Raw genomic sequence first — 70,987 nt, forward strand, 5'->3', positions numbered from 1 at the left:
TTAACACTCGAAGCTTCGGAGAAGCTGAGCGAAGAATCGAAATCGGAGATTGAGGTTTCGATTTAATTTTCGGCTCAAATTCCTAGCATAACAAGTTTTTACAGAGAATAGGTTTTTTTTTTTTTTTGTAAAAGTTAGTCACTAGAAATCTAGAATTTTTACAAAAAAAAAAATGCAGCAAGTTTATTGCTGGAAGCCTGGAAGGTTTGTGCTGTAGTGTTGTGTAATTTGTTTAATTACCTCTTATTTTCTACTTTGAACTCTAGTATTTGGCTCTCTGCTTGTGGTGATGAGATTACCTTCATCAATTTTCATTGTAATACTTTCGATCTAAGGATAATCTTTTTTTTTTTTTGAAGCAATAATCTTTTAATATATCTATCTTCCTATTTTGTGTTAGGAAAAAAATTAAAAAGTTATTGGAAAAAAAAAGAGATTCGGGTACCCTATGTCCCGACCCGAATAATTCGGGTACCCGGAACCCGGGTACCCGAGATATTCGGGTCGGGACATGGGACAGATTTTTAAGTACCCGAAACTCCGGGTACCCGGGTATTCGGGTACCCGAAAACCCGGGTACCCGGATTTGAACACCCCTAAATGTGATTATGTAAATGTGGTCAAGCAGGTGAATTCGGATATTGGAGGCCTCTCTCCAATCTTTGTTATTTATGATGAAATTAGAATCGATAGAGCTTGGTTTGATAGTTGTACTGTTACTCATGTTAAACGATCTTGTAACACGGTAGCTCATCTTGTAGGAAGGTGGGATACGGGTGATTCTTTGGAGTATGTACGACTTAACTCTTTTCCCCAAAGCGCTTTGACTTTGGCGGAACTCGATTGTTCTTAATAATATGACTCTACCAATTCCTTAAAAAAAATATTTTTACTGATTTTCTTTAATATTTCTTCTCTAAGTTTGCTGATTTTTACTGAATTGAAATTATTTTTTTACTGAACTTAAATTATTTTTACTGAACTGAATTTATTTTTATTGAAGCGTTAACTATAATAAAAAATATAATTAAAATTCATTATTAATGTTATGATTGACCATCCAAAAAAAAAAAAAAAAAAATCATAGCATGTTAATATGAAAAAATTCATTAGCTAATTAGGAAAGTTGTCCCTAACAATTTCTCTTTCTCAGTCTCTAACGTCCAACCCCTTGTTCTCCCGCTCGACCCCCATTAACTATCCCCAAAACATACAGCAAGATCTTGCTATGAAGCAATTGCAAAATTCACAAAATTAATCAACCAAGAAGAAGAAAGAATAATGGTGGGATTAATGGTGGCTGGTTCTGAAGAAAGAATTCAGAGTCTCATTGATTCAATTACCTTTGCTGCTGATACCCCTTCAAAGCTCGAAAACTTGCATCAACTTAAGCAGGAATTGTTGGGCTTAGAAGATGATACTACTGTTTCTTTCTCTGATTTCCTCCCTTCTTTGTTGAGGCTTCTTTCGGATTGTTTTAGCCCTGTTCGTAAATGCGTTACTGAGTAAGTTTCTCCTCTCGGGTTTCATTTTTACTGATTAAAACTTATTTTTATGGATTCGCTTTTGAATTTTATCGTTGTGGGTTATCAATTTGATTGTGTTTTTACTGATTAAAGTTAATTTTTACGGAATTTGATATTTTTAGTTTGTGGGGTTTTGATTTTTTGTGTAGGATGATTGATGATTGTAAAGTTTAGTACTTGTACTAGCCATTTTTACATTGTTTGTTGTTTGGTTTAGGAGTTTGTTGGAACATTGATATAACAAGAATTATTGGTAACATTCTGTAGTTCTTAAGAAGAATGTTTGTGGAAGGACAATTCAGTATTGAGAATTCAATGATTGATTTCAAAGCTACTAGGGTCTAGGGATAGTCTCAAGAGGAGGTGTTTGCGATTTTTCATTTTGGACAATCAAGAGGATAGTTTGATGATAAAACCTTAGGGATTACCTAAAATGGGTTTAAGATTGGTACATCGATTTATGGTAGAAGATTGAAGTATCATTTTTTCCCCCCTAATGATACAGTTGTAATAGTAGAATATCAATCTTTTTGTTCTTTTTTTCAAATAATACGAAGTAGTTACATATATTGTTTTAGAATGTCCAGAAAAAGTTTAAATCCAATGTTTTGCTGACAAGGTGTCACAAGAACACTGAATATTATTGGGAATTTATGTAACAATAGAAGTGATAATGATTATAATGAAAGGAGGCTAAAATTTCTACTCTATCAATCAATCTTCTTTTATTCTAAGGTTTATTGTGAGAATTGTTTGCCTCGAGATCAACTTGTTTGTTTAAAAGAATTAAACTGGAGTTTGGTAAGGTTGACTGATTCACTTGTCAAGCTACTTGTGCCCTGTGAATTTAATTTCCAGGATGCAGGTTGTCCTTCTCCACATAGGAATCTCTTTCTTAATTAATGCTGTATTTCCTAAGAGGTTACTGCCAAATTGGAGCAATGGAGACAAAGGTTGGAATCTAGAAGATTTAAGCTAAATCAGAGTAAGACCGAATATTTGGTATGCCGCTTTGGTACTCAGAGGGGGACAAGCGATGATGTGGTGAGTTTGGATGGAAAGTTTTTGACCATGAGTGTTTTAAATATCTTGGGTAGATCATTCAAAAAAATGGTGACATTGATTAAGACGTGACTTATAGGATTAAGTTGGGGTGGCTTAAATGGAGAGCAGCCACGGGAGTGTTATGTGACCAAAGCATTCCCTTAAAGCTGAAGGGAAATTCTACGGGATTGCCATAAGACCAGTGTTGCTCTATGTTACCGAATGTTGCGCTCCTAAGATATAAGATGGAGGTTACAAAAATGCGCATTTTAGTGGATGTGCAGGAATACTCTAAAAGATAGAATTAGAAATGAGGTTGTTTGGAAGAAAGTAGGTGTGGCAGGCATTGCACACAAATTAAGGGAAATTCGTCTACGTTATGTAAGACGGAGGCAGAGGGTGCGCCGATACAAAGAGTTGGACCATAGAGGGATTAAACGAGGGAGAGGGAGACCGAAAATGATTTGTTTGAAGGAGTTAGGAAGGATATGATGTATTTGGATTTGCATGAGGATGAGGCATTGGGTCGTAAGGGATGGAGGAAGATTTTTGTCGATGACTACATGGAATAATCACTTTTGGTTCATTTTAGTTGACCCCACTTATGGGATTAAGGCTTTGATTGTTTGATTGATTTCTAAGGAGGGTTCTTATACTGGTGGATGAGGTGTAGAGGCATGATTCTCTTTATTGTAAGAAAGGTCTTCATAATTCTTGCTTATGATTTGTGTAGGATTGCTTGTAATTTTAAAGAAGACTAGGAGCTTCCTTGTGGCAGATTGTTTAATTTTATTCCTAAGGGATAAGGTGAATTGGATTTTATTGCAGTGTTTAGAAACATCTCCTGATTGTGTAAGGTAGCTTTAGCAGTTTCTGTTAAATGGAATTTTCTTTGCACAAGGTGATTAAAGTCTATGTGGTCTCCAAGGGGGTGAGATGCTTTTTTTGATGGGCTGAAGCCAAACTAGGAAGAGTTATGGAGAACTATTTAAAAATGCAATGTTCTCATTATTAAGACTTTGACTGATTCCTGCTGATACAAAATCCCTCGATTTCCTTGTCTCCTTAAACTAATTTCTAGAATGACCTTAGATGACAGGCCCACGTCTGTTCTTCACTAGTGGACTTGTAAACTGCTGCTTCCAATTTCACACACCCCCCTTACCATTTGTATTCAGGCCCACGTCTGTTCTTCACTAGTGGACTTGTAAACTGCTGCTTCCAATTTCACACACCCCCCTTACCATTTGTATTCGTCTTCTCTTTGCATATTCCTGATTTTTTGAGGGGGTCATTCATGCATCTGTCGTTAAACTCTTTTGCGTTTGCTAAGGTTAGTGAGCTTGAAGCAGATTCTGATTTTGTTGCTTTTTTGGAAAAAAGAAAGGCTTTAAGTCCTTTTTATTTTCTTAGATTGGGCATTAAAGGTCTTAGCACTTTCCTTTTTCTAAGATTGTATTTTCTTTTACCTTCCATTTTGTCTAGATTTTCACTCTCTTCTTTCTAGAAATATCAATCTATCTGATGTTTTCATCTGGATTCTAGGGTAATTGGTGAAATTGGGTTGAGGCATTTGGAGGTTTTACCTGAAATTACAACTGCACTGTTGACTGTTGTTGATGATGATACTCCAGCAGTGGCCCGGCAAGCTATTACATCTGGCACTAATATATTTTGCTGTACCATGGAGAAAATAGCATTACAGGTAATCTCGTGTGACATATGATCCATTAAATTTGTTTGCTGAAAAGTTGAATCTGTAATTGTGTAGGATTTTAACATCATGTTGGTGGGAATATAGTGACCCGCACAGGAGAGAGGGGGGGGGGGGGGTTGTTAGTTTGACCCAGTTATGGCTGATTCTGCTAACCGTGTAGAGGTGATGCCTTGAGGTTTCCCATGTCACTGCTGAGAATGTGAGTGAGCTTGAGACTTTTTATAGCTTAATATGCTGCATTTAGGTATGTGAGCCAAAATGCGCTTGAGGCTTTGAGCACGCTGAATTGGCTTGGCTCATAGATTTGTAAGAGTTCAAGCCTGGGATTGTCTTTCAGATGATGCATTTAGGTATGTGAGCCAAAATGCGCTTGAGGCTTTGAGCACGCTGAACTGGCCTGGCTCATAGATTTGTAAGAGTTCAAGCCTGGGGTTGTCTTTCAGATGACTACTTAGAAATTTGTGTTTGTAAAATCTTCCTAGTATAGGTTTTCCGATTGTCCTGCACTTTATTCACCCCCCCCCCCCCCTTTTAATGATTGTTATTTCATCAAATTCTATTTTTTTTGCTCCTTTCATTAAAGGGAACAAATATGCTATTGCAAAGCTTTCTTAGGAGAGTGATGATATAGCATTCCAAATTTTAGGTTAGTTTTTAGTACTCCCTTTGTTCTTCTTTCTTTCTTTTTAAAAAAAAATCTTCCCACTTTCTATTTTTGATATGTTCTTTTTTTTTTTTCATCTTCCTACTTTTGCTTTATTTTTTTTTTTTTTATATTAAAGATAATTTCCACTTCTATCACTCCTTTCCCCATCACTTGGTCCATATTAAATTATATAACAATACCTAAACAACTTTTTATCTCCTACCTAAAAAGTAAAAAAAAAGGGACTCACCTTCCACTTACTACATTTTATATGAACATTAAGTAGGAAGATTTAAAAAAAAAAAAAAAAACAGAGGGACTATGAATTATCAATGCCTGTGTAGGAGGGCATGAATTTAATGTGATTCCAATTTAATATGATGTCAATTAGCTTAAACTTATCCCTGGATGGTTCGTACCATTTTCCTTACAAATGTTTTTCGTCTTCTAATCAATTTGCTTCAAGAATGTTCTCATCTCATCTTATTCTGGCAAGTGTAGGGGCTAAATGCAAGCAAGTTGGATGATTCGCTTGAGTCAGCGTGGGAGTGGATGCTGAAGTTGAAGGAAAAGATATGTTCAATAGCTTTTGAGGCATGTTACCTTGCATAAAGTTCTTCAGTGTTTTTTCCAATTGTATATAATTTTTTAAAAATAAGTTCTCAGTGCTCTTATTAGAAATAAAAAAAATCATTCATTTTTTATGTATCTGATGAATGCCTGTATTTCAGTCTGGAAGTGATGGAAAACGATTGTTGGCTCTGAAATTTGTTGCAGCCATCATTCTTATTTATACTCCAGACCCCAATGGTGGTACTGAGCTTCCATCTCATCTTATTAGTGATGGTAATGGTATGGATCATAAATCAATCTAGCAATTAGTATGTACTTAATGTTTCTTGTTGATATTGTTATTAAGGGTCTAATTTTAGCTTTAGGTAAGGAAGCAGGGTTCAGTATCTCATGTGTTCGTAGAGGGCATCCTCTTCTGAAGCTTGGGGATCTGTCAATTGAAGCCAGTCAAAGTTTGAGATTATTGCTTGATCAGCTTCGCCTCCCCATCGTGAAATCGCTCAGCACCTCCATGGTGGTTGTGCTCATTAATTGGTAAGCTATACCTCTCTAATGAGTTCCTTTTTTGCTTGGAAAATGATGTAAGGTTGCTAGTCTAGAAGTTTAGTAGCTCCCTAGCTAATACCCAAGTAATGCTTGGTGTTTTCTATTTTGGTCTTGAAGTTTAGTAATTCAAGTTTTATACCCGAGCCGTGCTTTTATTTGAATACATATATGAAAAAGAAATGGCATTATTGACTAAATCGATGTACAAGAAAGCTCTAGGTGCGATAAGGCCATATAAGTCTTGCTGCACCTAGTCGCGCCTTAGGTCTCCATCGATCTGCCTCAGTAGAGTGATTTGCACTAAATTTAAAAATTAAATATATTTCGAGTTGCAAGGGGGGGGGGGGGGGGGGGGCTTACCTTGCTTTCAAAACTAGCTGCTTCAGCTTCGACTGATGTGCGCCTTTGGTAGTTGGTTGCATCTGAATGGTGCGCTTTCTGGTGCACCTCATGCACTTCTTTGAATTCATCTCATCTAGATCACAAAGCGCTCTACCCCAATCATCTAGCAACTAGGCGCTCTTGAGGTGTGCTTTTTCATACACTCCCCCTAAACTCTGATTTCCAATATCCTTATTTTATCAGTTTTTACTTAAATGACAATAGTAACTAATTTATTTGATTTCTAATGCTGTCATTTACTAAGTGTGGACTCAATTACCCTGATACACCTATTAAATACTTTGTTAAACGGCCTTCTGTTTTTGAATAAAACCTGGGTATTACTAGATGAGATTTTTTAACATTCACAAATCTTTGGATTTTTAGTCCAACAGGAACAGCTGTCAATGCAATGACTTTTTAATTGTTTGTTTAAGTATAGCTGTATCTAAGCACAAGAAGAAGGCATTATTTTGGTGTTGTATTTTGCTTTAAGCCTTTTACAACTCCTATTAGCAAATGTTCCTGCCCTGAACTTGCTTTACTCTTCAAAGTAATAGTGATGCCTTTTTCTCCCCAGAGTCAACTGCAGGAAATACTTCAATTTTGTGAATGATAATGGGGTGACTTTAATTTTTCTGGAGAAACGCTGTGGTGATTGACGACTGCAGTAACACGGCTGTGGAACATTTTACCATCATCTTTAGATGTTAGATCCTTTGTCAATTGCCTTGGGTCAGTAGTCTTTTATTCTATTTTAAGTTTACTTGCAGGAAGCACAACAATGATGGGAACTTCCCATTCATGTAGTATTGAATTATATCTGTAAACTGTAATGCAAGGCTTTACATTTATTGTTGTGGGGGAGATTGTGGCAAATGTTCAAGTGCCGTGTTAGTGTTACACACATCTTTTGTTGTTGTTGTTGTTGGTGGTGGTGGTGGGGGTGGTGGTGTGTTTGTGTGTGTAATCACAAGTGTTTCAGCCTATCAAATGATATCACTGTCTTTGAATTGTTAGAAAGATAAGTGATGTCATAGTCACCAGAAAATAGATCCTCTTAGGACAAAATGGAAAACATACTATCAGTTCCTATTGCAAAAGCCTTTTTTAAGACCATGAGACCATGACCTTCTGATTGATGTCATAGTCCAAATATTTAGATCTGTGTCCCAAGTTTTCTTCCTTTCATTATCTTGGGATCCTCATGATTTTTTTTCTGACTGTTTGGTCTTACTTATTATATATTCTTTACCAGTTTGTCAGCCATTGCTGTGAAGAGGCCATCCTTCTATGGACGAATTCTTCCAGTCCTTCTGGGTCTGGATCCTTCAAATTCTGTTATCAAGGGGTTGCATGCTTATGGAGTACAAAATGCTTTAAAGAATGCATATCTCTCTTGCTTGAAGTGTGCACACCCTAGTGCTACACCGGTATGATCTTTCATCTTCCTTTTTTGCGCTGTTTCTTATGTAAATAAAGTTCTGATTACCTTGGTTGTTAGGATAGTTGTATGAAGACTGTCTACTTAATTTGATGATAGGGTTGATAGATTTACCTTGGTTGTTTAAGTAACTGTAAGATGACTGTCTACTTAATTTGAACAATACACATTAGATAATTAAGAGTCATAATTTTGACCCTTTGTATATTTACTCATTTTTTTCTTTCATAAATCAACTTTCTTTGGTCATCTGCTATCTTTATCTTTAGGTATGTGACACTTTCTAGTCGTACTTGACCTGTTATTAATTTTCTTATTGAAAGTGGCCTCACTGGATTGGGATTAGATATTCTATTTTGTGTCAGGTATAGATGCTTGAAGCTGGCATAGCAGTGAATGACTTGCATGTGTATAAGAGAAAGTTTGTTTTTTTGGTATGAGTTTGGAATTGCAAATGAAGCTGAGGTGGTATGGGTTTAATACCATGTGTTTGGTTATGTTTGGGAGTGAATATTGTTACTTTATTTGATATCTGATAATTTGGTGCATTTGGTATGAGCCATACCCACCTTCCCTGTAGGTTGAGCCTTTGAGGTATGGGTTTAAAAATTAAAACTTTGTTAAACAAACCCTAGGTATGGATTTTAGCCATTCCCTTTTTGTGATGTTAATACCTCCGAAGTCCTAACTTCTTGACAGCGATGACATTATAAAGGAATTACCAGTTATTGGATGCCATTATCTCCTTAAAGCACCTGCACTCTTATTTTATCTTGAGAAGGAAAAGAGTCAACTTTGTACAAAACCAATATTGCAGGTTTTCTCTAAAAAAAAAAAAAAAAGATTATAGCAAGTGAAGAAAAAAAAGCCTACAAAAATTACAAAGAGTAGAAGAATGTAAAAAATTTTGAAGATTGAATAAAACGCTAACTATTCTATTCATAAAGGCTATAGCATCTCTTTGCCTGAATTTTGCACCTAATTTGCGCCATAATTAGAAAAGAAAAAAAAAACTAATAGCGTTAGACGAAGAAGAAACGTTTGGTGATGCCTTTCTAGTGATGGCAAAGTGTGGTGATTGTTTTTCATTATTTTTCTCGTTTCCCTTTCTATTATAGCTAGGGTTTGTATCCAGAGTGGAATAGAGTCATAATCTTAGGGGGATGGTGGGTATGTGATTCTTGGTAGTTGGGGTGGAGTTAGAAATTTCATGGTATGAGATTCTAAGGCAAGAAAGTTCAACCAAACAATGGAACGTATTCTAGCTCAATTTGAATCCATTCCAAAAACTCTGACCGAGCTCTCTGTTAATTTAAAGGTCCCTCAACTAAGTTAATAACATCATTTGGTCATTTTGCAACCACCACTATAATGAGAATTGAGATGATGATGTTTCAATTGGGCAAATTGTTAGTCACCTTTCCACAATTTCTTATATGAGATGAGCTACACCATTAGTTGACGGTGTGAAAAATTTAAAATGAGGTTGTCAATAATCCCATACATGGACTTACTAACCATTATGAGATTACTGACAACGTATGTAATTATGTATGGGGTTACTGATGGAGGGATAGAGCTACCTACATGCTTAATGAAGCTACTTGTAAAACTTTAGAGTAGTTGCTGGAATTAATTTAAAGGGGTTACTAATTATGTCACACGGCTCACACCACCAATTGGGTGAAAACCAGCTGGTCACTTTATGACCTTTTGTCTTAACATGTTTCCCTGGACCTAGATCTTTGTTACTTTATGACAAATGTCTTGGTTAAATTTTTTTACCTCTTCCGGTTCCTCTCCCTTTTTGAGCTTTTGCTCCAATTTACTTTCAATTTACCAAGATGTATAATCTAAATGCTATCTTGTTTTCTCAAATTATCTTGCCACTACATTTCCCACAAAGCTGCATAATACAGCTGGATCACGTTTTCCTCATGGTCTTGAATGATGAAGCGCCAGACCGATTCATAATCACTCAATAACGCATCATCAATATTTTCTTATACCGTATGCCACATGGAGGCACCAACTGTTGTCAGCGCTGTTGGTCTGGTCCCTCTTCTCCCATGTTTCTTAATGTTAAGTAAATTAAAGACTGTAAGGTAGGTCTGCAGTTTTTCTCTTCCTTGCTCCAAAACTAGACAATCCTTCTGTTGCATGTCTTCTGAGCATTAAGACTTGGGGGGATTTTATTTTATTTTATTTTATTTATTTTTTTTTTTTTTTTTGCCCTTGTTTGCACATTGTTGATATCTTGGTACATACTCCCTCTGTCCCTTTATTTTTGCCCCATAGCCATTTTTTGGGTCAAACTTTAAAACTTTTGATCATATATTACCGTTAATCTATGCAAGATTGCATAATCCTGAGTTGTCTTGTTAGATTCGTCGCATTGTACATTTTATTAATATCACATTTGTATAATTTTTACGTTTATGGAAATGAAGATATAGACGTTTTAAGATGCGTCTTGAAGACGGTGTTTGGTCAAATGGGGCAAAAAAATAGGGATAGAGGGAGTAGCTATTAAGAGAGCTGAATGAAAGAACATCATAGAAATTAAGTGTGAAAAAGTTTCTAATGCATTCACTGGCTCACAGCAGATTCCTTTCTTTGCAAATTGCGCCACATTACTTTGTTTCTGTAAATCAAGCTCTCATCCGATGTCTGTTCCCACTAGAGTAATCTCAGAATTGTGATACAAAGATACACGTTTCATGGATTCATTCCGTGGGATTCTGGCTTTGCATTGCAATCATTTGGCCCCATGTTGAGTCAGTAATTTCAGTCTGGTCTTAATTTGCAGTGCTTAACATATCACTATAAGTTGCAGGCTAAACTGACCCTTTTTGTGCATTTAATATTCATTAAAGCTGATTGGGATCGTGGGCCTTGCCTTTATGTTAACTATCACTTTCATTGATCTAGTCACTGCAATCATTCTTGCACCATCCATTGTCATACGCTTCAGAAAATCAACCTGACGCTTCCTGACCATGGATTTGATCCCTTTTTTCTAGAGCTGCAATATTTCACACGACACGACCGAAACCAGCTCGACACGAACACAAAGTTACTGAGAGAAAACACGAAGTCGACACGAAACAAAATTAACCCGAACATGACCCTTTTAGATGAAGTGGTCAAATTATGCATTTATTTTACATTTTACATAGTTTTTGATAGGTTTTATGAACAACACGAAATTGACATGAGACTAAACACGAACACGCACGACACGACTTTTTTCAAGCTCTACTTTTTTTCCCATGTGTATTTCCTTTAGCAGATGAGCTTGAATCATGATGTCAATTTAATTGATGTGACTACCAGAATTCTCTCTCTCTCTCTCTCTCTCAAACACACACACATGCACGCACCCCCCCCCCCCCCCCAACACACATAAACTCTGCTATTTTTTTCACGGAGCCTAAATTTATAATTATTACCTTGCCATGCTCCACCCTAGGTCTGAATATACTTGGATAGAGTGTGTCTCCTTTGATTTGGTAGACTTGAGGATGCTGATGGATTAGAATCTTTGAGCTTTAGGAGAGTCAGTTTGTAGCTGCATATTTATTTTGACTCTTATGAGGAGGCATCCACTAGTTCCATTAGGCTTTCAAAGTTTGCTGCATCATTTAATCATTCTGCCTACATTTTGTGATGTGATAAATGAGTATACCTTCATAGGACATCGGAGATTGTTTGCTATAACTTGCCGAGTTGTTGACTTATTTAATGTTGTAATTGTTACCAATTGGACATTCAAGTTGCAGCGGGACAAATAATGAGAGTTATTCTATTAAAACATTATGCTCTTTTAGCTCATGATATCATTGATTTCATCAGTGGCGGGATCGATTAGTTGGTGCTTTGAAGGAAATGAATGCTGGGCATATGGCAGAAAAAGCCCTTGAAAGCATGTGCAGTAACAATGGAAATGTGAAGGAGGAAAAGGCTGAGCTAGTTGCTGTTAAGGTATTCACTCTTGGATTATTTGAACTGAATAAGATTTTTCTTTTTTAGATGAGTAACTTTTTATGTAGCATTTGCTTGAATGTACCAGTTTTACATATAAGAAAACTTAGATAATTTGTTCAAATTTGCACCAACTTATCCTGAGGTATCTGACAGGAGGAGCAGTCACTTGAAGTCCATGATCCAGTGCATAATAAGGTGGGTAGAAAAAGATCCAGTGACCTGGAAGTTGGTGACAGGAATGAAGATGATGATACACCTGGAAAACGTGCCCGATCTATGCACAGTGTATCAGAGGAGCTGAGTGATAAGTCAGGTGATCTTCGTTCTTCTGTCGAAATTAAGTCTGATTCACCTGGGGTGGCAAGTGCATCGAAAGATGATGATTTGGGGCCTGTACAGCAACTTGTTGGGCTTTTTGGTGCCCTGGTTGCTCAAGGTGAAAAGGCTGCTGCATCTTTGGAGATACTTATATCAGGTATCTCTGCTGACTTACTTGCAGAGGTGGTTATATGGAACTTGAGAAACCTTCCTTCTACTTGCCCAAAGGCTGAGGGAGATGAAGAACTGCAAGCAAATTTGGGTTTGCGTTACAATAAAGTTGATACTGATACCCCCTTTGACCAACTTTCATCATTTTTGACAAATGCTGTTCACTGTAGCAGTTCCGAGCTCATATCTGCAGCAGCTGATGTCAAACCACCAGTGTCACTTGACATTGAGGCAAGCATCTATATTTTTCATGTTGCATCTTTTTAGTCTCAAAGATGTGATGTTGCAGGCCCCTTTCCCCAAATATATATATATATATATATATATATATATATATATATATATATATATATATATATATATATATAAAGTTTGATCAGTGTACAAGTAATGCTTTGTCACATTTATTGGAAATTTAGCTTCCTGATCATACTTTAAACTAGGAGATAACTCCAGCAGAACCACTATGAAAAAGTACCAAAGGGAAATTTAGCTTCCTGATCATACTTTAAACTAGGAGATAACTCCAGCAGAACCACTAAGAAAAAGCACCAAAGGAAAATTTAGCTTCCTGATCATACTTTAAACTAGGAGATAACTCCAGCAGAACCACTATGAAAAAGTACCAAAGGGTAAAAATGGCTGGAGCAATGACAGGCTAAGTGATGGGGTTCATGAAGGTAATGCTTTGCTTTGAGGGCAATACCGTGTTTGTTGCTATATGACTAGTGGAATTGGGGTGTTCTGGGATTGTGCTGTGTTTGTAGCCTGTTTGTGGTTGGTTGCACCTGGGTTATTTTCCCACTTAATCAAAATTCCTCTGTATCTTGTATGCAGTCTTATAACTTTTATCGTGATGTAGTTTTGTTCTATGAAATTATCTTTTATCGAAAGTAGTCCAAAGGGAAAGTAGTCTGGGACTCTGTTCCACAAGGACTCAAGACAGCCATTCCTAAAACCTGCATTTTTGTTACAGATTGTATATATGCTCTTTTCCTTTCTTTTGTTTACACAAGTATATGCTCTTTGTTCACTAATGTTATAAAGAACTATTTTTCCTGTGTACTTTTTTTTTTGGTACAAGTTTGTTTGTTTTTTTTTTTTTGTAGGAAATATATATTATTTGTTCTCTAGTTTATTTGAGTTTCGTGTCTTCCCTGAATTGACAGCATCCACTTCTACAAGAAACTCATGCTATGGATGTTGCTGATAACATTGTGGCATGTGCTACGTCAAAAAGTTCAACTGAGCTTGTTGATTCAGATATGCCATGTGCTTTTGCTTCTGGTAATCTTTTTGAAGTACCCAAAGGGTCAGCTGTTGCCTGTGAGTTTCAAGATATGGGACCTTCAGATAATGCCATTCCGGGCTTGGATAATGCTCATAGCGATGGATTCCTGGACACTGTTGCTTCTTCATCGTTTGCCTCCACAGATCGGGATGATGGCAGCCAAGATCAAGTTACAAGTGTTGGGAAAAGTTTAAAAATAGAATCACTTCCATCAGTGTCAACTGAGAAGTCTGAGGAACTTAGCTCTAAAGCTGCTGCAGCAGATGCAAACATAGGGATGGCCTCTACAGCTAGTTCCCTTGGGCCAGTTCACCAGTTTGTCTTGCCTAAGCTCTCAGCACCTGTGATAGACCTTTCTAGCGAGGACAAGGATAAGCTTCAAAAACTGGTATTTTTGCGCATTGTGGAAGCATACAAGCAGGTTGCTGTCTCTGGAGGTTCACAGCTTCGATTCTCTTTACTTTCTTATTTGGGAGTTGAGGTAATTATTATGTTTTATAATTTTAATGCTTATCCTTCAATTAAGGTGCTTTTGTATTTCTTATTTTTAGTGATGGGTTTGTTCCTCAGCAAACATTATTATAAAACATTTCATTTGCGGATTTGAATTAGTCAGTTAGTAGAAAGTGTGCAAACACGTTTTTTTTTTTTATTATTTTTTTTTATTTTATTTTAAATAATTTATCAACATGAAAGACAGCAAAGAACTATCAAACTGTAAGGTTTCAAAATTTTCCTCTTGGGTGAATCATATTTTCCCCTTTACGCTGATTGAACTGGGAAATTTGATATCCAAAGGATCTTTCAAATGATTGCGTTATCAAGAGCCTTCATTCAAGTCCTTGCATGATAAATTATCCTTTTTCTTGTAAAAGTTAAATCACTTCATTTACTAGTGCATGATCTGGTATGATTTCAGATAAAGAAGTGATGTTTTATAAAGAGAGAACTTCTGTCCAGGAAAAGAGGAATTTTTGGTGTCATTCTAAAGGATTTTGGGGTGTAAATTTGTATAATGGCTTTCTAAAATACCTGGTTTTTAAAGTTTCTTATTCTTCACAAAGAATCCCAAAGCCGTAGTTTAAAGTAAACTTTTTTTTTAAAAAATCTATCAAGTTTTCTTATCCAGACAAAGCATTTAGTTTTGAAGATGAAAACTAATATTTAGGGCCTTTTTCTATACGAGAAATTTTTATTACAATAAAATGGGAGTTTTGGGACCAAAGTGTACTAGATATCGAGGGAAAAGAATAGAAGGATTCCTGCTTCACAATACATCAGAATGATTAGGGAACTCCTCATGAGGCCATGATTCTGAGACCAAAGTCCAAAGAGAAGTTAACATCAGCATTACAGCCCATTAAGATGTCAGATTATTCCCTAGTATGGAATTTAGGTCATTCATTTCTAACTTAAACTTTGATATAGTAAAGAAGCAAAGTAAACTATTTTATTCCTCTTGTTTTGCCTTCCAAACTGCATACTTATACTGTATGATAGCGGAGTAAACCAATAGAATTCTACCAAACCAAAAAAATCCTATCACCTTTGAAGATGTGTGATTGACTTTCCTTTTTTCTATGTCAGAACTCATAAGCGTTTTTCACTACGGTGCAGCATCACTATTTTCTAGTGGACTTAGGCTTTTGATAATTTCTACCTCTGTGAATATGGCTGGATTAATTAACTTGTTAAAGCTCAAATTTTATGTATATTTACTCATTAACGTTTGGTGAGAACATTATCTTTTTTTATTTGCTTAATAGACCTGGATGCTAAAATTAATATTGTACTGCCTTTTGAAATGAACTCTTTAAAACTTGGTGTATCCTTCTGGCTACCTTGAGGATGGTTATTTTTTTTTTTGGGTGATGTGTTAATATTAGAAAAGCAGCTCCATATCGAATATTAGAAAATCTGAGAGAAGAATAGTGATGCTGGAATGAAGCAGATAAAGATGCTGTGTTTTGAATTTTTACGGCTTTTAGTCAGGTGTCCCTTTGGGATTCACTACTATATGTGACATTTTCTGTGCTTTGACCTAGTTTCCCTTTCTTCCTTCTGCAGCTCTCATTGGACCTTGACCTTTGGACATGTCTACAGACACACATATTGTCAGATTACATAAACCATGAGGTGATGTATATTATTTAATTTGCTGCTATTGACGTCATGTTGTGTTTGTTTCTATGATATTTGTTTGAGTTTCTTATGATTGTTTTGAAATATGATTGTCCAAAAATATGCACTACATTAACTGAATCATGCAATGTTTTAGGGACACGAGTTGACATTACGTGTCCTCTATCGATTGTATGGGGAGGCAGAAGAAGAGCGTGACTTTTTTTCTTCCACAACTGCTTCTTCTGTATATGAAACTTTTCTTCTAAAAGTGGTGGGTATACAATCCTCTACTTTGTCAATTTCGTTCCATTGGACATATATTCTTTGTGGTAAGTTGTTGAATATCTATGCAGGCAGAAACACTGAGAGATTCTTTCCCACCATCTGACAAATCTTTGAGTCGTTTGTTCAGTGAAATTCCATATTTGCCCAAATCGAGCCTTAAATTATTGGAATGCTTGTGTTCACCTGAGATTGGAGATAAAGATGAAAAAGAATTGCACAATGGAGATCGGGTTACTCAAGGTCTCAGTGCTGTGTGGAGTTTGATAATGCTGAGGCCAACTCTCCGTGATGTGCTGTTGAAAATTGCTTTGCAGGTCTGTGTTTTTATCATATTTAATGATTTTATGTAGATGTCATTCTCTAATTGAACCATGATCTAAATGTAAATGTTGATTGGAAAAATTTGTGTTCATTGAGAAATTAGCTGTGGTCGGGGATGCTGTATGAGAAATCATCTCTATTTTCCCAATGTCTACATAGATGTGTTATCATTCTGATAGATCATCCTTTTCTTTTAAGATATTAACCCTTGAATCCCTAGAGGCATGAAATAAAGTAATACGCTAAAATATAACCTCATATGCCAGAGATTCAAAGATGACCCTATGGTCTTGTTTGCACATTTTTTTTGGATGGAAATTGACAACGTTATTAAAAATAAAAAATAAAAAATAAAACCTATGGCTATGAACCTTCCTCCTCTTCCTCAGTCTTCACTTATGGTCAAAAGCATGTGAGCATGTGGCAGCCATAATAGCTTGCATGGACAAATTTAGAGGGGATGCAATGGGTACAACTGCAACACAAGAAAATCTCAATATACAAGGGTCATTATTGGAGGGGGGGGGGGAATATCCAAGAAAATCTCAAAATTTAAACTTTATTAAAAAAAAAAAAAAAAGGAAATTTTGTCTAAAACCACCCGCCAAATTCTTGTTTTTGTCAAAAACCACCCCAAAAAAATATGTTGCCTAAAACCACCCAAATTCAAATTTACACCAACAGGATCAACTTTCCGGCATTGACTTTGAATTCCGGCGTTGACCAGGGGCACGTGACAACCACGTGACCCCCCTCCCTTTTTCTTTTTTTTTTCCCTTGAATTTTCTGTCTATTATTGACCACCACCACCACCACCACCAGCCCCACCTCAGAACCACCGGCTCACCCAACCAACACAAAGACCCCAACCACCAACCTACCCACCACCACTCCCACCAGCACACATAACTGCACACCACCACCGACACCACACACCACCACCGATACCACACACCACCACCATTCCACCAGCCCCCACCCCACACTACCAGCTCCACTTCAAACCACCACCTCACCCAACCAACACAACGACCCCAACCATCAACCTACCCACCACCATTCCCACCGGCCTCTTCCCCACCGTGACACACAACCACACTCCACCACCAACACCACCACCACCACCATCCAAAAATTATTGCGAAAAACCAAAATTAACCCATTAAAACGAAAATCAACCCCAAACAATCGAAAATTAACCCAAGAAACGAAAATAAGCCCATAAATAAGAAAATTAACACAATAAAATCGAAAAATACCACACAAAAAAATCAAAACCATTAGATCTAAAAAAAAACGATAATTAACCAACAAAAATTAAAGAAAATATATAAATATACAATTATCTAATAATATTTATAAATTAAGATCACAATTACATAAAAAATTAACTAGATCTACAATCTAATCTAAATTAAAACAAGATCTACAAGAGATAGTAAGTTATTGCCTCGCGACGGTGGTTGCCTTGTTGGTGTTGCGCCGTTGTTGTAGTTGCGGTTGACGATGTTGGTTGTTGGCTTTGTTGTTGTTGGTGTTGCGGCAATTGTTGTTGTTGCGGTTGATGTTGGTGGTGGTTGGTTGATGTTGTAAGTGTTGCGCCGTTGTTGTTGTTTATGGTTGTTGATGTTAGAGAAAAGAGGAGGGACAAGGAGAAGCTAGATGAGAAAGAGGAAGGAGGACCAAAGAAGGAGAAGAAGAGGAAAGAGAAGAGAGAGGAGAGAGAAATTCAAGGCAAAAATGCCCAGAAAATTCAAGGGAAAAAAAAAAAAAGAAAGGTGGAGGGTGTCACGTGCTTGTCACGTGCCCTGGGTCAATGCCGGATTTTGAAGTCAATGCCGAAAAGTTGATCTAGGTGGTCTTAGACAACAAAATTTATTATTTGGGTGGTCTTAGGCAACATATTTTTTTTTTTGGGTGGTTTTTGACAAAAACAAGAATTTGACGGGTGGTTTTAGACAAAATTTCCAAAAAATAAAAAGGATTTGAAACTACTGAAGGAGGAAAGATTGAGAGAAATTATGAAAGACAAGGTATAAAAAATTAAAATCACAATGCCATCATGCATGAAATCAGTGAGGAGCTTTGAAGTGTTTGGATTATATGCTGTCTGTCTTGTATAATTCCAGCACCAACTAAAAGGGAAATAAAAAAAAAAAAAAGATGATTACATTGCTTCCATTGCATCCCCCTTTTTATAAGGAAATACTAAATTTGTTCAATGCTCCTAGTATGTCTTTTCATTACAAATTTGATTTAACAAAAGAAGAAATATAAGGTGGCCACCATATAATGAATTGCAATGGGAATTATATAGAGAATGAATAATGAAACTATCACGGTCTAAAATGAACAATAAAGTGGAGAATTTATCATTTAAAATAATAACAGTTATATATTACAATATAATTCTTATATTTTTGGAGAGAGTATTATAGCAAGTGGTAATTATTAATTGTTTCTGGGATAAGCTGTCTAACTAAAAATAAGTGTCCATGGAAACAAGTTAAACCAAAGTGTGCGCAGAATGATCTTATGGAAATGTGTTGTGACTTTAAGAAGTAAAAATCTGGGATAGTATGATTCTCAGCCCTTTAGAAATTATTCTAGCTACCACCATAATTCTTGTAGGATTGTTAGTGAATTTTTTTTATTGTTTCAGAATTATGAATTTTGAAGATTTTTCTAAGAAGTATTTCTTATTCTCCACTTTGTAACTGATTAAAGTTATATATTTTTTTTTTATTGCTATTCAATGAAAACCGTCAAGAAAGGAAATAAATATATTGTAAATGTGCGATAAATTGAAAAAAATATGCAAATTTGTGTAGAGAAGTTGTAATCTGTAACTTTTAATTTGTGTCACAAAAAAAGTAACTTTTAATTGAGAATAGTGATCACAAATCTCACAATGAATAAAACTACCTTTTGGAAGTTGCTTGTTTGACATTTCTTATTAAATTATGAAAGACTATTGCATATGTTAAGGTATGTGAAATGTTAGAACGTAGGATTAAGTAAGAACATGGGTTTAGCAATGCAATAACAGCTTTACCAATTTACTACGAAACTTCTTTTATAGAAGCTAGTGCCTTAGTGATATTGAAATTTATGTAATAAAAGGCTTCTTACTATAGGAACTGGGATCTAATATAGGGGTCGGAAATGATTTAAAATGATGAATCTTTATACGCATTCATTCTGTATCGATATCAAGTCTTCTGATAAGCTTTTCTCCTTCCAAAGAGTGCAGTGCATCATATGGAGGAAGTTCGTATGAAGGCAATACGTTTGGTATGTCGACTATGCTAACAAATAAAGCTTTCTATATGTACTATTCAAGTGCACATATCACTTGTGTGCCTTTTATCTTATTTCCTTTTTTGCAGGTTGCAAATAAATTGTATCCATTACCGTCAATTTCCCTGCAAATAGAAGAATTTGCTAAGGAGAAGCTGCTTACTGTAGAAAATACACATAGTGCAGATGCTGAAAAATCAAGTATTCAATCGCAAAAGGTGTAAATTGCTTTTCAGAACTTGTTCTTTACATAATAATAAGAGGAGACTGAATTTCATTAGATTACCTGCTGGATTTTATTCCTTTTGAATTCTCCCCCCCCCCCCCCCCTTCCACCTCATATACTAATATGTGTCTACTACTCTACTTGAAGGATTTGAGCGGTTGTTTTATTGTTGATATGCAAACTCATATGTGGAGGAGAATTGTTGTAATAACTTGTTTGATCAGTGGGAGGAATATTTTTGAAATTACAGATATATGTTTAAGGGACGATTCTCATGAGAAGGATTTTTCACTCATTGGATGTCTAAATTCAATCCATCCTATCAATTCTCTATTGTTGCATTCCACTTCGTGTAAATTTCAACCTTCTTTTGATGTCCCCTTACCCCCTTGTTTTTAACTTGATCAGAGTCTTGAAATAACTTTGGCTGCGAAAGACCAATCTACAGGGGAAACAATGGCCATAGAATCATCTGCCCATAATTCCCCGCCTTGCACACCTGGAATTGTTGCCAGTACTTCCGTATCTGAAGCACAACAATGCATGTCACTGTATTTTGCCCTATGTACAAAGGTGACACATTTTCTTAGTTGGTTGTGTATGACTTTGTTATCTGTTGTCTAATTGAATATTTTGTTTTTTGCGGCCAACTTTGCTTGCAGAAACATACTCTTCTTCGTCAAATATTTATCATATATAAAAGCTCACCAGAGTCAGCGAAACAGGTGTATTTGGATTTGCATGTAAAATGCTATTTGACTGGGTTATTTATGCACTTTTTAATTTGCTCATTCTTAAACTGTTTGGTTTTGTACAGGCAATTCATAGCCAGATGCCTATTCTTATTCGGACTATGGGTGCATCACCACCTCTTCTTGAGATTATCTCTGATCCACCTGATGGAAGTGAGAATCTTCTGATGCAGGTTTGTTCAGATTTATATTACCTTAGAGACTGATATTTCCTTGCATTTTATCCTTTTATGAGGCATGAGGAACTAAAATGCCCAAATTCTGAGACACATAATTTTCCATGCTATAGGTTTTGCATACTCTTACAGATGGCAGGGTTCCATCTGCAGAATTGATATTTACTATTAAAAAACTTTATGAGACAAAGATAAAGGTATAGTATATTTTTCTTTCTTATCTCTGCTTCTCATAACTTCCATGTAGAATTGGTAATATACTAATGCATCTTTACTTTTGCATGGCACAGGATATAGAGATTCTGTTTCCAATATTGCCCTTTCTACCAAAAGAGGAGGTTCTTTTTACATATATACTCTCTATGTTATTCTCTTTCATGCTTGTTTGTAAATGATACTGTGTAGACATTTGATTTATCACCTGCAGCTTGCAGAGAAAATGCTACTATTTATAGAAATTATTTTCTTAGATAGTTTCTCTGTAGTTACTTGTTGGATACTGTATAGTATTTACCTCCGTTTTTTTTTTTTAAAGTCAACACGTATTCCTTTTTAGGAAGTTTATTTTTAGTTGACACGTTTCCATTTAGGGTAAGTTTTATACCTTGCATTCACTAGTGTACCACACTTGCTTTATCATTCTCTTACCTTCTCTCTCCTCTCCTTAATATGTGTGCCTAAATTGAACGCGTCAACTATATAGAAACGGAGGAAGTAAAATTTCCCTCACCTTTAAGCGTTGTTAGGGATGGTTATAGTATGTAGCATATCATTAACCTGTTTACTTATGTTCACCAACTTCCAGAATTCTAGGTTACCTTTGTGCTGATTGAAGCTACATCTGTTTTTTTTTTTTTTTTTTTTTTTTTTAATGTTGATATATAAATATAGGTTTATTTATTTTACTTACTCAAATAGAAAAAAGGTATATATAATTTACAACATTGGAGATTTGGAGGAAGAGAGGGTCCCAATAATAGTGCTGTAACGGTCTCTCCTTGTCTTTTTGTAATCACCTTTGCGTCGATAATTCACCACTTTTTTCATGTTAGGACCCCCGACTAATGTTATTGTTGCTGTGCAAATACTACCTCTGTTTCACAATAGATGAGACGCTTAGATTTTGTTCACTATTCATCTTGTAACTTTGACTACAGTTTCAATGCCTGCACATCATCATTTTATAGCTGTATTTCTAGGTTTTTGGAGTAGGCAATATTTGGAGTAATCGTTATTGACTTTGTATTGTCAGGTGTTGAGGGTCTTCCCTCATGCTGTTAATCTCCCACAAGACAAGTTCCAGGCTGCTCTGGCACGCTTGCTGCAGGTATATTCTTGCTAATTGTTATTGCCTGTTTGGAATAGTATTCTTCTACTACTACTACTAGGATGTCGATCTGAAAGCAGTAGAAATTTTGTGTTGCTAATTTTTTTTAAGTCTTAGTGTATTATCTCAAGTAAAGATGACGAGGAAGATGACAAAAGTAGAGAGAAGACTTTTATCTTACTCTTTGCCTAAACTGTCAAATTGAACTACCTATATGCTGTTTTTTTCATCCTATTAGAGCCTGGAGGATACGAGTCATGATTTGCTATTCTTGGTAGTATCCAAAGTGTTAACGAGAAACTATTCGCATTGAGAGTTCTTTGTTTCATGGAATCCATTGACTTTTGATTTTGAGTGGGAAAACCATCCTAGCTTAATAGTACTCATAGATTCGGCAACTACTTAAACCATTAGATTCAGCAACTGCTTAAACCATTCTATGGAAGGTTTTTTTTTTTTTTTTTTTTTTTTTGTGAAGAAATTCTATAGAGTATTATATAACCACTTGAATGAATTGTTTTGCAGGGTTCGACTCCTAATCCTGTGCTAACTCCATCAGAAGTGTTAATTGCCATCCACAGCATAGATCCTGATAAAGATGGAATTCCTTTGAAGAAGGCATTTTTCTTGCCACCATCTTTTAATTTTTACATCTGCTTGTGTCTAGATTCCCATCTTAATATGATCTTGCTTGTATTTCCTTTCCATGAACAGGTGACTGATGCATGTAATGCTTGCTTTGAGCAAAGACAAATGTTCACACAGCAAGTAATTGCCAAGGTTCTGAATCAGCTGGTATGTTCTGAACATTCTTATGTTTTCTCTTTATTTTTTTCCCTTATGTTAATCCTGAAGCCTTTGGTTTTGTTTTCCCCTATTCTTCTTGTAGGTTGAACAGATTCCTCTTCCATTGTTGTTCATGAGAACAGTACTACAAGCAATCGGTGCTTTTCCAGCTTTGGTAAGAGGGATATTATTTTTTTCTGCATGCTATGATATTAATATACTTTGCTCCTTTGATCCTCTAGCCTTTAAAGCTATGTTCTATTATGTATTTCTCTAATTTATTTTCTGTTGAAATGAGCAAGCAAAGATTTGCTTCTTTAGTCTGAAACAAAGCTATATAAACTCTGCTGCTTGGCTAGCTGTCTTGATGTGCTTAAAATCTGTTGCTCAAGCCACTTACTGTTCATAATATGTGAAGCTACCCCAAACTTGTGCAATAAATGTCAGGGGCTGGAGAAAAAGATTAATAATAGTATTATTTTAAAAAAAAAAAAATTCTTTTAAGTACACTTCTTGTGCGTCTAATTTGGCTATTTCATTTGTTGATTGTAAGTCTTAGCGAACTCTAAGTCCTGTCTATGTTCCATTGAATCAATTCTCTGATTATTCCTTAATCCCTTGTGAGATGCCGTATTGTTCTTTTAAATTTTTTTCTGCTTCTTTTATCTTATTAGAAAGTTCTTGGAAAGTTAAGGTCTCTTCCATGAGTGCGGTGTTGAAACCGGCTTTAGGCAAGATTAATACTCCCTCCGTCCCTCTTTACTTTTTCCATTTCCATTTTTGGTGTCCCAAATTGGCAAAATGTGCTTCCCATTTCCTTTTATACTGTAATTATCTTCATTAGGCCTTCGTTGGAAAATGTTAAAGACACAAGTAAACTCAAATTTGCCCTAAAATGTACCCACTATGAATAAAAAGTTTATGGGGAACCATATCTCACTAAGTTCCAAAATGACTTAAATGATATATCTCCTTTTTGTCATAGAAAAATTATAAAAACAAAAAAAGGACAACCTTTACACTGTAATCACATCATGTCCCAAATTCCTTAATTTCACATGAAAAAACTCAAAACAATAAAAGTAATGTGGGACAGAAGGAGTACTAGTGATTTGCTCCCACAAAGTGATGACCAAGGTATGCTATTTTTCAAATGTTTGTTTGCTGACTTTCTTCATTTTCAAGTGGCTGAATATTTGTTTGACTATATGTATTAGCATACCTTAAGTTTGATATTGCCTAGCTGCCACTTTCATTGGGAGATACCATTTACCTGTAACTGCCACTTTCATTTTTTACCTTTAACTGTCTCTTTCATATTTCAAGTATTTTGGCTGCGTGAAAATTGCGAGATCATTTGTTGCTTTGATTTAGTACTTGAATACTGTGTTATTATTTATGGTGCATGCTACTGTGTACAAAGTATCAACTAAAACTTAACCATAACAGCCTTTGTTGGATACATTCAGTTACAGGTATATGTTTTCCTCGTGATCTGTTCTTTTTTTTTTTTTTTACTTTTTTCTTTTTTTCTTTTTTGGTGTAGAATGAGCTGCTAGGGTAATTGATGTAGACGGGATTTGATCCTAGGTTTAGAGTACCACCCCTCATGGCTTTAACCAACTAAGCTAGTTAATCTTCCACCCTTATGATATGTTCATGCATTTAGTAAAATCTTGCCACCATATTTTGTTAGATTTGTTACACCACACATTTTAACTGTGAGGCAGGATTTTACATTTACTCATAAATTGAGGCTACATCTAAAAACGTTTTTTTGCCTTAAATTTCAACCAGCTTAGAGTGAGCTTGTTGGTTATTAGTATTAAAATTAGTGTATTACAATGGTTTCCTAGTTTTAGTATTCATTTGCATTTCACTTTGAAAAAGATTACTCTAATTTTTATTATTTTTTCACACTATAGGTGGACTTCATAATGGATATCCTTTCTCGACTTGTAAGCAAGCAGGTAACATTTTCAGCTATAGGTTGCCTTGCTATTTATCTCTGAGTACCTTCATGTTTACTTGAATCTTATGATTGACACATTGTTTAACAGATATGGAAATACCCAAAGTTATGGGTTGGATTTCTCAAATGTGCACAGTTGACACAGCCTCATTCTTTTACCGTGTTGCTTCAGGTACGTCCAATGTTCTGATATATGTCTCTGTGTTTTTTAATGAGCCATCTTTTCTGAGGCATCTTATCTGGGGATCAAGTATATTTTATTAAAACAGAAACAACGATATTTCAATTCAATATGAATTTACTGTTTTCACAGATGAATGAAAACTGAAAACTAAAGCTGCAGAGTTAACAATTCCATTTCTCTTCAAATGCTGGGATCCTAAGTTTTATAGTGCATCTGAGTCCATCTACCTGCTGCTATCCAATAAACTGGGAGGGTAAAAAAAATTACTATTATTATTATTATTTATAATAAAGGCTTTCAGAATTCTTGGCTCTTCCACTCTAAGTTGCCTAATCTTCTTTTGAAAAGAGATTGAAGCTTTTCAGCTCTGGTTGACTTCTTCCTTGTTAATTATTCAGAAGAACAATCCTACTAGGTTTTAGCATTTTTAATTGAGCACATGTACCTTTCAGACTAGCTTGAATCTGGGATCTATAGAGAGCAACTCTTAAATTACTTTTGCTTGTTGCCATTAAGCGCATGGTTGTTTGCAAAGAGATCATTTCATTAGAATCATGCTGTCTGCTTGCAAACTCCTTCAGGACCAGACGGTTTGTGCATGACACTGTTTAATAGTGAAATTAAGTTGTACTTTCTTTGGATGGTAAAATCACATTGACTTGACATAATTTCTGTTAGAAAAATGTTTACAACACATGAATTCTGAATATTTGTGGTGCCTTTGGAGTTTTGTTTTAAATGTTAATACTGTTTTTTTCCAGTTGCCACAAGCTCAGCTTGAAGCTGCTCTAAATAAAATTCCTGCACTCAAAGCACCTCTGGCTGCTCATGCAAACCAGCAGAACATTAAATCTTCTCTCCCAAGGTATGTCGAAAATGATCTCTGTTTTGTGGCACATTTACCTTTTGTCATAAAATCATGGGCTGGTGATTATGATTGCATCTGTTCTCAGGTCTGTACTTACTGTACTTGGCATCGCCTCTGATTCTCAAGCTGGAAGTCAGTCGCAGTCAGCCCAACCTGAGGCTGAGGATGCAGGCAGCTCTGACAAGGATGTCGTCCCAGAGAAAAGTAAAGAATCATCCAGTGGAAGCTAGAGTAACTGGTTGAAGTTCATGTAATTAAGTTAGATTACAATTAAAGCTACTGTCTTATGCAAGTATCAAGTTTAAGCTTGTCTACCTACTGTCTTATGTCAACGTTGAAGTGCATATTATTTGCATGAAGCTGCTTAGAAAATTGATGAACATGAGAACCAAAACATTTGGAAGTGTATCAAATGGAGCGGCTTTGCAAGGACTGCGCATATATTGCACCTGAATGTTGTCTGGTCAGCAGAGGATTATATGCGCTCCATTGTGAAAAGGTTTATAACAAAACAGATATATAATAATATATAATAGGGGTGGATTTGTTTTTTTTTTTTTTTTTTTTTTGGCTGTAGAGAGACCCACAAATGTTAAGTTGTAGATCAAATTTGGTTTTGGGTAACACTAGAGAATTTTATTAAGCTAAATGACATCCATTAATAGGAGTTGAATTAATATCATGTATTTGTATCCAACATACCAGCTGATATATAAAAAGGAAACCGATTCAATGTCTTAACACATAGTCCCTCTGTCCCTTATGTTTTTTGCCCCATTCACTTTTCACGGTCTCCAACACACGTTTTCAAACGAATATATCTCCATTTTTATACGTGTAAAAATTATAAAAACATGATATTAAATATACTATGAGAAGATTCTAACAAAATCTAACATAAATATATTATCACTAATAGATTAATGAGAATTCATGGTCCAAGTTATAAAAGTTTGACCCATATGTTTGCTATGGGAAAAAAAAAAAGTTTGACCCATATGTTTGCTATGGGAAAAAAAAAAAGAAGGGACGAAGGGAGTATTTTAAACGCAAATATATAGATATTGGTTGCTTGCACAACTGCACAAGCATACATCAACCTTTTGCATTCAGTTAGCTCTCTCTCTTTTCTCTATTGTCCCGCCTCCACTATTGTTAGAGACTTTTGAGCTATCTTTAAACATAAAATTATAAACTCAATTTGACCTATGGATCTTAGAATCAATTAACCATTTATACACCTTTTTACTGTTACCTTCGTTTCTTTTTAGTTGCAACAAAGGGATAATTTATGTCTCACAAATAATACTTTTTTGTTGCAATTAAAAAGAAATAGAGGTAGTATTTTGCCAAATCTACCATGCCCCGTCACATATTTCCCATTGTCTCAAAATCAGCAACACATGACTTTCTTCCTCGTAATCACTAGTATCATAGAGAAGCTTGGTTTCATCGGGGAAGTTGGAGCAGGTGGTGGTGACTCATTAACTAATATTCTTTTATTTACAATTCTTTTTTTGACAAGCCTTTTATTTACAATTCGACCATTAAATTAACAAACTTTGTTGATAAATAAAATAACTTGTTAATTCTCAAGGGTACCTTGATTAATTATAAAATCAACTTTAAAAATACTAATGGTTGATTTGATTGCACAAGAAAATGAGGAAAAAAAAAAAGGAGAGAATTTAAAAATAGTCGAGTTGTTTGATAGACAATAAAAAATGTAATTATAGAAATTGTAAATTCATGAGAATTATGACTTCCCATAAAATATGATAAGTTAATTATCCAACTCCTAGATAAGTTATCATCTCAACCAAACAAAAAATTTAATGTAGTTATTTAATTCGAATAAAATATAAATTCCTTCTCAATATCAAACAAACAACACCAACTTAAAGTTGATTAAACAGCTTAATTATGTAACGATTAAAGTGTTGCGATTTTGTAGAATTAGAATTCTACTTAATCATGTCATAATTTCACAAGATTCCAAACTCACGTGAGCAATTAAACTAACATGAGTCCAACAAAAAAAATAAAAAGGGCAATTTAATCCACCGGCCCAAATCATCGTTTTCTCCCACTCTTCTTTGATCATTCACCCTTCTTCAACCTTCTCAATTCCCAAAAAATTTCACCCAAATAAAAAACAAAGACATAATTTTTCTGAGAAAAATTCCAGAAAAAATTCCTGATTTGATTGAGAAAAGTAGTAGCAGACATGGGTGTGGATTACTACAAAGTTCTTCAAGTTGATAGAAGCGCTAAAGACGATGATCTCAAGAAAGCTTATCGTAAACTGGCTATGAAATGGCACCCTGACAAAAACCCTAATAATAAGAAAGATGCTGAAGCCAAATTCAAACAAATCTCCGAAGCTTATGATGTAATTCTCTCAATTTTTTATCAATTCCCATTGTTAATTTTTTAGGGTAAATCTTGAATTTTGATTTTATTTGTTTGTTTGTTTTATTGAATTGGAATTAGGTTTTGAGCGACCCCCAGAAGCGAGCTGTGTATGATCAATATGGTGAAGAGGGGTTGAAAGGGAATGTGCCACCTCCAGGATCTAGTGGGTTTCCTGGTGGTTCAGATGGAGGAAGTGGGTATAGTTCGTTTCGATTTAATACTCGAAGTCCTGATGATATTTTCTCCGAATTTTTCGGGTTTTCAAGCCCGTTTGGTATGGGAGATATGGGGGGATCTCGTGGTGGTGTTGGGGGTTCATCTGCATTTGGGAGAGGAGGTTTTGAGGATATTTTTTCGCAGTTTAGTCGTGGTGCTGGTGGCGGTGGCGAGCCCTCGGGTATGCCTTCTATGCCCCGAAAGGCGGCAGCTATTGAGCGCACATTGCAATGTAGCTTGGAGGATTTGTACAAGGGGACTACTAAGAAGATGAAGATTTCGAGGGATGTTGTCGATTATTCAGGGTAATTGCTTGCTTACTTTTTAGTCTGTGTTTGATTTTGTGTATATTTTAGTGTTGAGAGTACTTTTTAGTCTGTGTTTGATTTTGTGATCTTTGATTCAGTGTTACACTATTGATAACTAGTATTGTCACTGTGCAATTGGATTGTGATTGTAAATGTTTTTGTGCTGAGGTTCTAGGATAGGTGGGTGTTCGATTCGCATGTTGCATGTCTAGAGATTGTATAATGTGATTTTGAAAATTTCCAACTAGATTATATAAGTGCACTGAATTTGGATAAATTTCGAGCTACCAAGTACCAACTGATGGAGTTTATCGGAAAACTTATATATCTGTAAGTTGTTATGTGGTAAGTTGGTAATTTAGCCAATGCGTAGCATCCTTGAACTGGTACAATCACTAGTACAAGAATCTGAATTTCTGAAGGGATGAGAAGAAAGATTTGAGAGTCAAAAGCCTGTTTGATAGGAATTAGTTTACTAAAGGATATCTTTCTGCCATATACTTATACTTCTACACAGCTAACAGAAGGGTGAAATTAACAAAAGCATTACATTGTCAAATTAGTAATCTTTTATGTCTCTCTTATAACTCTACACAAAGGCACCTTGATGTAATTAGATGTAAGGACTTGAGAAGGGCTAGAGAATTTTGCTTAAGAATTATCCCGACAAAATTGTGATTTCATAGCTACAAAAGCAAGAGGTGAACTCGGTCAAAACTGGCGTACATAGCTTTTATGTAATGTTCTTTATATCTCTAAATATGGTTTTTGGTAACATTACTAAACTGTATTACCATAAAAATTGCAACTTTGAACAAAACTTCAATTAAAGTTTTCATCTTTGAAAAGCTACATGTTCTTTAATTCTGATTTGAGCATAGGTGATCCATATGGCTTTTGATTACAATTGGGGACGTTCTTTCTATTTATGGCTCCATGGTAATGTGTTTGTTATCAATGTTATCCTTCTGCTATTGATGTCATGTCTTATTATTAGGTTGAAGTTCTTATTTTTACTGCTGGGTTTTTAAGCTATGAAATTATACCTTTCTTGATGGTTTTACATGTGTTTAAAGTTTACTCAAGAATCAAGATAAACTCTCCTACTCTTCAATCTTGAGAAATTATAGTCGCTATAGATGCAATAACTATTGATTGCAGAAGTCCTTTTGACCTGTATTTATGTAGTGATGGTTGCTCATTTAGTCATTAGTCTTTTTAAATCATCTTAAATGTTTTTGAAACCAAAATATATGTGGGAATTCCAAGAAAAGATGTTAGCATATGGATACTAATGCATTCGAAGTATGTATTACGAAAGTTTAGGTGCTTGTTGCAATCAGGTCTGAAGAGGTTATTAGGATTCTGTGCGATAGAAGAGCATTTGAGACCTCATTTATTAGGTTATCAGTGATAGAAGAGGTTAACTGGTTATTACAAAGTCAGCTTTAGGTTTTGAATTTTAGGATGGCAGTTATGTATTACAAAAGTTGTGGATATACATCTTGCAATAAATATGGGGTGTTTTGCAAAGCTTATGTCAAGATAAGGCCTCAGCCATCACCTTGGTTAATTTTTGTGCAAAAAAAAAAAAGTAAAGCTATAACTAGATATAGGTAAAGTTTGTGTTACCTACTTACCTATGAGAAGTCTAATTCTTGTGAGTATCGTTGAATTGATATTTTGCTTGATGTCTTGTCAGTGCTTCAGAGACATTTGGTTAAATAGAAATATTACTGAGGAAGGGCCTCATTTGGTTAAAGTAGGAAATAAATTCCTATGGGAAATTCTAATGCATGGAAAACTACTTTCCTTATAAAATTCCTAGGAATTACACAAATGTATTTGGTTGTCATGTGGGAATTTGTAAATCTTAGGGATTGGGATTGGGATTGACCAAGTGGGTGGGTTTATAAATTCTCATGTTTTGTGGGAAATTGTAATTCCCATAAATTGTGAATTTGTGATTTCCTCCATTTTCTTTTTTAATTTCAACCAAACAAGATGACCAAAAGGAAATTCATGGGAATTTAGAGTGCCAATAGTAATTAAGGGCAACCAAACGAGGCCTTAGAATTAGGTGAAGTGGAAGTTTCATTTATGGTTTAAAACTTTGGTGTTTTCTACAACACATTATTGCAGATATTGGTTTTTTTTAGCTATGACAATGAAATTATGTTAGCATTATATAAAGACAATGGATGGTGTTGTAGAAATTGATTTGGCAATATATGTTGCATCAAAGGTAAAACGGCATAAGGTGTTGGGTCGGATTTTGATATTTAATAGTTTTAGAAACATCCAAAATATGTAGTGCTGTTTTTTAAATGATTTTCCCTTTTTTAGCATCCCATCTCCCCCCTCCCCCCCCCCCCCCCCCCCCCCTCGGCGGTTGCAGTGGTATTATATGTTCCTTATGGAAGGTTAACAATTTGTTTGGATAGAAAGAAATGGAAGGAAAAGAAGAGAAAGGGAGGGGGACAAATTTTCTTGATTGGGTAAAGGATTAAGGGAAGGAAGGGAAAGGGGAGGGAGGGATTCATTTTCTCTCTCTCTTTAATAAGCATAATCCATCCAATATTGGAGAGATTTGGAGGGAAAATGGAGCTCACCTCCCCCTCCCTTTCTTTTCCCTTCCCTTCCTCCTTTTCCCTTCCCCCTTTTCCCTTCCCCTTCCTTTCCTTCATTCTTTGCTATCCAAACAAAGCGTAAATGTAAACTAAAAATACTACTATTATGAATTTATGATATGAGGATGAAACGATAGCCTGTTGTTGAATACTAATCATAAATTTTTGTATATAAATTGCTACAGAAAAAGGTTTTTTTTTTTTTTTAATTTTGCATGCTTGGGAATACTAAAAAATGCTACGTATGAGATAAATATGTGATTGGAAGATGATTGGCCTGTTGACCTTTTGTGCTCTTAATACCTTCTCTTGTTTTACATGTACTTTGAATTTGGACTGCTGCTTATACTTTGCTTCTGTTTTTTTTTTGGGGGGTAAGACCTTGATTGTAAGACATTGTGTATCTCTTCAAGGCACAGCACTCAGAGGGGGGCAGTTATTACCATTAGTGAACCCTAGATAGTCTGAGACTGAGGTTGCTATCAACAAAGCATCTCAACTGCTTGGGTTGCTTCTTGATGTTCATCTGATCTTCATGATTTTTTATTGTGGTTAATTGTTACTGAAGCTGTATTTGTATCTGGTTTGCACAGCTTTCAATATGGATTACTTTATTGTCCCAGTTTTATGGTTAGTGAGACTTTGTATGTGTACTCCCCCTCCCCTTCTCCCTCCCTTCCCCCTCTTCCTCTCCTCTTCTTCCAGATAATAATAAAAGAGAAATACAGTTGGAAGGGAGCATGGGAAAATCTGGTGTCTTTGATATTTGTGTCAAATAACTGTGTTCTTCCTCTTGTAGGAGGCCGTCCACACTGGAGGAGATCCTTACCATTGAGATCAAACCGGGCTGGAAGAAGGGTACAAAGATCACTTTTCCAGAAAAAGGAAACGAGCAGCGGAACGTTATACCTTCAGATCTAATTTTCATCATTGATGAGAAGCCTCACAGCGTTTATAAGAGGGATGGTAATGATCTTGTTATTACTCAAAAAATCTCCCTAGTTGAAGCCCTGACTGGCTTTAATGCACAAATAACAACACTTGATGGACGTACTTTAACAGTACCCATCAACTCTGTTATTAGCCCTTCATATGAAGAGGTGGTTAAAGGAGAGGGAATGCCTATCCCTAAGGAACCTTCTAAAAGAGGTAACTTGAGAATAAAATTTAACATCAAGTTTCCAACAAGGCTTACTTCAGAGCAGAAGACTGGTATCAAGCGGTTGTTATCTTCATAAATGGTGGTCACGGCTTAAACTTTGTGTATGCCACTTGCCTTATTTCATCTTGCTGTTTTGATTTGCAAAACATTGCACATTCCCAAGTTAGACAGCTTTTGAAATTCTTAATTATGATGGGATTGTATTTTCCCTTGCTTAGCCTCATGACCGTTCATGTCATGTATATCTCTGAACTCCATGTGTGTTGGTTTTCTTTGAAAGTCAGTTTGATCTCTGTTCATGGTTGTTTCATTTTCTAATCTGAGAGCACCTGACTGTTTCATGATAACTTTCAATTGCTATCCATGCAGAAACAGCAAGGGCATTGATGAAGGAGAATTCATCGAGTAAATTTTCTTAATTAGTGTTAAAGTATGCTCAACCTATATTGTTGCAAAACCTGACAATGTGTGGTTGCAGTGTTGCTCTAGCTGTCGGTGTGCTTGGACGTGCGGCCTACATTGGTACTGGATAGTGTAATCTTGAGTTAGGTGTATATAGGAGTTTGCTTTTTTATTTTTGTTGTTTGAGTTTTATTTTTTAATTTAATTTTAACATGAATGGCTGAATGGTTTGGCTGTAACTGTAGTTAAATCAGCTCAATAAAGCAATTTTTATAACTAATTTTTCGGATTTCTTTGATATGATAAACAACATTCTTCTATTTTTAATGTTTTAATGTGTTCAAATGCTTTTGGATTGGGTAGGTTAATTTTTTTTTGTGGTTTTAGTTTCTATCTTCTAGTGTGGTTGATTTGTAGTTGAGTTTCAGGTCAAGTATTTTTTTTCTACCTTGAAGATGTTTTATATTATTATATCCTCATATCCTGTGATAGTTCTTACCTGCATATGCACACCTCACAGGAGTAACCCAACTACTTTGAGTATGATTCATGTGGTGCAGAAGTAATTAACATTGTGACTTGTTTTAGGACGCAAGAAATAATATGCTTTTTGTATCTGAAATAAGCAAAAATCTGTAACATAACACTAAAGTACCTTTTCGGGCTTTTACAATAAATTTAGAGGTGTCAAAACTAGATTGGACTCCGACCTGAAAAATATCCTATTCAAATTTTGACTCGTATGGACACAATAATTTAACATGGTTCAAGTTTGAAATTACACCTGACTTCATTGAACCTGACTGAACATTCAAATTGACACCTTACACTTCTATTTACATATGCTTATTCATTTTTTTAATTTGTTGAGTAAGACAATTGATGCACTTGCAAAAGCCGGATAGAGTAGTATTTTGTTTTTTTGTTTTTTTGTTTTTTTTTTTTTTTTTTTTAAACTTTATTGAATATGGATGAAATGTACGGTAAAGATCGTTATATCATCCAAGTGAAAATTAAACCCAAGGTATTTTTCACTTTTGATAATTATTGCTCATTTAATCATCAAGTATAACCTTGAGTAAACCTTGCACTTGAGTTGAGTATATAAAATTTTTCAATATATAGGCATTGTTTTTTAAAGATCTAAATTAATTACCAAAGTGGAGGACTAGAATATAAATTTATTTATTGACTGATGTTTACAAAACCAGAAACTTGATTGGATCCAAGCTTTAAAGGTTTTAATTCAAGGATAAAAGATTAAACTGGAAAGAACATTTTACAAAGTAAAGTGGAAATTTACATTTTCTAGATCCTAAAATAAGGATTCTAAACATTAGTTTCACTACAATTTTTTTGGCAGCCCTATACATCTTAGGACCAATTCTTATAACCTTAAATCAGAAACAGTGGACAACTCTTCTCTAGAATTAATGGTGTCGAGGCCATCACACTCTCATTGATAAGCTTTTTCTGTTCTGCTAATTTATCTTCTAGTTCATGTAGTTCAGCACGCAGCTTGGATGTTGTCGTCTCAAGCTCGAGCATAGCTTCCACCTGCTCATTGTTGTTGTGAAGGGCTATTGCTCTTTCAACATAGGGAACTAGCCAGTCTAATTTAAAGTTCATAGACTGAAGGTCGGCTAGGGTAGATCTCAAGTAGTCGGCTTGAGATTCGTTTAAGGATGCACGTGTGTTGTCTTGGAGAATAACTATCATCTTTGCTAGGGACTCTAACGCCCATGTCAAGAGACCAATACTGCAGACTGCATGATCTTCGATTATATTTCCATACTTTGCCCATATTTTTTGCAGCACTTGAATTAGATCAGGGCTAACTTCAAGTCCTTGAAATATGTCTTCTGATGCAACATTCTCAGGTGTCTGCGAAACAGCGAAGGTACAGAGATATGAGACATCAAAATTGTTGCCCTATTATGCAAGGTTAAAGACAACTGCTGTCAATGAAAGAACAAAAACCTATCAAATTTACCTCAGTTGGACGACTATTTACTGGATCCGAACCATTACTGTTCTCATCTGGAATCTCTGAAACAAAATATGAATAATCAGTGCTAAACATCCAACTTTTATGTAAATATGCGTAAAGCGAAGTTCAGATAAAATTCTTAGACAGAAAGGAAATGGAAAAGGCAGCACTTGAACACTGCAGGACTGTAAAGAGGACTAGGGAGTACTACCTTGCTGAGCTTCGTCTCCTTGGCAGGCAGACTGAGAACGAGCCTGAATAGCTCCCATGCCCTCTTCTATACACTGCAAAGAGGACTTGGGAGTACTACCTTGCTGAGCTTCGTCTCCTTGGCAGACAGACTGAGAACGAGCCTGAATAGCTGCCGTGCCCTCCTCTATACATTGTAAAGAGGCAGGGTGTTCTGCTGCTTCTGAGCAAGACATTGAACCAATATCGCTGTAGGAATCCATATCTTCATCTTCATCTTCGTCTTCATCCTCGTCAGAGTCCCTTTTATAAAAGCACTAATAACAATCAAAACATTTTTCTAACCATCAAGTAGTTTTTGCCCCTTTAGTCTAATTAAGGCAATTGGTATATACGACTAATACGAGTAGCTCTCGTGCTCAACCTTTAGTTCAAGGTAAAACAAAGATCATACCTAACAAGAAATGATAAAATCCCATAACAAAATCATATAGTTCGGTTCTTTAAGCACGTAGCAAAGGCACAAATCATTAGTTCCATTATACACAAACATAAAGTATGAATCTCAAAAAAAGGTAGAAAGTTTTATACCAATTTTGTGATTCTGATTCAGGAGAAAGCCACGAAGGGGGAGGCCAAAACAACTCAGATAAGCCCGGCTCACTAGATAAAGGGCGACAACCATCCTCGTCCAAGTAGTACACACCAACCTCCATATACTTGCTAACTCCCTCAAAAAGTTTATAATCCTTACAATACTCTCGAGAATGTAAAGCAAATAAATTCTTAGGGAACACAATACAATTCCCTCGACAACCCGGAATTTCCTTAGCCTTAACAGCAAACACATTATCGAATGTCATAAACAAAATCCAATCTCCCATATCACCCATTTTAATCCAATCATGCTCTTCTTCTCTTAGCAAATAAACCTCGAATTTTTCCTCATTTCTAACAATCATGAACACCAAACTATAAATCAACACCAAGAATTTACGGCTAACTCTTGCATAACAATGATCATGTATTGTACAAAGTGGTACACTCATTGTTCCAACGACCCTACATTCACTCCCATCAATAAGATAAGCTGTACCTTCGCGATCAATGCCACAAAGTAGTCCATTTCTTCGTAAGCTTATAACATCATCGAATCGAAAACCCGGGCCACGATCAATGAAACTCCACTGCCCATCCAACTTCAAAGTACCCAAACTACCACCCTGACTAAGCAATAGAACCATGACAGACCAAGGATCATCAGTAGACGAATCCTCGTCTCGAAACAAAACGACTTTACTCTTTGTTGGGTAATTAGAACAAGGTGCAAAACCCTCAAATTGGTAGACATCTTCATTGCCATTAGAGAAGCATAATTTAAGGCCTTCGCCGATGTGGGATACTTTGAAATCAAATGTACAGAGCTTTTTAGGGAAATCATTGGGGAGATCTTTGATGGGGTTTTTGGAAAGAGGAAAACGAATACGAAACCGACGTCGGTTTAATTCTTCAACTGATATAATCCAGGATTTAGAAGAGAAATCAGGGTCTGAATCTTGAGGGGGTTGAATGAGATAAAGGGCACTACCCACAAGATTAATCGGCCGATTCGATCGGATAAAAATCGAAGAAGGGAGAATTGGGATTGTTTTTTGGAGAGATGGGTATAAAAAGTAAGTTAAGATTGGGTAAGAGTGTGAAGATCGCCATTTCTTGCAAACTGCTCGAAAACGGTGGCGTTCGAAGCGAGAACCGGTGAAATTGGCAATTTTTTCGAGTAATTCTTGAGGGAGTGATGACCAATCTACCTTCCTACGTTGAATTTGTGACATTTTTTCAATTGATTGGAAAAAAATTGGGATGGAAAAGTGGTGATTGGAGTGGTGGAAGAAGATTTTATGGGCAAAAGATGAAATGCGCGGTAAATTTTGATTAGGATTTAGGAATGAAATTTAAATGTTTGGCTGAATTTTGTAATTTGCCGCCAACTTTTTTTGGGTACTATTTTTAAATTGGGAGGAAATTGAAATTTTCCCTCTATTGAACTTTTTGGGATTTGGGAATTAGAATTGGGATTTCTATCCGCAAAATGTTTAGCCCGTATAAATTATGTATGGTCCACGATAACTTCCGAGATCTTGGCCTCATGGGTGGGACTTGAGTTGATGTGAGAGAACTTTAGCCTTGAGGGGTGGTAAATTGGTAATGGATTGAGTTTAGATTTAAGCGGTAGTAGAGCAGACACTGATATAATACTCCCTCTATTTCATAATAATCGCAATAATAGGCTTGCATAAAATTTTAGGAATTTTATAAATTAGGATATTAAGGATCAAAGGATGAATTTTATAATAAAAAGTATAGTTATTACAAGACATAATTATAATAAAATAAAATTTAAAAAAAAAAAAAAAGTAGTTCCTTCGTCCCAATTTATAGTTTCTATTTATATTTTTCATGGTATTTAACTAAAGAAATGGGAGGTCAAAGTGGATGAAGTACATTAAAAAGGTGAAAAGTACAATTATAGACAAGGGTTAGAGAGAGAATCGGAAAAAATTAATACAAGGCGTGTGCAAATTTCAAGGGTATATTAGTATATACAATGAATAAAGTGTTTTTTTTTAAATGAGGATATAATGGTCTTTACATATATGAAAACGTGTTCAATATTATGGGACAGAGGGATTAGTAAACATGGGATTATTAAGAATGAGAAATAATAAAATATATATGCAAGTAGGGTAAGCAGGAGAGAAAAATAAAATAAAAAATCGAAATTGGTCCTTACCACCACTTAATTGATTCCATTAACTAAGGTCCACAGTGCCATCTTTCAAAAAAAAAAAAAAAAAAAAAAAAAGGTCCACAGTGCCACATGTCGCTCATAGACCTAACCCTAGTCGTTGCAACCTGTACAACTGCACAGGGCCCAATATTTATTGGGGCCTCAAATTCATATAATAAATAGAAATTGTTAGGGGTGTCCGTTCGGTTTTTGATTTGGATTTACGCTAAATCCAATCCAATCCGAAATATAATTTGGTTTTCACATTTTCAATCCGAATCACTCACCCAATCCAATCTGAATTAAAGTCCGATTATTTGGATCCGATCCAATAACCCGAATTAAAATATGCTAGTTTATAGCGTCTAATTAACTAGTACGATAATATAAAAATAACATTTTATCCAATCATTAAGATTTATACAAATCTTGAAATAGTCATCATTAACATAAATTGTTTAACATCAAGTCAAAATAACTAGTATAACCGAAAGGAACACCATTAGTTCATTACAACCATTACTCCATGCACTAAATACTAATATCAAGCAGCAACTTCCACCAGTTTAAGACTTAAGATAGTAGCAACTTCCATATTATGCATGCTTAATTCTAAAATTCGGTTTTCGGTTTGGTTTGGATCCGATTAGAGTCAATATGATCCAACCCGAAAATCAAAAATTTCAAAAAATCTCAATCCGATCCGATTTAAAATTCGAATCCGATCCAAATTAATAATTCTTTTTGAATTGGATTGGATTTCGGTTTTAATCCGAATTATAGACATCCCTAGAAATTGTTGTTAAAAAAACAAAAGCTAGTATAAGTGTTGTGGATCAGCGGTGAACATGGAGGTTTTTTTTTTAAAAAAAAAAACATGGAGATCTTAGTTAGGGTAAGGCGGCGCATGGTTCAATTTCCATTGATTTTATTTTTTCACTTTTTTTTTTTTAAATGTAAAGGTTTAAAAACTCTCTAGTTTTATCTATGTGCTCTATTTTCATTTTGGGTTTGGGCCTTAACAAGGCCGGTGATGAGGCTGTGCAACCAGCCCCACCGCACAGGGCCCCCAAATTAAAAGGGTCCCAAAATCCAACTTACAATATAATATATTGGCTGCATCAAAGTACCATAAAGTTTGTTGTAGCGTAGTGGTAAAGCGGCACATCACAACATTGATTATCACCCACCTAGAGAAGCAGGGTTCGAATCTCTTAGGGGTATAATCATTTATATTAGCTTCCTTCTTATTTAGTTTCCCACAAGTGAAAATTGTACTTTACCTTACAAGGAAAAAAAAAAGAAAAAAAAGAGAGATAGAGAGAATTTCACTCTATCTTATTGTTAATTTTTTTTTTTAAAAAAAAAAAATTATTAATGTTGGGGCCTAATTTTAAAAATTAGCACAGGGCCCCCAAAATATATAGGACGGCCCTGGGCCTTAAGGTTATGTGAGATGGGTAGCCCATCGTTGAAGATCTCATTTCTTCTATACCCTATGCCCTTTAAAAGTCTGATACTTTACACTTGTTAAGATGCGGTAGGATTTGAATTTTTGACTATTTGGGAGACCTTGAATTTTAGAGGAGTTAAGCAAACACTATTTTTTTACATAAACTAAATAAAGTCGTCAATAAGTTTGAGGAAAACTCATAAACCTCGTTCATACATTTCTCCCAAGTAGAGTTCATGTGATACTTAATATGAATCATAAGTTTACTAATGCCCACATTTGTAACACCCTAGATTAATGTGAGCCCACTAGTAGATATTGTCTTCTCTAGACCCTAATCTATAAGGATTTGCTTTGGTGCAGGACAAGAAGTTCTACCCAAAAGTCCTCTAATAAGTTGATGTATCAACCATCATATAAGAATAGTTTCCTTCTCCTCAACTTTCAACGTGAGAGCGTCATAGGTATCTTTGAAAAGCTAAACAAGTATACATGGGAATTGAACCCCAGACCTTGTGCACTGCCCAAGCGCACAATCACAAGCACCTTGGTACCACCGAGCTACGTTGCGGCTGTCAAAAGTTGACACGACACAATAATTCGACACAAAATAAGCGGGTTTGTGTCAAGAGTTTTCGACTCGTTTAAGTAATTGGGTCGACACGTACCCAACACGAAATTAAATGGGTTAGGTTTGGGTTGAAAATTTGAACCTGAAACCGACACGCATAACCCAATTATGTTAATGGGTTGAACGTCAACCCGTTAAACTGAATTTGACATGGTTAACTTGTCTATTAAAATAGTTAAAATAATTGAATTTTTTTATGCCAATCTTATTAACCCTCTAAACTACATAACTTGGCAGTATAAATATTTTGGTAAAAACTTTTAGCGGGCAAATTTTTTGGTTTGGGCGGACAAATAAATTTACTACTTATTCACTTTAAAGTTTTATAGTTTTGAAATAAGTGGGTAAAACCCGGGTAACCCGTTTAATAAGTGGATTAGGTTTGGGTAAAGGGTTTTCAACATGTTTAATAAATAGGTTAGGTTTGGGTCAAGGGTTTATCAATCTGTTTAATATTGACACGAACACGAACCCGACATGACACGACTCGTTTGACAGCCCTAGCCTTTTTTAAACCACAAATGAGTTCAAGAATATAATAAGGGTACTAGGAAATCATTCATTTGAGAATAAAAGACCGGCCTAGCCTAATACGACCTTTACTAAGCTTCCTTTTTCACAATTTCATGTAAAACACACACACACACACACATATATATATATATACAGGGTCCACATTTGTTGCAACTTTGGTGGTGATTGCGGAGGCCGAGGAAAAACTTTTAAGGGGTTGATTAGAAAAATTAAGGTGAAGTAATTAGGGGAGAAATTAGGGGTGAAACCAACTCGGTTTAAAACCAAACCAAACCGAAAACCGAACTGAATAAGAAATTTGGTTCGGTTTTTTTCGGAAGTGGTTCAGTTTCGGTTTTAAAAAAAAAAAATTTCGGTGTGGTTCGGTTTCGGTTTGCGAAAATGAAAAACCGAACCACACCGAAATATAGGCCCAATCCAATTAAACCTTAGCCCAACTCTAAAATTACCCTAGGTATATAATGCAAAAAAAAAAAAAACCCTAACACTCTCAGCCTCTCTCTCCCTTCCTCTTCTCCTCTTGAGGATTCCGTCCGTCCATTCTCTCTCCTCTCCTCTTCTTGGCTTCACGCCTTCACTATCTACGAACACCATCAACCTTTTTCTTGTCTTTCTCCTCGCCACCATTAACGAACACATCACGAATTTGCTTTCAAATTCGCCCCCTTCACCATCTACGAAAACCATCAACTAAATTCGAGGTTTTGATTTAACACCATCAACTAAAGGTTTTTCATGTCAAATTCGACCATGAATACTCTAGATCTAGAGTTTTCATGGTCGAATTTGACCTTTAAAAGCCAAATTCGATGTTTTTTCGATGGAATGTGAGGTATGTTCTCTTTTTCTTTCTTTTAATTTGGTTTGAGTTTTTTTTTTTCTACTAATTTATGCTAAACTTCTAATTTATGTCCAATTTTTTCTGATATTTAGGTGCTTTTTATTCTATTTTTTCTTTATCATGTTAGAAAACTTGTTTAATTATGTTTGTATGGATTGGTTTTGTTTGGTTCGATTTTGATTGGTGTGATTTGGTTTTTTTTTTTTTTTTTGCAAAATTTGATGTTTATGGTGCTTGATATGAAAATTCGGTTTGGTTCGGGTTTTTTTATAAAACCGAAATAATAATGGTTTGGTTTGGTTCGGTTTTGAAAGTAAAGTGGTGCGGTGTGGTTTCTAAAATTCAGAAACCGAATTAGAGTGGTTCGGTTTCGGTTTGGGCAAAAAACCAAACCGAAAACCGAACTTTCACCCCTAGGAGAAATATGGAGGGAATACATGTGGTCCCTTTATTTGACTTTAGAGGACCACTTCCACTTTTTGGTTTTTAGTGGGAATTTCCCACCCAATTTTCCTGCCAGCTTAACAAAATTTGGCAAAATTGTTTCCCACCTTTTTTCCCTCCCAATTTTTCACCGAAATTCAAAATTAAGTGAAGTTACCCCAAATTTCAAAATTTTCATTCATCATTCAACAAAATGCCCTATATAAAAGGAGGGCATCCTTTTCAATACCCCATATCAAAAGATCAGTTTTAGGGGAATTGGGGAGGGGTTGGGGGGGGGGTAATAGAGTAGTTAGGTTACATCACCAGAAATTAAGTACTGTTAGTTCAAAATACAGGCAGCCCTACCAAATTACATAATTCTAAACCAAGATTAGCAATAACCTAATTCCTACAGCTGTGTTAGTAGATGTAGCATTTGTAATTACAGGAATAGGCTCCGTTGAAGACCGTCCAAAAAAAAAAATCAGCCACCACTTCATCACCAAAAAGCCAACCTGAAAAAAAAAAAAAAAAAAAAAAGAAAGGGGCTCATGGCAGAGTTCATAGATGAACTTATGGATGAGTACATTCAATCTCAGCATGCATTGGATGATGAGTTCATAGAAGGTGAATTCTTCCAAGAAAAATATCTATGGTGGTACGATTCAGATGCTGAAGAAAACCAAGAAGAGCAGGCCAATGCTGATGGGTATGAAGGAGATGATGATGCAAACAATGATGAAGCACAACCAGAAAACAGAGTAAACAAGGAATTGACTGTGGAACAAAAAAGAACTCTTGTTGATGAGATAATGTTGCACATGGAGGGGGGACTCACTGCCAAGAGGTTTCTTAGCCAATTTGGCTAGAAAACATTCAGTGCACAAATCCACAACAACAAGATATTTCAAACTAATCAAGCAATCTCTAGCATAAGGTATTGCAGTTGTTGTTGAAAACAAAAAATTGGGTAGGACAGGACCCAAACCAAAAGTATACAGAGATGAATTTCTAACTTCAGTACCACTGTACAAGAGAGGGACTGAAAGAGGATATGTTGCAGCCCTTAAAATTCCCAAAACAGCACTGCACAGACTAAGGCAACAAGGGAGGCTCAGGACACACACCAGCACAAATCATCCAGCTCTAACAGAGAAGCATAAAATATCAAGACTGAAATGGGTACTAAGTCAGATTGATCCAATTCCAGCACAAGGGGACCCAAAATTCAGAGACATGCAGCAATGGATACATTTAGATGAAAAATGGTTCTACATTAATCCAGAGACAAGAACATTTTTTTTGCTACCCACAGAGGATGATTCATACAGGGCACATCAATCAAGGAGATTCAAGATCAAAGCAATGTTCATGGGAATGATCGGGAAGCCCTTATTTGATGAGCACAACAACATGGTACATGATGGAAAATATGGGCTATTCCCTTTTGTAAAGTACGAAATGGCAAAAAAAAAAAAAAAAAAAAAAAAGCAAAAACAGAGATGCAAGGAATCTAGAGACTAAGGCACTTCAAAGTGTCACAAAAGAATGCATCAGGGATATGCTACTCACACATGTCATTCCAACAATCTATGAGAAGTGGCCAGAACAACTACCAAAGGACATCATCATCCAATGGGATAATGCAAGACCTCACCAAGTTCCAAGAGATGAAGAATTTCAGGCAGCATGTAATGCACATGGATTCAACATTCAATTCATTTTTCAACCAGCTCAATCACCAGAAACAAATGTTCTAGATTTAGGTTTTTTTAGTGTCATACAATCACTACAATACCAATCATTCCCAAGGAATCTAGATGAGCTCATACAAGAAGTTGCAAGAGCTTTTGAAGAGTTTGATCCAGTTTTGAACAAGTACACATGGATTACACTACAATCATGCTTGATAAAGATACTAGAGAAGCAAGGTGGGAACAACTTCTCTCCCCCTCACATGAAGAAGAGAAGTTTGGACAGTCAAGGTCTACTCCCACAATTATTACAAGTAGATAGGAATCTGATTGGTGAAGTTGTTCAATTTTTAGACTCAGTCACAGATATAGTAGATGATCATGGACACATAGAAGTGAATGCAGACTGAAGCACATGAACACAAGAATGCAAATGGAAGAAGGACTCAAGATATGACTGCCACACATAACCTTTTAATATTCAAACAACTTTTTAAGTGAGTTTATGTCTAGCTAGGTTGTGTGTCATTTTGGTAAATATGAATTGACATATGTTTTAGGCAGTCATGTAATTAGTCTAGGCTTTACCTTTTGTGTAACCAAACATGTAATAGCACAACAATTATAATTATATTATGAACTAGTATTTCCATCAGAATGGGTGTGTATTCAGTCAAAGCTTTAGTGAGTGTTGGTACCTCAACATCAAACCTCTAAAAGAGGTATCAGGAGCATCCAGACCACCCAAGTAGCTATCAGGTGAGTCCCATCATCATATGGAAATAAAACATGCACTTCACACAAACATAGGGGGGAATCAATGCAAGTAAGGGACTCAAATGCATAGGAACACCAACTACACCATGCCTACATTAACAAACAGGGGACTTTCAACTGATGGCCTGAGTATTATGCATCAGGGAAACTACCAAAACTTATTAACACCAATTACCAACAACAACTAACATAGATCCATACACAGAACACAGATAAAAAAACAAACATCATACAAGCACGCATAAATTCTCACCAACAAAGAGTCATCATATCCCACCAACATCCAACATTACATTCACAGCAACAACCATATCCATTCGCATCAAATTAGGGTTTATACCAACAAAATAGAGGACACAATAAACTTAGGGTTTATACCACAAAACACAACAAACAACAAAATTAGGGTGTATACCAAAAAACAGATGAAACAATATACCAACAACACATTCAACAAGATTACAGAACAAACAAACAACAGAATAAGGAAAAAAATTAGGGTTTATAGAGTATACGCTGCTGAATCAGTTACGAGGAGGGTTGAATTGAGGGTAGTAGATCTGCAGGTGCGCCTTAATCACCTCCTCCCTCGTCATCCCTTCAGGTGGACCAGATCTGATCCGCTTAGCATCGGTGGAAGGCCCTTCACCTTCTTCGTGGGACTCAGGTGGCTTAGCCACCTCAGAGACCTCCACATCTACTGGGTAAGACTCACCAGTAGCAGATCCAGCGGCGGAAACCTCGGCCTCAACAACTTCAGCCGCCACCTCAGACACCACCACAACCAGAGGAACCACCTCAACTGGTGGTTCCTGTACAGCCGTAGACACAGGGACAACCTTCTCCTCCTCATCGCTCACATATTCAGCCAACTTAGCACCAAGGATCTTCCACCTAGCAATGACTGAAGCACGACGAACGGGTTTCATGTTACCCGTTCCTCGTTGGGGCTTGTACGTCACACGTCTAGATCGCCGCTTAGTTCCACTGGTTTCAAGGGTCTCATGGCAAAGAAGATCCAGATCTTTGTCATTCGAAGAAGACATAGTGAGACTCAACAAAAACAACAAGTGAATCGAAGAAAGAAGAAGGGAGAAAATAGAGATGGAGATGAGAGAGACACAGACTACGAACTAGAGAGAGAGAGGAGATCAAATTCGGCGAACAGTGAGGAGTGAGAAAAAGAAGAACTAGGGTTTGGGGGGGTATTTATTCTGGAGAATTCTCCAGAATAAATGTACTCAACCATATTCATCAGATCAATTGAATATAGGAGCATTCAATTGAGTTGGTTGGGATGATGAAGAATTTAAACAGTTGGGGTTTTTTTTTTGGTGGGAGAGATTAACCTAATTAATCAGTTAGTAAGTGTACATAGATTAGGTTAGTTGTTTAATAAGTTTGGTTAAAAAATAAAGTAAGGGTAAAATTGTAATTTTAACAATAAAAATTTACTAAATTAGGAAACAATTGGGAAAGTTGCAACTAATGTGGACCAGCTCAAAATGGCAAAAGTTACAACAAATGTGGACCGGAGGTAGTGTGTGTATATATATATATATATATGTATGTATCGTGATACCTGTAGGTGTCGTTCAAAGCGCACCCACTTAAGCATGTGGTGAATATACTTGGCACTCATAAAAAGTGGGAATTGACATATGATTAGGGACAAAGCAAAATAGGTAGCCGCCAACAAGTTTTTGAGGAATTTGTAAATCGATCACGGATCATTAAAAGTAACCACGATAAAGGGACAACGATAGATAACAATGATTGACCCGTGAAGGTTACACCTCATTCATAATCCATTAGATTACTAACTCCATATGGTTCGAAACCATGAAAGGAGAATCGGGGATGGTGGTATGAAGTGAGTCATGGAGTCACATTTGCCCTTATTGGCCTCTACTCAATTCTTATAGTGAAAAGTGTTTCTTGTGATCTCAAAGGCATGCAAACAAAGATTCAATTTGCTCCAAACTATAATTAAGCTAAATTGGTTGAACATTTATGCAACATATAATTCTAAAATATTGTGATCACTTGATTAAAACAACAAGATTAAAAGGAACCTAAACCGGTGGTCCAAATTATCTTATTAATCGTGATATTCAATTGCAAATTCCCTTTAAACATGCAATATGGTGATCAATAAATATAATAGAATAAACATCAACATTGAAAGCAAGTTAACCATAATATCATTAGTCAAATCAAATAATAATAAACCTAATCATGATACTAGCAACAATAACAATAAAAAAAAAAGTAATTAAGTGAATTAATTACTCACGTTCCGCGTTTCTTTGAATTGCTACATCATAAATAAATTGTTAGTAACTTCAATAAAAATATAAATCAAATTGAATTTAAATTAAATAAAAAGTAGAGTTGATTTGGTCTCAGTCAATTATGCCTTTCACGCCTTGAATTAAGTATGAACTCCAGGTATTGTATGAACTCCGAAGAGTGCTTAAGGGATGTATGATGAGAGAATAGGGAAGTATAGTGTTTAGGCTAAATCATTAGAGATAATGATTTGATGTATAAGAGAGAAAGAGAGAATGATTTAATTTGGTGTATAAGATAGGAAGAGAGAATTGTTTGGTGCCCCTAAACTTGTGAAATTAGCCTCGTATTTAGAGAGGAAATGTAAGGGGTGAAGCACGGAGCCCTAGTATTTAAGCGTCGTGAAAAAATTACCTATATATTGCCGTGTCACGGCATAAATTGCTGTGAACGACAATGTCTGTGATGTCACGGTATTTTTACCGTGACGCGCTAATTTCTAGTTTTTATGCGTTTTTAAAACTATAATAACTTTTGATTCGTGACTTCGAATAAGAAATTTAATATATCGTTGGAAATATATTCAAGTCTACTTTCCAAGACAATTAGAATCAGGTCAAAATATTTTGTATATTTTAATATACGGTCATTTTAGTGCAAGGGTGTCGGTTTTGGGCCAAGTTTTAGTGTTTTGCCCATATCTCCTTCGTTTTAAATCGGAATTGGGCTTATGATATACCGTTAAATAGCTTATTTCAAAGTCTATCCAGTGAAATGATATTTGGATCAAATTTATAGTGACACAAAATCATCAGTTTATCTCGGTTTTGTGATGTAGACACGAAAGAGGAAAATAAGTTATGGTTTGAGAAAATGGGATTAGAATTGGGTTGATTTATGAAATGTATTGGATTGAATATGGATTTAAGCACTCCAAAGATTAAATACTTAACTCGACAAATAATGACGGTGAAAGGTTGTTCATCATCGGGTTTGGTTTTGGGGACACATTTTTAGGTGTGTATAATACCTAAAAACTAAGTGAGTTGATTTTATTTATAAGCAAGAATCACAAAAAATCTACATTGCAACGTATGTCGTTTTTCTTTTTTAATCCTAAATTCGTGAAATAAATAATATTAGCCTTGTCTAAGGTGATAAATTAACAATTCAATTATTCCTATTATAATGTTTAATCAAGGAAATTTTGTCAAGAACTACCAATTAAAGTGCATGTTTTGAAAACAACTACCTGCTATTTTTTTTTTTAAAGAAGTACCACAAAATTGTAAATAGTTTAAGTAGCACTACCACTCTAATTGTAAAAAATCTAAGCCCTAACCCAGTCACCACCCACACCACCGACGACACTAACCCACATCGGTGGCTACCCGACCCCCTCCCCATCTCACCCTCACCTACTGCCGGCATCCTCTCCCATCCCCCGTTGAAATTAGTCCAGTTGACCACCAGAAATCCTGAAACACCCAGCCCTCGATTTTGTGTGGATTGCCAATCGATTTTCGATGCGGGTTTAGGTCTAGGTGAGGGCTGGGCTAGGGTTCGCCTCGTCGGCAAGGCTAGGGTGGGGATTTCGGCGATTGTGGGCAAGGGTGGGGATTTGGGAAGTCGCCGAATGGGTTTGTGGGGTGTGGGTTAAGGGATGAGATTGAGATGGTAGCTGCGATAGGCGTGGAACGTGGGATGAGGAGAGGGTGCCGACAATAGGCGGGGGTGGAAGCTGTCGGCGGTAGGATGGGGAAGGGGTTGCCGGTAGTGGGAATTAGGTTTGTCGGTGGAGGCTGGGTTAGAATTTAGGTTTTTTTTTTACTTTTTATTTTATTTTTAAATCCAATAGATTGGTGACACGGGTACCGGATGGGCCCCAGTAACGGATTCCATCCAAGAATTCGTTAAGTGGTGGTGAAATTCAATTGGATTTTTTTTTGTGCTGTTATAATAAAAGTTTTAAATTTTGTGGTGTTATAATCAAATTTTTGACAATTTTATGGTGTTATTTTCTAAAATTTCCTTTCATTTTTGGTTTTTTCTCTCTCTTGTTTACAATAACCTATAAATACTTATATAAATTTTTTTCAACATAATTTGCTTGAATAATAATTTAATACATTTATTTATTTGTTATGAACGTTTTGTGAAAATTATAACGAAACACTTATTAAAAATCATGAGAGTATTACACATTTCATTATATTAAAATGGCCTAATTTTATCTCAATTCATTGGGTCTCCATAATAGTTGGGAGTTGGAACGGTCTTAGTCACCATAATATTGGTTAATGAAAGAAAAATAAAAACATTGAAACTAGTCCATCCACCGGCCCTTCTGTACCCTGCCTAGGAGACCACCACTAACTACCACCCTTCGGCGCACCGCTTCCCCAGCCCAACTGACCCTTATCCTTTCCCTAACCACAAAACCACCGGCTACCACAACCCCTTTCCCTAGCCAAAACGGAGCCACCCTTTTTTCAAATTCTCTTAATACGGTCATTGAAATCGGCTGGTTCAGGGTCAAAATCAGTCAATTTAGGTTCAAAACCGACCACTCAGCCCCTGAATTGGCCTATATTGACTAGTATTGGCTGATTTCGGTGGTCATTTTAGGGGAGTTGGTATATGGGCGACTGTTTTGGATGGGGGAAAAGAGTAATGACCAATTTTGGAGTGGGGGAAGAGGAGGGTTGTGGGTTTTGGTGGCTGAGTCGGGGAGGAGGTGTGCCAAAGGTGGGATGGTGGCATCTGTCTAGTGGGAGTGGGGAAGGGGATGCCGGTGGTGGGGGTAGGGTGGTTGGGTTAGTTTTGGGCTACGGAGGGGAAGAGAAGTTGGGCACCGGTAGGGGAAAGGGTCATGATTTTTGTTTTATTTAAAAATAATGCTATATAATTTTCTTTCCAATTCACCAAGAGAAAAATTAAAAGTTAAGTGTTACCAATGAGAATTTTTATTTTTTTAATATTACATTCCCATTTACCAATTGCTACATTAATTACCTTGACATTAAAATCTTTATTATTTCAATTGAATTTCTCTTATTAGGATTCATTTTTAATATATCCCGTGATTATATTTTTTTCTCCAAACTTTTGAATACCCTACATCTATTTTTCTAATTCCGCGTGTTTTGGCTGAGGATCAAATCCATCTTACAAGTGACTGACGTGGAAGGACTATCTCCATCCACCAAGCCAGCCTAAATAATCTTATCTGGATTGATACGCTATGATACGATATTCACTGCGTATCATACATCTCCATATTTGGTCAGAAAAACTAAAGCATAATCACGATCCGAGCTGATCTTATCCTTGGCTAGGCTAGGTTAGGTTAGGGTTAAGTTGACTCAATCAAAGTAAGGGTTAACTTGGACATTAGCCTATAAAATGTCACATCAAAGTCACATGAAAGGGTCCCAATTATCAAGGTTGCATATTTTAGCAACCACCTTCAACTCTCTCTCTCTCTCTCTCTTTCTTTCTCTGTCTCTTGTGGCGATCTCACCGCACTTCTCCCCTCTTTCTCTCTCCTCTGAATGACAACAAAACTCCACTCTTTGTCCTCCAATTCAACCATTTCTTCACTCACTTCCTCATACCCTTTTCATCTTTTCCTGTAATTTATTTTTCTTTGTTAAATTCTTAACAAATAAAACCCTTTTAAACTGCTTTTTATAACGATAATTAATTATGTCATCCTCAAATCCTCGAACTGTGGAAGAGATCTTCAAGGATTTTAGCGCTCGTCGTGCTGCTATTGTTCGTGCTCTTACTTCTGGTACTTTCTGGGTTTTTCTCTCTCCTTTTTTTTTTTTTTTCAATTTTTGATTTCTGGGTTTTTTTGGGTAACCGTTTTGTGATCTGGGTTTTTGTTGTTTTTTTAATTTAGATGTTGACGAATTCTATGGACTTTGCGATCCGGGTAAGTTGAATTTTCTTTTCTTATTTTGTGATTATTTTTCATGGGTTTTTGATTCCGATGCCTATTTTAGTTAATTGGGAAAATGGGGTTTCAGATTTGATGGTTGATAAGATTTTTTAGGTCAATTTTGGATTATGTTCTTGTTCAGTTTGTACATTTGGATTTTATTGTTTTCGTATTGTTGTAATTTTTATGGGTAATTGTAATTTGGCGTTGTTTTCATGAAATTCTTTTATTTCTGGGTTACTGAGTTTTCATACTTGTTAGTTGTTACCCAGTTCAATGCTGTATGTAGTTGTTGAAGTTAGTTGGCTCTTAAATTTTGGATAAAAAATTCGGTTTTGCAAAGTCTTCAAAAAAATTAAAATTTTATTAAAAAAATTAAAATTTTATTAAAAAAATTCAGCCTTTTTGTTTTTTTTTTAAGACATAAAAAAACTCAGATTTATTGAGTGTATTTTTGTACTGAATTTTGATATCGAAATTCAGTGGTTAGCCTGAAGTTAAAATCTCAATATCAGATTTGGGTAGTTGGTGATGCATGAATACAAAAAGGGTTATTTTGTCTCAATTAATCAATCAATCAATCAAAGCCTTAATCCCATAATTGGTTAATTTGACTAATTTTGTTTAATTTTAAGTACATTAGTGAGATGAGTTATGTTGCATAGGAATTACATTGTCCTGTATTTTCATACGAGAGGATTTAGGTACAGGGGCAGGTGACAGCACCTTTTTTCTTAACATATCTCCTTTAAAATAGAGGTTCAAGATGAGCAAAATGTGTTTTACTTAACATGTTTGTAATATCTCCATGATTTGAGTAGTAAAGAAATGTCATCTGGATAGACCATCTTATAATGGGATTTAATCACGTAATTTACTGAACTTTCAATAGTATAAGGCTGATATCTGACCTTGAGGCTACACTGTAAGGCCAGAGCCTTGCTATTGCTATTGCTATTGTTATTAGCTATTGTGATATGTTACTGTGTAAGTGATATCTTGCTGAACCATGGTGCTAGAGTAGCTGATATTGTTTCATTTTGCTTGTTTTGTGTCTCCTTGCAGAGAAGGAGAACTTGTGCTTGTATGGGCATCCGAATGAATCGTGGGAAGTTAATCTCCCTGCAGAAGAAGTACCACCTGAGCTTCCCGAGCCAGCTCTTGGGATCAACTTTGCACGGGATGGAATGAACAGGAGAGATTGGCTTTCTTTAGTTGCTGTGCACAGTGATTGTTGGTTGTTATCTGTGGGTTTCTATTTTGGTGCACGTCTTAACCGCAATGAGAGGTATATATTTTCTGTTGGTCTTGTGTGTGGTTATATGCTTGTCTTTCCTTTTTATAAGGATGGACACAAGCTCTTCTGAGATATGTTGATAACCTGATAGTTATGCTGTGGATGACATGTTGGTTTATTGTTGTCATTTGATGTACATGTGCGCAGTTAATTTTGTCATGTACTCATGTTGACATGATTAAACACATTTATGGTTCTCCAATCTGCTTGGAGACAGCTGTCTATACAAACCAAAGTTTGGAAAATAGGAAGCAGAGAGAGGGAGATTTGGGGGTAATCATTTCCCCAGACTTCAGAGGCAGTGTTAAATGGTGAAAGAGACAGATGGAAAGTCAACTTTAGTGGTGGAAGTAGGGGCTGACTATATTGGGTTCTCTGAGGATAATAGTTGAGGACTAGTGATGGACCTGATGGCGTAGCCGCGTAGGACCAATAAGGGCAAGATTTAGACATGACAGGATGTTGAAAATAAAATTGCCAATGATGTTTGGCTTTGTTGGTGAGAGTCGTAGAAGAGGGTGGTGAAATTTGATCTAGAGTCTTTTTTTTAGGGATGATAGAAGAGGAAGATAGGAGGGAAAGGGAAGACTATATGGTTAGAGGGGTAAGGGAAGACTATATGGTTAGAGGGGTTGGGGAAGACACGAGTGGAAGTCTTAGTAAAATTAAGCACATAGGCTTAAGATGTCACTGTTGTAAGTTTTGTAACTTTTCTATGCCTCCACCCTATATTATACATCCACATGATTTTTTTTTTTTTTTTTTCCCAATAGTATTATGTGAATATTATAATACTTGGTATTTTACCAATGTAGTAATTCTTGTTAATGATTGAATACCTACCGTTTCTCAATATGTGCATAGTCCTCTTTTTCTATAATTAAATTGCATAGTGGAGTTACATTGTGATTGGTGTTTGTCTTGCATTTGCTTAAAATGATAAAAATGTGTCTCCTTAGGGTGGTTTAGAAATTCTATGGGCATGTCATTACATGAAAGAATTTAGTTAGAGTGGAGTCCTCATGTCCCAAATTTTGAGTTGTGGCAAGTTGCAGACCAGTTGCACACCAGTTGCACACCTGAATAATGTATCCATAGTTAACCTATACTACCTCCATGTAACAGCCATTATGCATTCTATAAAGTTTCCCTCTGTTGCTTTGTTAAGTTTGTCATTTTATTTTTAGTAGAAAACTGTAAGTGAAATAAGAAGCTGGTTGGTTTTTAGAGAAATGGAAAGGAAATCAGAATCATAAACTCCTTTGTTGCTGTTTGGTTGTGCACTATTTTGATTAGAATGTTCAATTGGCTAGGATGGATGATTCATTAATAGAGGAGCGAACACTGAACAGTGGCAGATTTAAGTCAGTTGGGGCATTAATGTTGGGATTTTGAGAGCTGTGTGCGTTGTTGCTGAGATATAAAGAAGGGTCTGGAATCTTGACAGGAAGAGAGAGGTGAAGGGAGGATTAACAAATATAAATATCCTTTTTGCTCAACTTAACGATACCCCCCCCCACCCCCCCCCCCCCCCCCCCGGGGGGGGGGACTGTAATTTTTTTTGTCTTTAGTTTCTCTTTCTTCATTTCATTCCTTTCCTTACTCTTGAACGCATTTTGAATTTACTTTGACATTTTAAAAGGGGAGGGTACTCATGGGAGGACTCTACTGAATGGAATTTGCCTGCATGAACATTAGTTTCAAATAGAAACTTATCGCTGATGATTATAAGAATGAGTGGCCATTTAGAAAGGCATATTACAACTTTGAAAGCAAGTTCAAATTGAAGTTAAGGATTTTAGAGTAACAGTCTTTAAGAAGCCATCCTATAGAAAAACTGGGGAACTCTAATGATTCCTATGACGTATTCAGGTTCTGTAGAAAACCACCAAATAAAGTGTCCCACATCATAGAGTAGTAGAAATAGACCCCTTTATAATCTTGAGTTACTCCTATTGCAAATTGGTTTTAGGACAGAACCTCCTTTGGGCTTGTAAATGGTTCAAACTTTCTTCCATTGATGGGTGTGGCACTGTGTCCCAAACCCTTTTGGCCATTGGCAATTTTGACTTTCAGTTGATTGACAAGTGCTCTCTCTTTTATTTCCTCTGACGTTTTGTCTCTTCATTTCTTTCTTGGAAGATTATCTTAGATATACTCTCTATGGGGTACTATATAAGTAACCTTCTAGACTCTATCCCCCTTAAGCTTCTGCATTTTTTTTGATTCCATTGAAGTTTGACTTACCTGGGGATGAATCATATGATAATTTCCCTGCAGCTGTTTGTGATTGATCATAGCTTATTAATATCCACTTGTTAAACCAACTTGAGTCACACCGTGTTCTTTTTCTGAGAAGGTAAACTATCTAGTATGTACCCAAAGTAATTGATTACCTTAATCCTTTTAGTAACTGAGTTAGTGAAACATTTTCAACCACTTATACATTTTGTTGATGAAAATAGGTTGCTAGTAGGATTGATGAGATAGGATGCATGTGTCGTGTGTCTCATTATCTTGGCTTGAATGTGTGCAATGTGGTATCTGTATTTAGATTCTAATGTCGTTAAAGTAGCTGGCTTACACTCTGATATGTCTTGGCTTCTCTCTTATGAGATTTTCTGTGCTATCTGCATTGAGCTGTCACTCGGTGTGGTAAATTGATGATAAACATTTAACTTTGCTAGTCTGCGGCTTATTAAAAAAATCTTGCCTCAAGCAGGCTGGGACACATGAGGCACTTATCTGTGATTTATGGGTTCACTTCCCCCCTTTTTTTTTATTCCCTTTGTCCCTAAATATAACCACCATTTCCCCCAAACTCTTGTCCCTAACTATAATTCCCAATTCTCATTTGGGCGGGGTAATTAACCAATACTTTTTTTTTTTTCCTTCCTTATTTTACCTTTTTATTGTTAACTTTCAATCAAGAAAACCCCTCTATCCTCCATATTTTATCTTGTTGACCCTAAAAATAATAAACTGTTTCCACTACCTTACTTTTATATTAAATTTAAGAAATAGTACTCCCATTCCGATTTATTCCCTAAGAATGTGTGACTGGGAGACGTGGGGCTTTTATTGGAGGACAGGAGTAAAGAGGATTGATTTGTTATTAACTGGGGTGAAAGGGGACACTGGTTTGTGACTGTATTGCCATTTTTATTTTTTTAACTTGAAATATGCTACTCCGTAATTACTACTCCCTTCATTTCGAAAGATTGTTACTCGTACATTTGATGAATTTATGCGGTTATCAAGGAAAAGGAGATGGTGGAAATGATTAGATGTCACATATGTCGGGTACTTCACAGTTGGACATGGATGACTCAAGACATTTCATTTTTCATCAAAACATGCAAATTCTCCATAAATGCCTCTGACACTTAGATACATACCTGTTTCCAATACTTTGAATCTAGTCCAAACATAGTTTACCGAGATCTCAGTTTATGCTGTCTGTTTATTTGTTCTGCGAGTGTATTTTGTGTCGGCTTTGAATTAAAACAGCAGGCTGCTTATGTTCACAATTTTCTTTATTGTCAGTTGTGAAGAACATTATTGATAAAAGTTCTTTTTTTTTTTTTTTTCTTTTTCAGGAAGCGTCTATTCAGTATGATAAACGAACTGCCAACTGTCTTTGAAGTTGTGACAGAAAAGAAGCCTGTTAAGGACAAGCCTAGTGTGGATAGTGGTAGCAAATCCCGAGGAAGCACCAAGGTGAGAATAATAGCAGTAGTTCATCATTATCTGGTTGTATTGATACATTATTAGGATTGTTGAATCCTGAGAGTTCCATTGAACTCTTGTTTATGCTTTTTGATAATACAGATATCAGTGACTTGTCTCTTGTGTCTTCTCTGGCATGTTTGTGATACACATCACATTGAATTTATGTGCTTTTAATTTTTTTGGTTATTGAGGGAGAAGGCGGGGGCTGATTCATATTGATTATATCAAATACTGTTGTGTGAAAAAATTTTATACATAGTATTTTGAATTCAGAATTACATTTTGCCAAAACAAAAACAGAAACAACCTGCTTCTGTATGCTAGTCTCTCTCTGACCTGTATTATTTACACCACTTAGATTGCTACAAACTGTTAGGTATCGGTGTGAAATGTATATTTGCTACCGGATCTAGTATAAACTAGGAGATTGAAGGTGGTATGCTTGTGGGAAGGGAGAAAGTGTTTTTTTTAAGTCCACATTCTTGGGGCATTTCCTTTGGGTCAATAATGCCCCTTTGTTTTCTTGCAGAGAGCAAGTGATGGGCAGATCAAGAGCACTCCCAAGCTGGCAGCTGATGAGGGCTTTGAGGATGATGAAGATGAGCAGGGTGAGACACTGTGTGGCAGCTGTGGTGGTAATTACAGCGCAGATGAATTTTGGATTTGCTGTGATATTTGCGAAAGGTGGTTCCATGGCAAGTGCGTGAAGATAACTCCGGCCAAGGCCGAAAACATTAAGCAGTACAAATGCCCATCTTGCAGCTTGAAGAAGACAGGCCGTAGTCACTGATGCTGGTACAAGGAAGATCAGAAGAATTTTTACCTGGGTGGCTGACATAGTATAGCAGATACTAAAAACTATCTTTAAAGTATGAAATTTGTAGTTAAATTTGTTGCCAGCTGATGTTTGTTTATACAGCACCCGCATTTTAATGTGATCCAAGATTTCTTTATCTGTCTGGGAGTCTTGTATTTTCTTGTATCGGATAGTCTGGTTTATGATAAATGTATTCGTATTAGTAGCGATAGGCAATAGCCAATCACAACTTGATGTTATCAGTAACACATAGGTTGATTGTCTTAAAATTTCAAGTATTCAGCAATCATTATACATCGAAAGCTGAATTTATTAAACTTAGCCCCAAAAGTTTCTCATTCTAAAATGTTTTGATATACTCCATTTTTTAATAATTAATCTTATCTGAATTCTTCAAGATTCCAATGCAAAATGGAATCTATAATTAATTGAATATCTATATCAAAATATACTCAAGTGAGTTTTTGTTAGATTATTCTTTTTGATTTTTAGTATTAAATACTTCTTATATAATAATTTGTATATTATGATATATATATATATATATATGTTAAGATTTCTTAATTATCCAATTAAATTTTGCATTGAAAAATTGACTGAAGGAAAGGACTAGAATGAAATGACAAGTTAGGATGATAGAGGTACTCCTTCCTCCTAGAATAATTGACACACTTAACACTTGTTGTTGTTGTTGTTTTTTTTTTTTTCTCAACTTTAACCATTTTTTTTTAAAAATATTATTTAAAATAAAATGTTAATAAACAAATTGTCGTTGGATTTATCCTTAATGTATATTGTTATTGGAATATTAATTTTTTTTTTTACTAAAAATTATTATATATAATATCTTTTGATGGTCAAACTTAATGATATTACCTTCGTAGGTTATGTGCAACGATTTGACATAAAGTAGAGAGGAAAAATATCTAATCGTTGCACATAATCTGTAACGGAGGTAGTATAAAAAGTCAAGTGTATCAATTATTTTGGGATGGAGAAAATAATCAGCAAACAAAAATCACTCTACCAAACAAATTCATTTGTAAGATATGACAAGTCACAAGAAATTAAAAAAAAAAAGGAAAAATTGAGTTTATAAATCCCAACTTTGGGCGGTTTACTATAAAAAAATCCCAACTATGTATTATCCCTAAAAAATCCCAACTTTGATACCCATTTTCTTTTAAATCCCAGATGACCGGTTACTTGAAGAGAAGGTTAACTCATTTTTTCTAAAAAAAAAAATTGCCACTTGTCAGAATTTTAATGGTCCAAAAAATAAAATTAATTTTTTTTACAAAAATCTAATTTATTCAAAAATAAAAATAAAAAATAAAAATAAAAATAAAAAATAAAAATAAAAAAAACCCAGCCCCCACCCCATCCCGGAAAACACCTCACCCCCACCCCACCCTGTCGGGAAATCGCCCCCATCCCCGAAAACCCCTCCCCCACCGTTGGAAAACGGCGTCCACCCTTCCCCCACCCCCGATAATCCCTCCCTGTCACCAGAATCCGGCGAAAAACCCTCCCCCCACCCTCGCGAAACCCTCCCACCCCCTCCCAAAACCCCTACCCTCGAAATCGCCCCTCTTCCCTTCCCCTACCCCTGAAATCGACCCACGGTTAGGGAAGGGGAAGGGGGCGTTTTCGAAGGTGGGGGTTAGGGGAGGGGTGTTTTCCGGGTTAGGGGGGGTTAGTGGGTGGGTTTCGCGAGGGTGGGAGGAGCAAAAGGGGTGGGTTTCGAGGGTGGGAGAAGGTTGGTTGTCGGATTCCGGCGACGGGGAGGGGTTGTCGGGTATTGGGGGGGGGGGCAATAATCTGGCGGGGGAGGGGTGCGGGTAGGTTGTTTTCCGGGATGGGTGGGGGCTGCTGTGTTTAATATTTTTTTTTTGGTTTTTTAGTTTTTTTTTTGAATTATTTTTTGACCAATCCCGTGTTGACACGTGGATTGGAACCTAGGTAACAGGTTAGGTGACCTGTTAGGATCTTTAAAAGAAAATGGGTATTAAAGTTAGGATTTTTGAGGGATAATGCATAGTTGGGATTTTTTTATAGTAAATTACCCAAAGTTGGGATTTATAAACTCAAATTTTCCAAAAAAAACTATTACTCTTGCTTCCAATTTTCGATAAAAATTAAATAAAATTATTACTAGCCGACTTGGTAAAACTGGTTTTGTTTTTTGTTTTGGGGGTAAATATGGATTGATTATTTACTTGTTACTTGATTAAAAAAAAATTCGTAAAGACTAGCCGTTAAAAATGGCACAACTAAGGATAAATATTACGCGCAAAATCTTATAGATTTACGTAGGTACTCAGTTAGTTACATTCTTTGGTTTAGTTTAGGAAAGTACTTTTCATCATTCCATGCATTAATTCTATCTACACCATCAAACTTTCATAAACTATATATTAGACCGTTAAATGTTATAGATTTAGCGCGCAAAATCTTTTAGATATTATTTGGTAAGTTAATTTAGGAATGTACTTAGCTTGACCATCAAGTTCATCAACTCTATGATTTCAACCGGCAATATCATACTTTCCTAATTTAAACCTAATTCATACATTCATGCTTTTCATTCTATATATACTCTTAACATTCTATGCTTTCTTTCACAGTACAACAATCATCCCTTCCTCCAATTTCCTTTCCTTTCCTTTCGTCGCCGAATTCGTAAACCAAACACCCTTAGCTTCGTACCACCACAAGATCAACCAAGAAAATATGGTGATGAGTAACATAACAGTTGTTGACATTATGTCTCTTCCACCCAAAAAACGAACTTATGCCTTGGCTTTTTCTACTACCAATCAAGAACCCCATAATTCGAAACGTCTTAGAGGTGATCAATCTACTGATGTTGTTAGTAAGAACAATAATGGTGCATTGTTAGAGTTATTGCGTCAACACATCAAGAGCAATAATATGGATTTTAAAGACATTAGTGATGCTAAAATACTCTTGGACAAGAAGGTTACAAAATCCGACATGAATGGTAAACAAGCGCGATTATCACTCCCTAAGAAGCAAGTTGTCCCAGTGTTTCTAAGCCGTGGTGAAGATTTATTTCTTGAACAGAAAGTTGGTGTTAAAAAGAACGCTCACATCGACGTGAAGGTGATCATGGGATCGTCCGTGTACAATATGCATCTAAGTCGATGGAACTACGACAAGGGTTCATATAGATACGTTTTGAAGCACAATTGGAACAAATTGAGCTTGGATAAGGGGTTGAAGCTAGGGGATAACATTCGAGTCGCGTCGTTTCGATCGGAGAATCGTATTAATTTTGTCATCCTTGGTCCTAAACGTACCTTCACATTGTTTGGGAATAGAGTAGAAGATTATCCTTGGTATTAAATTAACTATATGTACGTTTTATAAGTTGATCTAGTTTTATTTAGAGTACGTATGTTTAATTAGTTGGGGTGATTTATGTAATGTAGGAAGATTGATTATGTTTCATGTAGAAAACATTAGTTAATTGGTGTGATATCTTACGTACTATATATCATTGTTTCTTGATCAAATATGGTCATATGAATATTATGTTAATCATCTTTTTAGCAATATTAATTTGCTTTATTGCTTCATTCATTGTTTATGGTGTTTTTATTCTAATAAAAAGCGATAGTGGTACAATAAGTTAGGATTAATTATACAGATCATGTTAATTAAGTAGTGATTAAGACCCTGAAGCCCAAGGGCAAGTTGATCATGTTAATTCTAATAATTTTTTTTTTTGATGGAATATCTATATACGGAGTATATATTATTATTATTATTATTATTAATTAAAACTCAAGGGCAAGACTTACTATCCGCCATATGTTACCAATACTTGGCAAATAATGTTGCCTTATGAAGTTATGATGTTGTTTCCTACTAATAATTGTTTACATCATATTTTTAACATAAGGCCAAATTCTAATTAATCGCCTTTCCGAAGCTGTCATTTATTTTTCTGATTTAGATAGCGTCTTGCAAGATATTTTTTTTTTAAATTTATTATTATTATTATTATTATTATTATTATCTCAAAAACAAAAAGTCATACAACCTACAATAAATTAGTGGGAAGCCGAGATACAATCTAGCTGGGCCCCACTCCTCTAGCTATAGCAAAGCCTACCCTAGTAAAAATATGAGCTGCAGCACGTGCTCCAATGTCTTGCGTCGTCGAGAACCTCTGAATTCGCTTAAGCAACGCAACAACCTCCTTCTCTAATTCACCAAACGAGGAAAAGGAGAAGAGAATGAACCCATATCCAATCGCCTGACAACGAGCCTCATACTTATCCCGCTTCCGATGAGCTGCATCAACCACAACCCGTCCAGGAATAAAGTCAGATAGCCCTGATTGTGTCAAAGGAGAAGATCCTGTCAAATCTACACAGACATCACGACCACGATCCCAAAAATTATTATTATTATTATTATTATTATTATTATTATTATTATTATTATTATTATTATTATTATTATTATTATTATTATTATTATTTTTGTGTGTTTGTTGTCTTTTAATTGTAACTTTAGTTCCTTAGCTTTGTGTGGTCTCATGCCAAAAGAGATGTGAATTTTGAATTTATTGAACATTATATTTATTAAAATTTATTTTAGTTGTAATTTGGATTTGAGTAACCCTTATTAGAACTTATTATTTGTGAACTTATTAGATTTGAAATAAGTACATATAAGTTAGGTTAACAAAGGTGATTGTATAATTTAATTAGGTAAAAACATTCAGCAAATACTTACACTCCTTCCATTAGTACAAGCAAATTAGTTAAAAAGGATTATTACAATCCGACTAATAAATTAAACTTTTTTTATTTATTTTTGTCAATAGGGATAGTTAGTTGATTATAAAAAATAGTCATTACTATGTAAAGAATTAGGACTAAGGATGAATGTGTGTAAAATATTTAAAAATAATTTCCTTGTAATTAAATTTAGGAAAGTACTTGGCTAACAAGTTCATTAATTCTATCTGCAAAATCAAACTTTCCTAATAATATACCCAATTAATCCACAGAAAAACTTGTATGAACCTGGTTCACAATAATATTATTGTAGACCTGAAGTTTTATATGTGCGTAACTGGCTTTGTATTGAACATAGTAACCCTTATATTAAATATAATAACCTTAATTTTAACATAGTAACCTTTAATAAAATTTGTGTGATTTTTAATATTGTTGCAAACTTAAAGTATGATGTTATGATCCTAATTTTAACCTAGTGACCCATATTATTCATATTGACCGGTATTTTAAAATTTTCATTTAAAAAATTTTATCTCTTATGACCTTTATAAAACAAAATCACTTTTATTTTAACATAATGACCATTATTTTAACATAGTGACCTTTTTATTAAATTAATAAAATGATCATAGTATCTCTATTATAAATGGTCCATAATAAATTAGTGTGAACCAGGTCTATTTAAGAGTTTGTAATTAACCCAATACTCCATTCTAATTAAAAAACGTTGACCAAAACTTCTTATAATTAATTTATTTGCATTATTTTTATTATTGGTCATCAATTACATTATACTAAAGGCGAATCTGGTGTGACACTTGTCAGGTTTTGATTAAAAAAATTTCCGCCACTTTTACTTTCCTTTTTTTAACAAATATTTATGAACATTATTTTATAATATCCTATAATATTTAACTTCCAATTTGACAACTATATATAAATTATATTCTACATGCATTCAATGAAAATATTTTGACATATAATATTTTATAATAGGTATTTTATGGAAAAGAAAATCAAGTATTTGTTTCAATTAAAAATATTGATTTTTATTTTTAATTAATTATTGTTAAATTAACATTATAATTTATAAATATGCTAAGTAAAAACCGTGCATTGCACGGGACTTAAACTAGTTAGGGAATAAAGATATATTACTTGATTATAAAAGATAAATAGCCGTTAAAAATTGGTATTAGGATGTTTACGCGCAAAATCGTTTTAGTATGTAATTTCCTTTGGTAAGTTAATTTTTTGGAAAGTACTTGCAAATCAAGTTCATTAATTCGAGTTGAGATCCTCTAGAGTTTGAAAATTATAGAGTTGTAGAGTTGTGAGAGTGAGAGTTTGAATATTAGCCATTGATCTATTGTGGAGGGTCTAGATTTATTGAACTCTATAGAGTTCAACTCTAGAGGATCCAAACCCCATTAATTCTATCTTAAACATCAAATTTTCCTAATCCTATTCTAATTAGTGCATGCTCTTCATTCCGTCTATATATTCTACTTCCGCATTCAGCATTCTTTCATTATTTCTCTACTCCAAATTAAACCCTCATTCATCATACCTTCTTCCTCCATTTGATCCTGAATTCGTAAACCCAACACCACCAAATCATGATCCCCAACAATCTTCTTCCTCCTAAAAAACGAACCTTTGCCTCGGCTTTTTCGTCTACTAATCAACAAACTCCTATTCTTGATCAACCCGACGACACTTTGAAGGCTCACAAACCCCTTCCTAAAAAGCGAATTTATGCCTCGCATAATCATGTACTTGTAGTAGATAAACCCAAGTGCTCGAAACGTCCTAGAGTTAACCGTGATCAACCTATTATTGGTAGTAACAGTAGTGCATTGCTAGAACTATTGCGCCAACATATCAAGAGCAATAATATGGATTTCAAAGACATCAGTGACACTAAAATAATATTGGATAGGCAGCTTACATCATCCGATTTGAATGGTACACAATCGCGATTGTCACTCCCTAAGAACCAAATTGTCCCGGTGGTATTTCTAAGCCGTGATGAGGAGGCTTTTCTTGATAAGAAAGTTGGTGTTAACAAGAATGCTCACATTGACGTCAAGGTCATCATGGGGGCGTCTGTATACAATATGCGTCTAAGTCGATGGAACTACGACAAGGGTTCATATAGATATGCATTGACACACCAGTGGAACAAATTGAGAGCGGACAAGGGGTTGAAGCTAGGGGATACCATTCGTGTCGTGTCGTTTCGATCGGAGAATCGTATTAATTTTGTCATTCTTGGTCCTAAACGTACCCTCGCATTGTTTGGGAATAGAGTAGAACTGTAGAAGATTATCCTTGGTACTAAATTAACTACTTGGTGATGTATGAAAGATTGCTGGGAAGTACAGAAGTAGAGTAAATGTTAAAGACTTAATATAATGTTGATCTTGTTTAATTAGTTGGTGAAGTGTATGCAAGATTTGTGTTAATTTTATGTTGAAAAACGTTGATTGGTGTTATATTTAACGTACTATTCATTAGTTTATTGTTATATGATCGATTATATTATTATTTGTTAATAATGTTTTAGCATTAGTTATTTCCTTCATTACCACAATAAATTTATACATTTATTACTGAAATTTTTATGTATTGATACGTTTAGGTTTAGCATATATACTGATGAATGTAGCATATTGCTACTAAGTTTACTTAGCAGTTAGCACGTAGCATATATATTGTCCAATTAGTATCATTGTTTAATGTCGATGATTTTACTTGTACAGATAAAGTTCTTGAATTTTAAGACTCGAAAATGAAATTGATTGAAGTCCATGGATTTCGAACCAGCTCGGTGATAGCAAAGGCAGCCCTTAATGACTTTAACCTGTTATCCGTTCTGATCTACTACCTCCGTTACATATTATTTGCAACGATTTGACATAAAGTAGAGAGGAAAAATGTCTAATCGTTGCAGATAATATGAAACGGAGGTAGTATTCACAATAAGCATAAACAAAGATCCATCAACTTCTAAAGATTATACATATTTCAGAATCAATTTTTTTGAGAAATAGGATAAAAAGGGCTTGCTTATGAAAAGGATAGTCTGTACACAAATTTGCAATAGCAATTTAGGATGTTACTACTAGATTACTTAATACTACACATTAACCCCATAGCAAAACTTGTTAAGAAACGAGAGAAAATCGCAGAAACAAAACGTGAAACTCAAAACCAAAGTTTTCTTTTATGTAGGGAATCTAGTGATGGAATCAGGCCTACTGGGGATTTGGGGGACGGCTGTTAGCAGCAGATACTCGGGATCCCCATTCAAGCAGTTCTTTGCTTGTATCATCCTTGTGCACTATCACCTCAATGAAGCACAGACAATCTTTCTTTGATCCTGTCGCGGTCTCAATTGCTTCAACAAGCTGCTCTTCATTAAAGACCTGTCCAGAAATGCAAAGCCCAGAGACTCCATTAGCAACGAAAACAATGAAAGACTAGTAACCAGGTTACTTGTAATGTTTTAAGCATGCTGATGTTCAAAACAGACCTTAGCTGTCCAGCAATTCCCTTCACCGTTGTGAATTGCCTCAATAAGAGCTGTGTAGTTCCAGTTTTTGATGACATTGTATGGACCATCATGGATCTCAACTTCAATGGTGTATCCACCATTGTTGATCAAGAAGATGATAGTCTTTTGCTCACACCGCAACATTGTTGACACATCTTGAGCAGTAACCTAAGCAGGCAAGCAAATCAGAACTTCAGAAGTGCAAAAAGAAAGAGGAAAAAAAAAAAAACACTTCACATCAGAGTAATTTTCAGCCAAGAAGCATAAATGGGTTAAATAGAGTACATTGTGCATATGAATAGTTGGTTATTGGGAAATAGTTGACATAGTAAGCAGACCGGGTCTTGCAACTCGCCCCTGGAAAGTAAAAATAAGGGTCTCTATGTTCTTCATTGGAGAATATCCAAGGACTTCAACTGAAAGCAGATTTGAAAGCAAAACTCTGATAATAAGGACAATCAATCAATCAATCAAATCAATCAATCAAAGCCTTAATCCCAAAAGTGGGGTCGGCTAACATGAACCAAATTTGATTATTCCGTGTAGTCATCAACATAAATCTTTCTCCTCCATCCCTTACGATCCAAAACTTCATCCTCACGTAAATCCATGCACTTCATATCCTTCCTCACTCCTTCCAACCAAGTCATCTTTGGTCTCCCTCTTCCTCGTTTAATCCCTCCATGGTCCCACTCTTCCACTCTTCGCACCGGTGCACCCTCGGGTCTCCGTCTTACATGTCCAAACCAACGCAGACGATTTTCCCTTAATTTATCTACAATGCCCGCCACACCTACTTTCTTGCGAATAACCTCATTTCTGATTCTATCTCTTAAAGTGTTTCCACACATCCACCTTAACATGCGCATTTCCGTAACCTCCATCTTTTTAATATGCTCTTTCTTAGAAGCCCAACATTCTGTACCATAGAGCAACACTGGTCTTATGGCAGTCCTGTAGAATTTTCCCTTCAACTTTAAGGGAATGCTGCGGTCGCATAACACTCCCGTGGCCGCTCTCCATTTAAGCCACCCTGACTTAATAAGGACAGCTATTGATAATATCTGATAATAAGGACAGCTATTGATAATATCTCATGGTCAGGAGGATATTATCCTTGCTCTTAAACAGCTTTACTTTTTGTCAAATTAGTTATTGTTTTAGACAGATAATTATCGATTCCCATAAACTGGCCATTACTGGAAGGATTAATGGGAACCAATCTACTACTTAATATGATGATTAGTGCCTGTCAAATTACATATAGTCTTCATAATGTACTTGACATCATATATACTGTAATGATTACTATCTAGTGGGAGAACATCATAGTAAAAATGCAAGTAAACTATACCAACAAAGATAACCGGTGGATGTATCCATGACTATAAAAGACAGTATATTCAAGTTAAGGTTCATTGAAGCAATAACATTCGATTTGCATATGACAATAAGAAATATATATTCTGCTTCACCACGAAATTTAGCTGGGATAACACAGAAAGAAAAGAAAGAATACCTGGAAACTCCCATCACCTATGAAAGCAAGGACCCTCTTATTGGGAACAGCTTGAGCATAACCAAGAGTTGCACCAACCGACCACCCAATAGATCCATATTGCATCTGGAACTCATACCTGGAAAACCCATATCCTGTTAAATATACAAACCAAAAACAAATGATAATTCAACATTGAGCAAAGAGTTATTCACATTGACAAAGCATACCCGCATCCCTCGGGTAACTTTAACTTCTGACAATTGAACCATGAGTCCCCTGTCTCAGCTATCACAGCCGTGTCACTTGTAAGCAATTTCTGTACATGCTGAAACAGGACATTGACCCTCAGTGGCTCATGAGGCTCAGACTTCAGAGGCTTGCCCTCGGGAACAAAGATTCTACTGTAGTTTTCAAAGGCTGTTGTGTTTTTCTTGATTTTCTTGGCTAACTCTTTCAAAAAGTCCTTCATCAGAACACACCCAAATGCAGGGCCGTTGCCAATAACGACCCTATCAGGCTGCACAAGGATTGCCTTCTCTCTCTTGAGAAGCAAAGAATACCCGACAGAGCTATAGTCATTGAAAATAGGGCCTGCAAACAGATATGCGTCAGCTGACTCGACAATTTCAGCACAAAAAGCAGTACTCACTGCTCCCCAGTATGTCCCAATGAAATGAGGATGGTGCTCTGGTACTAGGCCTTTGGCCGAGGGCATCACTGCCAATGCATATCCTGATGCATCAGCTAAGTCAACAAAAGAACCACAGGCCTTTGCCACACGTAATTTAGGCCCACCAACCATGACAGGCTTTACAGCCTTGTTTAGAAAATCTGCTGCTGCCTCCACTGCAGCATGGAGACCCATTGGGTTACTCAACCTGCATTGCAAAAAAATATTACAGATTACATGCGTTAAGTATTCGCCATTGTATCATTTCTGATTTTCTGGTATCCATACAAAAAGACATTTTCTACAGACAAATTAACCTCTATAAGAATAATATGATGCAGAGGCTAGAAAAGAACATAGATGTCAGCAAACTTCCACCACAACAGGATTAATACCCAATTTTCTTGCTTCGGACACAACAGGCCGGATAAAGCGGAACAAGAAGGGTATCAGCCAATCACAATTTACATTCATAATAAGTCGCATTTTGCAATTTCACCTTAAGTCTATTCAAATCTCCCACTGTCTAACCATGAATCACATGACCAAATAGCATCCAAAATGTCAATTATGGTTCATTCAGGGTGCAAGGCACAATACACTGTATGGTATAAAAGTTAAGTACCCAAGCACACCACGTCACAAGGATTTAATAAAAAGAGTCAGGGTACAATGGTAAATAGGTAACAAGAATAAGAAGGGTATCAGGAAATTTTTTTAATTACATGATAAATCATAATAATGGCACCCAACAAATAATTCTAAATATAAATTGTCCATAAGGTCAGGCAGAAAATACATCAATTTAGGCAAGAGATCCATATATATTCCCCACATATTGAATCCCAAATGCCCTACAAGTGATACCTCGATGTACTCTATTCATATTAGCATTGTCTACAAGTCTACAACCATGAACGCGGATGATAAATTTTCGTCTCACAGGCCACAGCATATATATACAAGGTACACAATGTATGGTAATTAAAATTCAAGCTTAGCATATCACATGTTGTAGTGTTTTAGTATAGGAAACAATAGAATAGATTCTTGAACTACAACCAAAACTCCTTCAATGATCTAGTACCCAACAAGATGCAAAGACAAATCATGGCAAGGTAAAACTGTCACAAGAAAGGTATCAGTCAATCACATTATTCTTATGATCACAGCACATTCACAAGTTATTTTAAAAGCAGGCATTAAATACATCAATTTCAAGTAACAGAATATCAAATTTCCCAAAAATCAAATCCCAAATCGTCCAAATGCCCCAAAACACGACACGCTATCAACCCCATTCAAACAAAACCTGAATAGGTCACTTCTAGGACATTCAAAAATCAGGATACAAAGCATATGACTGGTATGACACAATTACAATGTACGTCATGATAAACTAAATGCCTAGCTCTCAACACATCACATGGGATTCTAAACACCTAATGCAGACACTAGATTCTTTAATCAACTAGTAAGTAACACAAAAACAAATCCAAAACATTCCAATATTATATACACCCAAATCATTTTCTTATCCCAATTTGTCCTCCGTCCATTCTAACAACTTTTCACCCAACAAATCAAAGAATCACACGTATATTACAACTTTAAAAAGCAACTAATTAGAGTAAAAAGTTCTTAATGTGTTATCATATCATATCACTTCACTTAATACATACTAGTATAATAGTACTTCATAGTATAAACTATTCTGATGACTTGACTTGACTTCAATTTTGATTATCAAAATCACAACTTTACCACTTTTGTTATTATGGAGTATAATATTCACAGATTTATCCCAAATCATAACATTAACACTCAATTAACTTCAAAAATCATTGTCATATTTAGTAATAACCACAAAATTTGACCATATATCGCATATTAATAGATAATAGCACTCTTTAACCAAAATAAAATCACGGAGGTAAAAAAAAAAAAAAATAGAAATAATACAATAATTAACATTAAATAAATAAAGAAGGTATCAACACCCAAAAAAAATCCAGCAAAATAATAATAATAAAAAAAAAATCAACAAAATTTCAAACCCAAAAAATAAATAAATAAAAAAAAACACAGGAAACAGAGAGATGAATGTATGCCATGATTTAGCAAAATATTTCACAGGAATTTGACCCATAAAGGTCAAAATTATATTCCACAGGTTTCAAGCAAAAATCAATAACAATATTCAACTAAACTTGAAGAAAAATAATCCAAAAATCCAGCAAAAAAAAAAAAAAAAAAAAAAAAAAAAAAAAAGAAATCATGAAAACAGAGAGAAAATTTTACCTGGGAGATAGAGAAAAAGGAACAGGTTCCCGGCTAAAAGTAGGATGAGGAATCGCCGGCAAATTACAACCGATGCTAATGTACACCGGTTTACTTTCCTTCAACGCCGTCGAAATCGCCGTATCAATCAACTCATGTGCATCATCAAGATTATTAACCACCGCCTAATACATTCCAAAAAATCCATCACAAAAAAATTCAAAAAAAAAAAAAAAAATGAAAATAAATAAATAAGACCGCCATTAACGATGAAACACCTGAAAACAAGTGATGGTTTGAAAGCAACGAAGCTCTTGACTAAAATCAGGCAAACCAATAGTATGATGAAGAACCCTGTTAGTTCCATAATCATTCGAGTTCGGCCCACCAACGATACAAATCACGGGTAGATTCTCAGAGTAAGCACCAGCAATCGCATTCAACACGCTCAACCCGCCAACAGTGAAGGTAACAGCGCAAGCACCGACGCCGCGAGAGCGAGCATAGCCGTCGGCGGCGTAACCGGCGTTGAGCTCATTGCAGCACCCGACGAGGTTGAGACCAGGCTCGGCTAAGAGGTGATCGAGGAGAGTTAAGTTGAAGTCCCCCGGGACGGAGAAGACGTCGTTGACGCCGATTTGGACGAGACGGCGAGCGAGGTGACGGCCTAGAGTGGATTCCGGTGGTGCGACGGTGGTTGTGGTGGTGGTTTGGATGGTGGAGACGTCGCCGTTTTTAGAGGGGCAGCAGATGGTGGTGTTGGTGGGGGTGTTACATGTGTCTATTGATCCTATTTTGGTGTCCATTTTTTGGGAGGAGAGAGAAATTAGTGTGTAAGAAAATGATTGTTGTTTTTTTTTTTTGGGTTTGGACGTGATTATGGGAAGAAAAATGAGAGAAAATTGGGGACTTTTATAGGGTGGTTAAAATTAATTTATTTTTTTTAATTTTGGGAAAAAAAAGGAATAAATTTTTTGTTTCTTGGTGAAGGGGGGAAAAATAAACAAGGGGCGGTTTTGGTTTATACAGTAATTAAGGATTAATTATTTCTTTTTTTTTTTTTTTTTTGGGGGGGGGGGGGGGGGGGGTTTATGATTGGCGGCTGAGAAAAAGTGGTGACTGTGATAGTTTTATTGATGGATGGATTCATGGATTAAGCCAATACTAGTCAAATACAGGCATACAGCTACATAACATGATCTAGAAAATTCTTTATTATTTTTATAAAAAAAAATTTTAAATAATGAGTTTTACTATTCTATTCTTTATTAAAAAAATAATAATAATAAAAAATTAGTAAGGAGTATTTTGTTTGGGGTGTCCGTTTGGTTTTCGGTTTGGATTTAGTCCAAATCTGAATATAATTCCGTTTTCAATTTTTCAATCCGATCTGATTCGAATTTCTTTCCCAATCCAATTTGATCCAATCCAAATTGAAGTTCGGTTATTTGGATCCGATCCAAAAATCCAAATATATTACGAGTATTTTTAGCGCCTAATAAGATTATAAAAATTAAGTTTTAATATAAATACAAGTCTTCAAAATCATGATTAAAATAAGTAGTTTAACATCAAGTCGTTAATTAAGTAATACAAAGTCTCCCTAATTAAATTTATGTAATAGGAAGTATTTGACCTAAGCTTCAAAAACAAAGAAATCCACATTTATACTACTTAATTTTACAATTCGGTTT

At 35.7% G+C, this 70,987-nt stretch overlaps 6 protein-coding genes across 11 annotated transcripts; 4 read left to right on the top strand and 2 right to left on the bottom strand.

Annotated features, from left to right (window-relative positions):
* Window positions 1-4,123: 4,123 nt before the first annotated feature.
* Window positions 4,124-26,521, top strand: LOC145596289 (uncharacterized). 5 transcript variants are annotated; one of them, XM_081652630.1, is made up of 27 exons: window positions 4,124-4,275; window positions 5,435-5,527; window positions 5,665-5,785; window positions 5,866-6,040; window positions 7,692-7,866; window positions 11,733-11,861; window positions 12,018-12,177; window positions 12,364-12,584; window positions 13,523-14,125; window positions 15,712-15,780; window positions 15,923-16,039; window positions 16,122-16,367; window positions 19,621-19,668; window positions 19,764-19,892; window positions 20,309-20,473; window positions 20,563-20,625; window positions 20,718-20,825; window positions 20,942-21,025; window positions 21,119-21,166; window positions 22,081-22,155; window positions 22,681-22,773; window positions 22,870-22,950; window positions 23,045-23,116; window positions 24,867-24,911; window positions 25,002-25,085; window positions 25,859-25,962; window positions 26,051-26,521. In XM_081652630.1, exons 1-27 carry the CDS (start codon window positions 4,255-4,257, stop codon window positions 26,193-26,195), a joined length of 3,474 nt encoding a protein of 1,157 aa, XP_081508756.1. In that variant the 5' UTR covers window positions 4,124-4,254; the 3' UTR covers window positions 26,196-26,521. The 5 variants fall into 5 exon arrangements, with proteins under 5 accessions (XP_081508756.1, XP_081508752.1, XP_081508753.1 ...); XM_081652626.1 differs by having other exon boundaries at window positions 12,018-12,584; XM_081652627.1 differs by having other exon boundaries at window positions 5,872-6,040; window positions 12,018-12,584.
* A 1,499-nt stretch (window positions 26,522-28,020) lies between these two features.
* On the top strand, window positions 28,021-33,418 carry LOC145596345 (uncharacterized). Of its 2 annotated transcripts, XM_081652632.1 has the most exons (4): window positions 28,021-28,357; window positions 28,459-28,901; window positions 32,334-32,797; window positions 33,066-33,418. In XM_081652632.1, the coding sequence occupies exons 1-3, from the start codon at window positions 28,193-28,195 to the stop codon at window positions 32,770-32,772; spliced, it is 1,047 nt and encodes a 348-aa protein (XP_081508758.1). In that variant the 5' UTR covers window positions 28,021-28,192; the 3' UTR covers window positions 32,773-32,797; window positions 33,066-33,418. The 2 variants fall into 2 exon arrangements, with proteins under 2 accessions (XP_081508758.1, XP_081508757.1); XM_081652631.1 differs by lacking the exon at window positions 33,066-33,418 and having other exon boundaries at window positions 32,334-32,993.
* An 854-nt stretch (window positions 33,419-34,272) lies between these two features.
* Window positions 34,273-37,158, bottom strand: LOC145583294 (F-box protein SKIP23-like). The gene is made up of 4 exons (XM_081640522.1): window positions 35,869-37,158; window positions 35,300-35,580; window positions 35,092-35,147; window positions 34,273-34,982 (listed from the first exon to the last, which is right to left on the bottom strand). Exons 1-4 carry the CDS (start codon window positions 37,107-37,109, stop codon window positions 34,494-34,496), a joined length of 2,067 nt encoding a protein of 688 aa, XP_081496648.1. The 5' UTR covers window positions 37,110-37,158; the 3' UTR covers window positions 34,273-34,493.
* Window positions 37,159-50,204: 13,046 nt separating this feature from the next.
* Window positions 50,205-56,734, top strand: LOC145596371 (PHD finger protein ALFIN-LIKE 1-like). Its single transcript, XM_081652633.1, has 5 exons — window positions 50,205-50,509; window positions 50,621-50,653; window positions 51,725-51,947; window positions 55,556-55,676; window positions 56,218-56,734. Exons 1-5 carry the CDS (start codon window positions 50,422-50,424, stop codon window positions 56,476-56,478), a joined length of 726 nt encoding a protein of 241 aa, XP_081508759.1. The 5' UTR covers window positions 50,205-50,421; the 3' UTR covers window positions 56,479-56,734.
* A 2,504-nt stretch (window positions 56,735-59,238) lies between these two features.
* On the top strand, window positions 59,239-59,874 carry LOC145568743 (putative B3 domain-containing protein At3g24850). Its single transcript, XM_081628164.1, has one exon. The coding sequence runs from the start codon at window positions 59,239-59,241 to the stop codon at window positions 59,872-59,874; it is 636 nt and encodes a 211-aa protein (XP_081484290.1).
* A 4,460-nt stretch (window positions 59,875-64,334) lies between these two features.
* Window positions 64,335-70,130, bottom strand: LOC145596388 (pyruvate decarboxylase 2). The gene is made up of 6 exons (XM_081652634.1): window positions 69,572-70,130; window positions 69,315-69,478; window positions 66,571-67,221; window positions 66,362-66,479; window positions 64,822-65,010; window positions 64,335-64,714 (listed from the first exon to the last, which is right to left on the bottom strand). Exons 1-6 carry the CDS (start codon window positions 70,097-70,099, stop codon window positions 64,544-64,546), a joined length of 1,821 nt encoding a protein of 606 aa, XP_081508760.1. The 5' UTR covers window positions 70,100-70,130; the 3' UTR covers window positions 64,335-64,543.
* Window positions 70,131-70,987: the final 857 nt, after the last annotated feature.

This window comes from Chenopodium album, chromosome 2 (genome assembly GCF_948465745.1).
Source record: "Chenopodium album chromosome 2, dcCheAlbu1.1, whole genome shotgun sequence".
Classification (NCBI taxonomy): Eukaryota; Viridiplantae; Streptophyta; class Magnoliopsida; order Caryophyllales; family Amaranthaceae; genus Chenopodium; species Chenopodium album.

Bases quoted from the DNA above. Each gene is read 5' to 3' on its own strand.
- LOC145596371 (XM_081652633.1), top strand. From the start codon at position 50,422: ATGTCATCCTCAAATCCTCGAACTGTGGAAGAGATCTTCAAGGATTTT. The intron at 51,948-55,555 runs GTATATATTTTC...TTTCTTTTTCAG, and splicing joins CGTCTTAACCGCAATGAGAG to GAAGCGTCTATTCAGTATGA. The intron at 55,677-56,217 runs GTGAGAATAATA...GTTTTCTTGCAG, and splicing joins AATCCCGAGGAAGCACCAAG to AGAGCAAGTGATGGGCAGAT.
- LOC145596289 (XM_081652626.1), top strand. From the start codon at position 4,255: ATGGAGAAAATAGCATTACAG. The intron at 11,862-12,017 runs GTATTCACTCTT...GGTATCTGACAG, and splicing joins CTGAGCTAGTTGCTGTTAAG to GAGGAGCAGTCACTTGAAGT. The intron at 20,826-20,941 runs GTTTGTTCAGAT...TCCATGCTATAG, and splicing joins GTGAGAATCTTCTGATGCAG to GTTTTGCATACTCTTACAGA.
- LOC145583294 (XM_081640522.1), bottom strand. From the start codon at position 37,109: ATGTCACAAATTCAACGTAGGAAGGTAGATTGGTCATCACTCCCTCAA. The intron at 35,581-35,868 runs GTATAAAACTTT...CTTTTATAAAAG, and splicing joins GAATCAGAATCACAAAATTG to GGACTCTGACGAGGATGAAG. The intron at 35,148-35,299 runs GTAGTACTCCCT...ATTTTGTTTCAG, and splicing joins AGGAGACGAAGCTCAGCAAG to AGATTCCAGATGAGAACAGT.
- LOC145596388 (XM_081652634.1), bottom strand. From the start codon at position 70,099: ATGGACACCAAAATAGGATCAATAGACACATGTAACACCCCCACCAAC. The intron at 66,480-66,570 runs GTATGCTTTGTC...TGGGTTTTCCAG, and splicing joins AAGTTACCCGAGGGATGCGG to GTATGAGTTCCAGATGCAAT. The intron at 65,011-66,361 runs GTATTCTTTCTT...TTGCCTGCTTAG, and splicing joins TAGGTGATGGGAGTTTCCAG to GTTACTGCTCAAGATGTGTC.
- LOC145568743 (XM_081628164.1), top strand. From the start codon at position 59,239: ATGGTGATGAGTAACATAACAGTTGTTGACATTATGTCTCTTCCACCC.
- LOC145596345 (XM_081652632.1), top strand. From the start codon at position 28,193: ATGGGTGTGGATTACTACAAAGTTCTTCAAGTTGATAGAAGCGCTAAA. The intron at 28,358-28,458 runs GTAATTCTCTCA...AATTGGAATTAG, and splicing joins AAATCTCCGAAGCTTATGAT to GTTTTGAGCGACCCCCAGAA. The intron at 28,902-32,333 runs GTAATTGCTTGC...TTCCTCTTGTAG, and splicing joins GATGTTGTCGATTATTCAGG to GAGGCCGTCCACACTGGAGG.